Below are 71,620 nucleotides of genomic sequence, written 5' to 3' on the forward strand. Positions count from 1 at the left end.
ACCAACACTTTGAATCTGGCCCAGAAGCATATTGGTAGCCAGTGCAGGCGAGCCAGAACAGGTGTTATGTGCTCGGACTGCTTGGTCCTTGTTAACAATCTGGCCGCCGCATTTTGCACTAGCTATAGCTTCCAAACTGTCTTCAAAGGCAGCCCTACGTAGAGCGCATTGCAGTAGTCCAAACGCGAGGTTACCAGAGCATGTACAACTGATGTGAGGTCCTCCTTACTCAAATAGGGACGTAGTTGGGCTACCAACCGAAGTTGGTAGAACACATTCCGCGCCACCGAGGCTACTTGAGCCTCAAGTGAAAGGGAAGAGTCTAAGAAGACTCCCAGACTACGAACCTGCTCCTTTAGGGGGAGTGTAACCCCATCCAGGACAGGGTATATATCCACCATCCGATCAGAGAAACCATCCACCAACAGCATCTCAGTCTTGTCAGGATTGAGCCTCAGTTTGTTAGCTCTCATCCAATCCATTGTCGCGGCCAGGCAATGGTTCAGCACATCGACAGCCTCACCTGAAGAGGATGAAAAGGAGAAGCAGAGCTGTGTGTCATCAGCATACTGATGACAACGCACTCCAAAACTCCTGATGACCGCACCCAATGGCTTCATGTAGATGTTAAGAAGCATGGGAGACAAAACCGACCCCTGCGGGACCCCACGGTGTCGAGCAGTGTTCCCCAAGCACTACCCTCTGGAGACGACCCGCCAAGTAGGAGTGGAACCACTTCAAAGCAGTACCTCCAACACCCAACTCCACAAGTCTCTCCAGAAGGATACTCTACTGTTCTATGATTCTATGATTCTATTATTATTTTGCTTCGCATGAAACATCTCAGAACAATTTCACAATACAATCAAAACATATATAAAACAATTCATATAAAAACAATTAAAAATCATTACATATATAAAAAAATTAAAATAATTCCATATATAAAATCAATTTCCAATCCTATATAGGTATTGACAAGGATGTTGAAAGAGGAAAGTCTTCAACAGACACTGAAAAGACAATAGATATATTGTCAGATATCTAATGGGAGGGATTTCTAAAGGATAGGTGCCACCACACTAAAGGCTTGATTCTGACATCATGTGGAATGAATCTCCTGATAAGAGCACAGTGATATGTTGGGTATATAAGGGATAAGATGCTATTTTATGTTTCATTGCCCTACATAACTCCTTACTCTCCCACTGAACAGCAGAATACATTATTCAGAATAAACAAATACATGAAAATTTGCTTGATTTTAATTACTTATATAGGTTAGAGAAGTTAGCTTTGGTTACTTTCATATATAATTCAGAATTTAATATATTTCTAAAGCACAGAGTAAGTATACACAGCCTTGAATACAATAAGCACATATTATTTTACAACTGTTACGTGCCCAAGCCTATGCATGTCTACTCAGAAGTGATCCCTATTGAATTCAATAGGTCTTGCTCCCAAGTAAGCGTGTATAGGTTTCTAGCCCTGAGTTTTAATACTTAACATGCTTAGCAGGAGATTAAGCGCTGTAAGCGCTCAGGATGGCAGATCTGGATCTTTGACCTCAATTATCTTTATCAGTATCCCTACTCATTATGGCATTCCTGTCCAGTGTCATGGAGCATTTGCCATAACGATCCTTGTGAAGCACGTCACACTGCATTCATAACCCAGTAAATGGCACATCTGTCCCCCCAAATGTTAAGATTCTTAGTTCAAATATTGGTTCTGACCATTTGTCGGCGGTTTTCAGGCTGACAAGGCAGAGGATGAGAATTAAAAAGCCTTGTGTGAAAGAAATTCACTGAAAACAGGAATTTTTCTCCATTTTTGGCATTAGACTCTCAATTCACAGGTCCTCAGCTCTGCACATGTGCATACACATGAAAACACACAAACACACATTACATCATCTACCTTACCTAAAGTAAATCAAATGTTGACAAGATGATGGACAACCTCTAACTGGAGAAGAATAATGGGTGTGCTGGAAATAGCAGTTAAGAAACAGGGGCAGTGAGTGTGTGGGAAGGAGTGGCATGCAGGAAATTGTTAATTGAGGGTTTATTCACTTCAGGAATTTACTCTGTGGAAGATAATAACTGCAGTGTTCACTTCACGTCAGCACACCCAATTACTTTTCTTTTTTACCTATGCAGGTGTCTTGTCAGGACTGACTTCAGGTTTGAGGGGACCCTTGTCAATGGACCCCAGTGGGCTTACCTGGCGGCAGCAGTGGCAGCCAGCAGCAGTGTTGTAATAAGCACTGAGGGGTGTGTGTGAAGCTGATTCAATTACATTTCCCAGAATGCCCCCAGCATAGCATTGCTCCAGGGCATTCTGGGAAAATTAAAAACACTGGCTCCAAGCAGCTCAGTATGAGGAGCCAAGAGCAGGTGTCAGTGCAGAGGTGGAGCCTTGCCAGGGCATTGGAATCTCAGCAGTTGCCTGAGGATGTCATGAGCTGACGCCAGGTCTGTTTCTTTATGTTGCTATAACACAGAAATTATTCTCTTGACAAAGGACGATGTGATTGGCCAGCACCAATACAGAAGTATATTACTACATTTTATCTGTGCTTCCGTCTCATGTGTGCTTTAGAGTAGATTCTAAGAACGTTCTCCCCACATACTTGCATTGATACAGTGTGTGAGGGAGTTCCTCTCTCATTCCTTCTTCTCATCCACACACAGTAGCTAAGAAAGGGGAAAGTGGCGATCATACCAGGCATCATTGCTTAGCAACCATTCTGTGCTCCCCTGATTGCTTCTGGAAAACCCAGAAATAATAGGGAAGCCTGCCTACGTGCAACAATTAGGTCACCCTTTTCCAGGAAAAAAATTCAGATGAGAGAAGAACAGGAGGCCAGAGAGAATCTGTTTTGACTGGCCATTTTAGTAACTGATCATGTTGCAGTCTTTGTTAGTTTTGATTTTTACATTGTAGTCAGTGGGGTTTTTTTTAATATTGTGAACAGCCTTAGGTAGTATATAAAAGTGCCATATAAATAGTTGTATATTAAAAATGGTAAATAAACCAGACAGAGAAACCCGATGAACCGAAGAGGAAAGTCTTAGGTCCTGCTTGTGGGCTTCCCATAGGCATCTGGTTGGCCACTTTGAGAACAGGATGCTGGACTAGGTGGGCCATTGGCCTGGTCCAGCTGGGCTTTTTTTTTTCTCATTAGGTTTTTATGGATGGATGTTACAATTGGTTGACCAGCTGGCTTTTGCTTCTAGCCAGTAGTTGGCATCCAAACCATCAGTAATAAAATTAATAATATTTTTTTTTAAATAATAATAAAATTTTATTTTTGAGTTGCCTATCTGGCCGAATTAACGGCCACTCTCTGTGAGCTGTGAGCTGACCACTGCTCTGTATTACACTAGAATGCCATCATAGGCTACTAATATATTTTTGGTTTTTAATTGTAGCAGTAGCGTCTGAAAAAAATGTACTAAGAATGTACCAGAAATGTATTAAGCAGCATCTGTTTTGTACTGTGAATGGGAGTATCACCCTAAGATTAGAATTATTTGCGGGTATGCTGTAAAAAGAATTTGTTAACATTTGGACCTTTTTGATCCAGGTTTTGTCCGAGTTAAGAAACGGAATAGTTTATACAGATCCTAGAAACAGGAAGCTGCTCTGAACTCAGTCAGACCACTGGTCTCTCTAGCTCAGTATGGTCTTCACTGACTGGCAGCTGCTGTCCAGGGTTTCAGGCAGGATTCCCTCCCAATCCTACCTGGAGATGCCATTGGGGATCGATCCTGGTACCTTCTGCATGAAAAGCAGATGCTCTGCCACTGAGCTATGGACCTTCCCTGATGGGAGAGTTTTCTGAAACATGTTGAGCTCAATAAACAGTTGATTACCAGTAGCACTGGAGCGTGCCTCCCTTTTGTTTCATTTTCTTCTGTGCTTCTCCCCCCCCCTTTTTTTCTTCCTGCAGGTGGCAAAGAAAGGCATAGTGGGCTGATGGAGAAGACAAAAGAACGCAGCAGAATGAGGTGTGCAACTTCTGGAGGATGCAGCAGAACATATGAAAAGCCTGCTGAGTCAAGCCAACAGCCTATCGACCTGTTCTCACAGCCACCGACCAGATGTCTATGGGAACCCCTCCCCCAGCAGGATCAGAATGCAACAGCACTCTCCCCACTTGTCATTCCCAGCAACTGGTATTCAGAGGTATACTGCCTCCAACAGTGGCGGCAGAACATAAGCATCGTGGATAGTAGCTATTGATAGCCTTATCCTCCATGTATTTGCCTAACCCTTTTTTAAAAGCCATCCAAGTTGGTGATCATCACTACTTCTTGTAGGAGTGAATCTGATAGTTAGGAACATAGGAAGCTGCCTTAGTCAGACCGCTGGTCTATCTAGCTCAGGTTGTCTACACTGACTTGGAAGCGGCTCTTCAGGATTTCAGACAGGGAGTCTTCTCTCAGCCCTATCTGGAGATGCCGGGGATTGAATATGGGACTTTCTGCATGCAAGGCACAGGCTCTACCACTGAGCTCTGGCCCTTCCCATAGTTGAGCTCCTCTGCTCATAAAGTTCAAACATTCATCTGAAGTTGATTCAAATGTGTTGATCAATGAGTGGTATCCAATGAAGTTGTTCTCTTAGCACAAGGATTTCTATTTGTGCAATGGAACTTCCCCTCCGTCCCTCCCCTTTCCCTGTGTGCCACCCGCATCCTCCCCAAAATCTGCTCTGGAGAGTTGGGAGAAAACCCAAAAGAGATTTAGGGAGTGCAGGAAGAGGAGGTTTCGTTGTGCAGTCAGAAGTCCTTGTGCTAACAGAGCAGCCTTGTTGGACACCAGCCAGCATTTGCATCCCAGCATCAGGCCACCTCAGGAGTTGAGAATTGCCTTCTTGCTGAAAGTGCCTTATTAGAGACGTCTTCACGCATGTGAAATGCTTACACATTAGCAATCTGTGGAGTTGGCTGAAAGAAGCATAGCTCTCCACAGTTTTGAAAGTGCTGCGCTAATTAAATAAGTTATTTTCTGGGCACAATTCAAGGTGCTGTTTTGATTTTTTAACCTTTAAGCTGCTGTCTTATTTGAGCTTATCTAGGAGTAAGGCCTACTGAATTCAGTGGGGCCTATTTCTGAGGTCCTAAACAATTTGAGCCATTCCCAATTGCATAGAACACTGTATAAGGTGCCTCCTTCTGGTGTGGTGATCCAGGGAAGCTTTTCTTTCAGCTACTTCATTTAAAAATGCCCAACTGAAGTGGCGCTTTCTCAACAGTCCCTCATCCCTGCCTCCCAAAAAGACCCATCTTCCAAGATGGCTGACCTAACTTCTCAGATTTAAAAAGCCAAAACTATTTAAAATAAATAAATAAATAAAATGATTCCCAGGTATAGGATTGCAACCTAAATTTGACCTTGTTGTGTTCGATGTTTGGCTAGGCTTTGGAGGTTGATGCTTTCAATACAAGCGTGCTCTCACCCTCACCGCCCCTTATACACCCGCGTCGTAGGAGTGGTACATTACACCTCCTCCCAGTCAGGACGCCCACCCCAGCACTTCCCTTCATGGTTGGATTGCCTAGTAGGACACCCATGTGCAGAAAAGATCACGTGTGAAAAGGGGCCGAGGAAGGAGGGAATACCTAATTAACAGCCCGTCCCGGCCATGTTTACCTAGTAAGCCCCGCTGCATGGAATGGGGCTTACTCCCAGGAGTAAGCACGCATAGGACCGCATCGCAGCCTTAATCACAACCCCCCTCTCCATTAAGAGGAACCAAATGCAGAAGGCGGCCGTTCCAGACTTTTAAAAAAACAGCCGGTGATGCGCCTCCTAAATCGCAGAGAGAAGAGGGACTCTTTAACAGAGGCAATAAAGCTGCAGACCTGGACGGAAAGCGCTCCCACCCCCCGAGGCCTGCAACCTTGCCCGAAGGGAGGTTGCGGAGAGGCCATCGGCTGATAGGAAGGGGGGTAGCGGTGGTGGTGGTGCGTCCTTGCTCTGAACTGGTCCTGCATGCTTGGTAGGCGCGAGAGACACGGACGACCAATCCCCCCCCCACGATGTCTCTCGTCCGCCTGCCTGTGGCAGCTCCGGGAAACAGCAGAGGGAGGGGCCAGCGAGAGCTTCTGGACGACGTTAGAGCCGGCGGGAGAGCAGGGCAGCTCGCTCTCTGCGCCGGAGTCGGGAGGAAAACCTGCTGGGTTCTTGTGCTAGGTGAGGGGCAGCGTCGTCGTCAACCATCTAGTCTCCTTTCTGCCTCTCCCATCATTACCACCATCTCAGTGCAGTGCGATGGTGAGTCCCAGGTCCCCACGGAGACAGCTTCCTTTCCCCCCACGCGGAATGCAATAAAAATCCATCCAGGGGAGCCTTCCTTTCAGTCTTGGCCAAGAGGGACAGCATCTTGACAGCCACTGCAGAAAAAGGTAAAAGGCATCGGGGCTGTTCGTGCCCCAAAGAGATGTTGCGTGTGTGTGTATGTCTCACGTATCTTTGAGTTATGCTCGGTTGTTTGTGTGAAAGGTGCAGTGTCAGGTTATTGGAAAATGATCTTCCTGGAGATGGCTTACATGTGACTTCTGATGGATGGAAAAATGTGTAAAGTGCTGTATGTTTAAGATTTAAGGGACTCTGTTTGTGTGTGTGTTAAAGCAGGTGTGGAAAAAGGCTGACTAGAGAGATTCTGTGTTCGTGCGTGTCTGTGTGTGTCAGAGGATTGTGGGGTTTGTAGCTCTATAAGCAGCCTTTGTCAATCAGGTGCCCTCCAGATGTCTTGGACTACACCTCCCACCAGGCCCAGCCAGCACAGCCCCCAAGTGTTAGAGCACATGTCCAAACGATGTACCGACAGAGGCTAGCAATCGAAGACTACAATGTAGCGAAAACTTCTTAATAAACTTCTTAATCCCCTTTTAGATATTGACGATATTTTAAATATGTGTTTAGAACTGAGGCTGGTCTTCATTGTTTTTTTCTTAATGCAAAGTGTTGTATGTTTTGTCTTTGGTTTCTTTGGGTTAGACAGATTACATCTCTCTTTAAATGCTTTTCATAACATACTGCATTTTAGAAAGGGTGGTGCTTAGAGATGGCAATGAGCAGTAACTGGGTATTTTTAAAGTAGAGACTTTCTTTCCTTTCTTCCTTTCTGTTGTAATGAACCTCCTTACTTAGGAGTATCCAGGCCTGGTGGTGCCCTTGTTTCCTAAAAGGTGTTGAAGGTCTAATGTCTCACTGAACATAACTATTTCTAACGTCTCACTGAAGATAACTATAAGTGTACAAATAAGCAGATTCATGTCTATGGCCCTGTGTTTGCAAGTGTGTGTGCTTTCTCAAACACACCCCTCCTATGTCCATTCACACAGATGTGTGATCCCCAGATCATGTGCTGTCTGTTTCACATCCTCAGACATTTCTGACATGCTTCTTCCCGATCATGTGCCCTTCTATGTGCATGTTCTATCATCTGAAAAACTCCTATGATATGTACAGTTAAAAAGATTTGTTTATCCCTGTATTAAGCACACACTCTGCATTTAGTTTCTCTACACACAAACTTTCACACACGTGAATACACGCACAGTCTGTGCATCTGTCCCTTATTTTACATAGGTGTCCTGCGTGTCCTTTGTGCTCTTCTGTCTCATGCACACTCACATACAGCCAGGGCAGCCAATGTGGTGCCCTCCAGGTATTGTGGAGTCCATATCCCGTCAGCCCCAGCCAGCATGGCCAATGGTCAGGGATGATGGGAGCTGTAGTACAAAACATCTGGAGGGGCATCACATTGACTACCCCTACACTAAACTGTGACTGTTCAGTTGCTATCTCCCTGCTGCTTTTCTGACTTCTCCTTCCATGTCTCTGTTAGAAAAATAAGGGATCATTTTCTGTTTGAGGGAGTCACTATGTTTGAATTTCCCATCATTTCTGAATATCCCTTCACATGTTATATTGTAGCTGTAGCCTGAAGTGTTGCAGTACACTCTATGACCTCTTCCTGGGCATGTGTAGACCCGGCGCCCGTAATTTCTGGCTGAGAATCCCACCGATTTTGATGGTGCTGCACTGTGATTTGGCTACCCCCAATCAAGAGCTGACCCTCTCTCCACTGTTTTCAAAACATTAGTGGTGTGTTTTCTTGACCTCTCCTCTGGGAAGCTATTTGTCATCCCTAAACCCTTTTGCGGGCCTAAGTCTAAAATGATTTATTGTTACTTGCATTGTTTTGCACAAACCCAATCTCATGTCGAATGTGTATTTCTCCTACTGTGTAGTTTGAACTAAAAGAGATGTTTACTGCGCTGTCCCGCCAGCCCTGTGAACATACAGGTCAGTACTTTCAATGGGTTGCCTTGGCAACATGCCAAGATGCTTTGCTGTGTATACTACATTGCACATGAAATGTATATTAATTAGGCTCACTACAGTGGTGCGGTTAGGTGATTTCAGACTCTGGATCTAACGGTGTTGAGGGATGAGAGTTCTTTATATAGTAATTATTATTACTTCACTTTTCTACAAAATGTGGTTAGCCAGCCTCTGCTGCATTTGGGGTTCCTTCTGCTGAGTGGAGCCCTAGATCTCTGCCCCCAAAGTCCTGTTCTGACAGCACAAGTGGCTTCTGGCACACACATATTTTGGTGCTATAAAGAGGGTTAAACACTGAGCTGACTTCATGTGGAGTGACTCTTTTCATCTTCGTTAAGCTATTGGAAACAAATAGTCCTGTGTGGTCCATAACTGAATTTGGACTTGAGAGTTGATGGAATTTATTTTATCCCTTGCTCCAGAATGATAGTATTCTAATAGTGGAATACAACATCTGTGTAAGATTTTAATCAACATTTTCTTTTTTATTAACTGTAGCTGTTGGCTTTTCCTCTAGCTTCTATGAAAGAAGGCAGACGGCTAGTAATATTAGCCAGCCTGAATTCTGCCACCTCCTCTGTATGCCTTTTCAGTCTCTTAGATAAGCCAGGAATACCCTCTTAATCCATCTGTGTCCATCTAGTGAGGATAAGCACATAAATATACTCAAGTATGTAGTTCCAATCTGCTGGTGGCTTGTTTTAGTTTGTGTTTGAGCAGTCTTTTTCTTATTAAATAATTTTTATTGAAGGTGAGCAGCCTTGAAAATAATTCCAAAAAAGACTGAAAACCTGTGGCCCTCCAGATGTTGTTGGACTCAACTCCCATCATTCCTCATCATTGGCTATGCTGGCTGGGGTGACGGGAGTCCAAAACATAGAGAGGACCACAGTTTAGCCATCCCTGGGTAAAGGTTGCTCTCTTTTCCTTTAAGGGTGGGAATTCAATGGCCTTGTTTGGTATAAACTTAGGAGACAATGGTGCCCTGTGTTTTACTCCAGTGTCATGAACCTTCCATAACCCAGTATGCCATGTAATTAAAACATTCAGCTGACATGAGGGCATGAGGTGTGTATCTGCCAAAAGGTTTGTTGGCTGGGCCTGGACTTAAAGTATGTTGTGATGAAATCACAACTGACAGATGCCAAATTCAATGACAAATAATTACAAGGAGGATGCATTTGCCGAATAAACTTTTATTAGGCTGCCTTAAAGTTCCTGGATGTTTGCCCTCCCCTTTGCTCTGGTAGCAGTAATAGCATTTTGATATTAAGGGTCCAGTCCCACTTCATTTGTTTGGTATTTTCCAGAATAACATAAGCAACATGCACGATCCAGTAGTGTGATCCAAAGCCAGCTTAAGCAGTATATTCATAATTGCCAGTTCTAAGGAAGTAAGGCAGCTTAAATACACATATGCCACCTTACATTTATTATGCACTGCAATATTTTTTTTTAAATACACTCTTAAAGGCTACTCCAAAGTATATCTATTGTAGATAACTAGGCAATTGAAGAATTGGAGAATCCTTGCTTTGCTAGCTAAAACGGTGTCACATTACCTCCCATGCATTAAAATACCAGTTTATGTAACAAGCCTTTAAGGAAAGGAAGTGTTACTAATTTTGTTTCCATTGAATTGTGATGAGATGATGAATCATCCATACGCAAAACAGGGAAATGAAAATTGTAAGTCTTACATATCTGATACCAGTATTCCAGCCTCTCCTTCCTCCCCCCCAAATCTGGTCTTTAAATACAAAATCCTGTTGGCTTTCCTAATACTGTATATGTAGTATTCTTTAACTATACAAGTTAGGCAAGCCAGACTTGACTATACCTTTGCAATATTTCTGGTTTTTGCAATAGAAAACAATAAGAACATGCTAAGAGATGTATCCTAAGAGCCTATGAATTGACTTCTAGCACACGGTTTTCTGCCTTCGTGGTCTCACTGGCAGGTCTCTGCAGTCATACACATGAGTTTGGCATTTGTATAGAGCAGCCTTCCCCAATGTGGTGCTCTCCAGATATTGCTGGACTACAACTCCCATCATCCCTGACCATTGGCATTGCTGGCTGGGGCTGAGTTTCCATCCAACAACATCTCTAGGGCACCACGTTGGCTACCCCTGGAGCAACATTTCAGAAAGTTAAGTGAGCTGGTACTCGCCCCCTCCCTTTCAGTGGGTTGCATCCCATGCTCTCTGGACATGCTTCAGGAATTATATAGTGTTCCATTTGACATCAGCAGCAATTATATTAATTGCCTCAAACTGAAAAGAATTAGAAACACCAAGATGCAAAGTTTGAAACGTACATATTATATGAACATTAAAAGAAGAGGGGAGTGCAGAAATGAAAGCTTTGAAAAAACTGACATTTCTCCCCCCCCCAAAAAAATTGGAGTAATAGGCAGATATATGAAAATACTTGGACTGAGTTGATATATAGGAGGAATTTAATGTAACAGGAATATGTAAGTTTTGGGTCTGAAAAGATGAGAACAGGAATTCCTTCCCACATTTTGCAAAAGGAAGTGAGGTTTGGCAAGCATACTTGGCAAGCCCCTTGAGATTCATAAACTCTGTTATGACATGTGTCTAAAGATTGTTGTATCGGTTAAAAGTCTTCTGTGCCCTTTCCCTTTGTCAAGAGGTTAAGGAACTTGTGGGACTGTAGTCATGCCATAACTGACAAAATATGGTCCCAGGCTATGATCTGAAGGCACATGAGGCCAGCACCATGCTGAAGCTAAGCAGGATCAGGTCTGGTCAGTGCCTGGATGGGAAACTGCCTGGGAACCATGTGTAAGCTGCCTTGGGTTTCTGTCATGAAAAGAAAGGTGGGGTATAAATGTAATAAATAAATAAATAATATGGCTATGACATGGAATCCAGCACATGATGCAGAATCCTGAGATTTCAGAATAAGCTAAGTGTTAGCATTTATGATTATAATGATGATTTTTAAGGTATTTTTAATGTGCAGGTTCTTTACAGCTCTTAATTCATCATCACAATAACCATGGAATGACTTAGCATATGTGAATGAGCTGTACTGATCAAATATTGCAGACATAAGATTTTTTACATCATCTTGCTTGGCTTTGGGCACTTGGCCATGGTGTTGCCTCACACATTCAGCTATGAATGGGTGAACTGGCTGTTAGTTATATGGTTGCCATCTTTATTCTGGCAGCCCAGCTTTTCCCATCACAGCATCTACCTGTTAAACTTCTGCCTGTTATGGAGTTGTGAAAAAACGTGGAACCTGTTAGGAAAAAGGGGGGGTCTAGCTTACACAGGGATGTAGTCATCCAGGATCTTGGGGGGTCTTAGACCCTTTACTTTTTTGGGAGCAGGGTCCCAGCACTATCCCTATGTCTCCAGCATCCTATGAGCCAATCAGCATGAAAGGGGAATGTGTTAGCCACTGAGAAGAATCTTCTAATATTCTTCGTCCTTTCCTGCTGATTGGAGCAATCAGAGCGATTTCCTTTCCTGCTGATCAGAGTGAAAGGAGGTGAGTCAGCCACTGACAATACTCTTCTCAATAACTCTCTCCTCTCATGCTTATTAGCTCCTAGGGATGTCTGTCCTTTTGCCACTACACTACTGGGCTTAGACTAGCAAAGGAAAATACATCTACTGTTCTAGCTCTTTCCAAAGAGCAAAGACTTCCATAGAGTTTTCATGGGCTATCCTATAGATTCTGCATTCACTCGGACAGCGTATAGGACTCCATCTTCCCCATCCCAAGCAAATGGAGAACTTGGACTTCTTAATTTACAGTGCAGTGAGAAATAATGTTGTTAACCCTGATAACTTAATAATGTAAGTTTCCCCCCCTTTCTTATTTTTAGGGTTCCGAGTACTGTACAAAATGCCAGGTGTTGTCTCTTTTATCTGTCTGCTTTTAAGCATAGCAATTATTGTTACTCTTACCCTGGTCCAAGTGAATCAGAAAGAGGTCCTTTCACCAGGGCTGAAGGTAAGTTTAAAGAATATGCTGGAGTATTTGTAGTGTCCATTCTTGAATTTGGGCCAAGGCTCAGCTGCTGAACTGGTGATGTAATCATAATGAAAAGTGCTTCTGAGCATGTGGAAAGTGTTTCCATCAACAGGAAGTAAAACCACAGCTTAGAGAGAGAGACCGAGAGAGACCGAGACCAACCAAGATGACCAGACTTCCATATGTGGATATAACATTTCAGTTGGGAATATGTCCATAAAATCCAAGACTAGCTGAACTATGCAGTTGATATCCCAGATAAAAATCCAAGGATCGCCCACAGAGTCTGGGGCTACATACATTGGATTTTATCTGTGTACATCCTGTTGAGTGGTGGGTGGAGAAGGAAGGTGTGCTCTCACTTCCCCAACACTGCTGAAGGAGTAGGTGTTGCCTAAACTAGGCCTATGCAGTTATTTCTGCTTTGGTTCCTAGTGCATTCATGGCTCATACCCCAACGTAGAACCTCCTTAATGAGTATAGTCAATCTGTGCCGTCTGTTGCTTCTTTCCCATCTTCCCTTGAGGAGAAGAAAGCTAGTAAAACCCCTGTGCTCCTTGGCTATGGCTCCTATCCATATATACATCCTTGTGCTGCTTCATATCCAGTCTGAGAGTTAAGCAGCTCCTGCAGCAGTCAGGACCTGGATCCTGACTCTTCTTTCAGTGATCCCAGCGGGCAGGTCTCTGTGCGCATTCCACAGTCTCATTATACATGCATGGGGCTTGGTGGTGGCATTTCTTTCTTAAAGCAGCAAGCTTCTAGCTCTTATGGGTACCAAGGAGTGGGTAATGCCTGGTAAACTGCGCAGCTTGCAAGGTGGCTGAGCAGGCTATCAGAAGGTGGGGCTTCAGTACCCTGCAAAGACCTCTGCTGATCCAGTGATTAAATAAAAATATGCGTGGAACAAAGATCCATGAAAAAGATGTATTGGGACATCATGCTTTGGCTGTGAGCTCAGGTGTATTTGGGCAAGCGCATTTGAACGAGTGGGGGCAGGTTTTTCTGCTACTCTGCCTTCACCCATCCCAACTTTGTATCTCAAAACACACATATACAGCCTCTGGATCCAGTGCTGTCTCTGTGCCCCTCCATGCTTCTGGTGGCCAATCTAAACAAGAAGGGGGATGTGGCTTCAGAATGGACACAAAAGCCACTCAATCAGTACTTTGCACAGCCCTGCTTTATGGGACCCACAACTTAGAGATTGGCGGAAGAACCGGCTAATTGGTGCTGTCTAAAACTAAAGAGCAAGTTTTCTCCCAGCTTGATCCAGGGGCAAAGATTATCTGTATGTCCCAAATATAGCAACAGTGGCCTCACTGCTAAAACGGTTTGTTTCTGTATGCACCGCTTGCGACTTCTCTTTGGGGAAGGGCTGTAGCTCAGTGGTAGAGCATCCGCCTTGCATGGAGAAGGTCCCAGATTCGATCCACGACATCTCCAGGAAGGCCTAGGAGAGAATCTTCTCTGAAATCCCAGAAAGCTGCTGCTAGACAGTGTAGACAATACAGAGCTAAGTGGACTAGTGGTCTGACTTGGTATACAGCAGCTTCCTATGTTCTTGAAGAGGGAGGGTAGGAAACCAGAAGTGATCCAGTTTAGGTGGGGAGAATGGTGTGTTTAAGATGTCCTGGTGGGTTTCCCCAGTACAAGCAGAAGACAATGTTTAGGAATCCCTGTGTTAAAGCTGTGAGCATAAAATGCCAATCAAGAAGAGCTCCCTTCATTAGCACTGTGGATATAATTATGTAAAAGGGGTAGATCATTATTGAGAAGAGCTCTGGACAGTTACATGCCTGAAGACTGAAGTCTTCCCACCTGAAATCTCCTATTGAAAAACATTTCTTGGCTGTTCCTGTTTCCCTCAAGGCTGGATTTGGACCTGATGGGTGTAACTGTCTGCTTGCCCCACCAGTTACAACATGCCAGCGGTATTATCCTTCTGCCTATTCATTCCAAGGTGGAAGAAACAAGCATCTTTTGTTTAGTTCAAGAGAACTGGAATGGCCAGGGGGCTCAGGTGGAATGGCTGTGGTGGGACTCAGGAGCAATTACTCCTGTCCCCCAGCATCTGCCACCTGAGGTGGCCACCTCACTTTGCCTAAGGATAGGGCCAGCCCATAGGGAATCAGCTGTTCACAGAAAAAAGATGAGAAGTCAAAAATTACACTGGCTTCGTACAAAGAGCTTAAGGAGCTCTTAGGAACTTAGGACATGTTTGTTTGTTTGTTACATTTATATCTCAGTGTTCCTACAAGGAGCTCCAGGTAGCATACAAACATGGTCCTCCCCTCCCACTTTTATCCTCACAACAACCCTGTGAGGTAGGTTAGGCTGAGAGACAGTGACTGGCCCAAGCCCATCCAGTGAGCTTCATGGCCAGGCAGGGATTTGAACCTTGGTCTTTTCTAACTCCTGCATTTTCTTTTATTGTTTCTTTGATTATGTTTGGACTGAAACCTATAACCGTTTCTTCCCCACCCAGTATGGAATAGTGCTTGATGCTGGATCAACTCGGACTACTGCCTATGTATATGAATGGCCGGCAGAGAAAGAAAACAACACAGGAGTAGTAAGTCAGACATTCAAGTGCAATGTGAAAGGTGAGGAAAAAATGTGGGTTTTGAACTGATAGGGTGGCATCAAAACAAATACTGAGGACTGAACATTTAGGTAGGTGAGGGAAGGAGGATTGGTGGATTCTGTGTCTGAGTCATGTTCAGCACATCATTGTTATTGATGTTGATTAACTTGTGATCAGAGCTGTTTACGTGATAAACAAAATATAACAAACAAAAATATTAAGAAAAATAATAGTTAAAACCCACACATTACTATAATCAAAATACAGCAACAGATAAAAAACAATTCAAACCACCATCATCATGGTTTATTATTGATTGATTGATTGATTGATTGCATTTATATACCGCCCCATAGCCAAAGCTCTCTGGGCGGTTTACAACAATTAAAACATTAAAAACAAATATACAAATTTTAAAAAAACATTTTTTAAAAGATATTTAAAAACACAAGCTAAGGTTTATTTGTATGCTGCTTTTCCACAGTAATCTATGCTCATACCACTATATCATAGCAGAGCAAACTACTCAGCAGGGAGGTATCATAGAGTTCCAAAGGCCAGGCTAAACAACTCAGGGACAGGTTTGGCAGTTCTAAGTGTGTGTGTGAAGTTTGTGCATCATGCACCATGGTGAAAATCGTGCATGCGTTGCCATTTACATGCCTGTGGGATTTTTTACCGCTGTCCCAGTTTTACAGGAATTGCAGCTGCAGTTCGTTTCTCTAGGCATGAATGACACTGCTTGTGTTTATGCACAGCTAAGAAAATAGGGCTCAAAATTGAAAAAAAGATATTGTTGTCATTGTCATTATTATTGTCCTGAGGAGTCCCAGCGTTCCCCCCTTTCTAAATTCTCACAACACACCTGTGCAACAGGTTAATATGAGAAAGGTTGAGAGGCTCAAGGTCACCCCGTGAGCTTCAGGGCTAAATGGGGATTCGCTCCCAGTTCAGCAGTAACGACTAACTCACTTGCTCTCACAACTTTCATTGTTATTTCTTCAAGGCAATATCCAGTTAAACTAGGTTTTAAATTTTGTTTGTATCTTAGAATTCTCTCTGCATGGGGGAGGGTGGATCAGGGCTTTTTTTTCTTTTCCATTTTCTTTTCGGAGGCATGGACTCTTAATCAAAGGGTGCTGTCCAGCAAAGTGAGATTTTCAATTGGTGGGTATAAATTCATGAACATCTTCTTTCATGCATGCAATTAGGCAGTGCCATTTCTGTGGTAGCATTTGATGTTCTTTCCAAGCTCTTGTATTATAGGAATAGTAAATATATGTAGAGAGGCAGTGAAGCCTGCAAATAGAATCCTGTCTGAAAATTATTGGGTTCATGGGATTGTTTTTGTAACTAATGAAAAGGAGGATATGCCCATGCTTCAGCTCTGATGTAATCTGAAGCAGAGTTCTCACCCTGATTATTTCATGTGGTGGTGGATATTTTTTTTAACTCCAAGGACCACACGTTTGGATTTTCTCCATGCCGGAATGGATAATGATGAGCCTTGCTGGTTTCCATCTTCATCTCCCAGAGTTGATATACCAGACATGGGGGCAGGGGGAAGGTAGCTCCAGGAAGAGGTACAACCCCCCCCCATTTTATTTTATTTTTATTTCAGGCTTTTTAATATACCACTTATTAGGTAAAAAAGATACCTCACAAAGTGGTGTACATTAAAAAATTAATTGAAACAATTGTCAGTTTTTAAAAAAAACAAACACAGCAATAGGGGAAAACACCATAATCCAGAGTAAAACCAGTAAATCACTCAAAGCGAAGAAAAAGGTATTTTCCCATCACCAAAAAAAGAGCAGTCTCAGCACCAGGAGAGCATTCCAAAGGTGCTCCCCCCCCTCCAGCAGAGAAGGCCCTGCTAAGGATCATGACTCCTTTCCCTTCAGACAGCAGGGAAGCCTGTAGAAGGCAACCTCTGCTGAAGATTTTATCTCCTGGGTTGTTTTTGAAGTGCCCTGGTCCTAAGCCATTTAGGGCTTTAAAGGTCACAGCCAGAACAAAGCAGGATAAGCTTTTTGTGTGTGTGTTACACACTCTCTTTTGGATTGTGTCACTTGAGGTCATCCCCTTCAGCACAGTCATTGATCAAATCCCCATACAGTATGGCTTATTGACCAGGCGCTGACTTAGTGGGCCTCCTATTTAAAATCCCCTCTATCTGAAACTGCACTCACAGCCACCTATGAGTTGTTGAATCTTGCTTGCTTCTGATAATTGCTTATGCCACACTGAATTGGCATAATATGGGGGCTAAAAAAATGAAAAGGGCATTGGGTGTATAGCTTTATTTTTTGGTAAATTACTTTGGGCCTGACCTTTTGTGTGCCTTTCAATCTTCCAAAACTGTCAGGAATTGTTAGTAGCCTAGACCATGGAAGGGTTGATGATCACGCTTGGAACACAGAACCGGTGTTGTCTCACCACTATATTTACCAGTAGTACCAGTTGTGAACATCATGAACAAGCCTTCCTGCTTTCCTCTACCATATGTCTGATAATCTATGCAAGCACATGATCCTAGGTATTGAATTTTGTCTTCAAATTGACAGAGTACAACTGTTCACTCTAGCAAGAAGGATTGTTTTCTTGTGGAAAGCCCTGCTGTAAGACAGCTGTAGACAAGGCTGGTGTTGAAAAATGGGAACACAAGAAAAGAGATGATAGGCTGTTGAGCCCATTGAGGGAAGAGGATGGAGTCCATAAACAGTTGACCTTTTTGAGGGAAGAGGTTCCTTGACAAGGCAGTGAGGAGGAAGGGGGCTGAGTGTCATGATCCACCAGCTGAAATTCAGTGGACAAGTGCACAGCAGGGAGGAATAAAATGCCTGATTTCAGTGTGTCACTTCTTGCGTGCAGTACTGCCAAACATCTCTTTCCTATGGTGGTGCTTTACACGGGTGCTGTAAAGTCCAACAGTTCTTAGATTGTGTACTGGCCCATCCTCACACAGTGCCTGTGTGCCAGCCATCTGTTAACCCAGGTACCGGTTCTAGTGGATTTAGTCCTATTTACATCAGTGAATTTAAAACAGCCTAATATTAAAATATTCTTATTTAATTGACAGCGATGAGGTTTGAGAAATGTTCTCCTTTCAGTAGATGTGTTTATATTGATTTCTCAGAAATGGCTAGACACCTGTAGAGCACTAATGCAGCATCATTAGCAGCTGAAAGCATATGCAAGATGCAGGATTCCAAGGATAGACATTCCATGAAAAGCCATTGTGTTCACTTGCTTTTAGAAATAAAAAAGTAAAAATTTTCAAAACATTTTGAGACAAGCTGGAATAGTAAAAATCCTGCTGTCTTAAAGTTTGTGATTTAGGTGGTTGGGAGAGCACAACTGAATCCTTTAATTACTCTCTCTTAGGTCCTGGGATATCCAGCTATGAGGGTAATCCTCAAGGAATTGCTAAGCCCATTAATGATTGTATGAATAAAGTCAAGGAGAAAATTCCTTTGCACTTACATAGGAGCACACCTGTCTACCTGGGAGCCACAGCTGGCATGAGACTTCTGAGGTATGTTTGGAAACCACAGTAAATTCTGGTGTGCATCAGCAAAATACAACTGTTACATGTAACACTTTATCCATTGTTAACAATATCACATGAAGTACAGCAGGAAAATTATTCTTGATTATGTTTTCTCATCCTCGCCTTAAAAGCTCTCAGCCTATGGGGATTAATAGATATGGGCATGTTAAGACAACTCTCATAAATTGAAGAGGGATTTTAATCTTCCCAGGGGATATTATTGGTAAGTAAAATCTTCCTTCAGATTAACCTAGTGGTTGTTGATTGCCTGAAAGAAGGTAGATCCCAGGTCTGAGTGTTCCTGAGTATTTTGCAATAAATGTGCATTCTTTGTTGTTAGTGGGTTTGGGCAAATGTGAAGAGTTCACTTTGCACTGCAGGCTGCCACTGGCACATGGTAACTGTGGAGGAGGGAGAGACAGACCACATTCACACCTGTCCTGCCCGAAGTTGAGAGAGTCAGACAGGCTCGGATGTGACTTTTTATTAAAGTAGTAGATACATCCACAGCAGTTTGCCTCATTAACCTAACTACTCTTTCTAGGAACTCAGTTCTTCTCTAACTAAGCATGACTTTGTGACTCTAACATGTTGACTCAGTAACTGGGTTCCCCCCTGAGCCCGCTTAAGTAGGCTTGGATCTCCACCTGAGCTCAGTCTGTTGAACTTCCCACCTCAGGTGCTTGGTGGAGGTCTGGTGGCTTCTCTGGGGTAAGCAGGGATCAGTGAAATACTGGGTGGATATTTAAGGAGGTGGGTAAGCTACCCGGTTGATTTGTGCTTCTACTTTGAAGGGTCCTAGCCTCCGCACCTCTAACTTGTGGCAGGGAACCTGCATCGGCAAGTAACGAGTGGAAAGCCACACTTCGTCACCTACTTGTATTTTGGGGCCCACCTGGTGAGGCTAATCTGCTACTCTTCTGTAGTCGGCTTTTGCCCTGCTAATTGTTCTTGTAACAGCTGCTGCATGGTTTGCAGCTCTTGCACAAACTTCGCTGCTGCTGGGACAGCCAGATTAGAGCTGGGGTTGGTGAAGGTATGAGGATGGTAGCTAAAACTGGCAAAGAACAGTGTCTGCCAAGTGGATGTATGTACCGAATTGTTGTAAGGAAATTCAGCTAGGGGCAGCAAGGACACATAACAGCAGAGGTACTGCTCCAAAGCGACATTCACTTTCTCCGTTTGCCCATCTGTCTGGGGGTTGTGCAGATGACATCTTCAGCTCTCTCTGTAACAGCTGCCACAGGGCACACCAGAACCATGCTGTGAACTGGGTTCCCCAATCTGAAACCAAACTGGTGGGGAGTCCATGCAGCTGAAAAATCGGTTGAACAAACAACTGGGACGTCTCCCTTGCGGTTCGCAGTCTGGCGCAGGGGATGAAATGAGCCATTTTACTGACGGCATCCACGACTACCAGAACCGATGTTTTCCCCTGAGAAGTGGGCAGGTCCGTGATAAAGTTCAGAGTCACCATTCGCCATGGTCCTTTGGACATGGAGAGCAGCTCCCACAATCCAGCTGGCCGCCCCAGGGCATATTTAGCTCCCATTCATGTGGGACAGGACTGTACATATCTTTCCACATCATGCTTGACACTTGGCCACCAGATGTCCTGCGTGACTGCCTGTAAAGTTTTAATCACCCCAACATGCCCTGCAGTTGGGGAGTTGTGGCATTGACGGAGGACCTTGGCTCGAACATCTCCTAGAGGCACATGAAGGGCTTCATAATGGCAGAGCATTCCCTCCCTCTGAGAGAAGCCTGGCGCACTGTCTTCGGAGGGCTGCTCCAGTTCTTGCACCCTCTTCTGAGCAAAAAGGTCTTGCTCTTGAGCATGATGTAATTCCTCGAACCATGGATCTGGACAGGCGGCTGCCACCATTTTCTCCAGTGGTGGAATGAAATGTAGTGAGGACAGAGGTTGGTCTTCTTTATATTCTGGCTTGCGGGATAAGGCGTCAGCCTGGCAGTTCTGCTCCTGTGGAATATAGTTGATGTGGAAGTGGAACCTAGCACTTGCTGCTGGAGGCTCTCTAAGTTCTGATGGTTGGTGCTGAACTCCCTCCAGGAAGTGCCACCCGGTCTTGAACACATCTTGGATGGTGAGTAACTCCTCCCAGACTATGTAGTTTCTTTCCACACTAGCCAGCTTAAGTAAGCACAAAGTCGTAACACCACCACCCCTTTTGATCTGGTTGTAATAACACCACTCCAATGGCTACGTCCGACGCATCATTCTCCACCACAAAAGGGCATTGGGGGTCTGTATGCTGGAGTATTGGCTCTGAGGAGAACAGCAGCTTTAGATCCTCAAGCCACTTCAGTCCATTGGAAGGGGCCTGGCCCTTTTAGACAGTCAGTGAGCGGGGCTGTCAAGTTGGAGAAGGCTGTGATGAAACGTCAATAACAGTTGGCAAACCCCAGAAACCGCTGCAGGTCTTTCTTGGTTTTGGGGGAGTGCTAGGAGAGCACGCAGTGCACCTTCCCTGGATCCATTTAGATTCCTGTGGGTGTGATACGGTAACCCAGAAGGTCCAGGGTGGTCAAGTCTAAATCACACTTCTCCAGCTTGGCGTACAGTCTCTGCAGCACCACCCGCACATGGGACTCATGCTGCTCTGGGGAGTCAGAGTAAATAAGGATGTCATCTAGATAAACTATCATAAAACGGTCCGGGTAGTCCCGAAAGATGTCATTCATGACATTTTGGAAGACATCTGGGGCATTCGATAGCCCAAATAGCATGACCAGGTACTCAAAGTGGCCATACCGGGCCTTGAAGGGTGTTTTCCACTCATCCCCCTCCTTGATTCTGACAAGGTTGTAGACTCCGTGTAGGTCTAGCTTGGTATAGTTCTTGGCTGTACGCAGATACTCCAGCATCTCATTGATGAGAGGCAAGGGGTAACTGTTGGGGATAGTAATCTTGTTAAGCTCCCTATAGTCATGACAAGGGTGGAGCTCCCTGCTTTTCTTCTTGACAAACAGTAGCGGGGCCCTGGCAGGTGACTTGGACAGTCGAGTGAACTCTGCAAGTTGGTGTCCAGGAACTCCTCAGCGTTGCCAGCTCTGGCTCTGACAAGGAATAAATTCACCCCAAGAGGATGCTAGCCCCTGGGACCAAGTTTGTAGCACAGCCATAAGGGTGATGGGGGGCAGCTGATCGGCTTCCTTTTCATCAGAAACATCCTGAAAGTCTTTGTATTTGTTAGGCAGATGAGTCTCCTTGGGCAGGGACACGACAGCCAGTATTGCTGGGTTGGCCATCACTGGAGGCTGGCAATGCTGCTCACAGTAATCCAATTGGAAGGTCACCATAGCCTTTCCCCATGAGATGACAGGATCGTGCTGGGGCAGCCAGGTCATTCCCAATACCACCACCTTTCCACGTGGCCCGGTATCTCCACTCTCAACTCCGTTGTGGCTTGAATGGTATCGGGCTGCCCATCAATGGTTTCCACAGACAGCGGTGTCTCGAGCTTGATGACTGGCACACTATGCCTTTTGGCGAAGCCCAAGTCCATAAAGTTGCTGGATGCACCTGAATCTGCCATAACAAATACCAGAACATCTTGCCTCATGGGCAAGCCTAGGTGGATTGGCAAATGTAGAGCAAACTTCGGTGGCTCAACTGGAGGTCACTGACTCATGGTCGATCCCAGCTCATGGACCTCTGCAAGAGCTGGGATTTGAAGTTTTCCCACACCAGGGCCTTTTCTGACTTAGAGGGGCAGATCTTAGTCAGGTGCCCCGCCTTCCCACAACATAGACACAGTCCCTCTTTCCGGCGCTTCTCTTTCACTGCCTCCATCAGGTGCGGCTGCGCCCCCCCATCTGCATGAGCTCCAACCCCGGTGGCATTGAAGTTCCCATACCGGGAGAGATGCGGGTGCAGGGGAGTGGTAAGGGAGGCAAGGCATGAGTTATCTCAGCTTTGTGCTCCTGACAATGACCTTCAAGCCAGCTGTCTGTCTGCAGGCACAGACCAGCTTTGGGAAAGTACTCAGCTGCAGGTCTCATGCCAACTCGTCCAGGATCTCCGCGCTAAGCCCATTGCGGTACAAGCACATCAAACCAAAAATGTTAAAAGTCCATTTCCTGGGCAAGGAGACGAAAGGTGTTAGTGTAAGTCCCAACAGAGTTTTTCCCCTGCTGCAGGTTTCCCAGTTGGACACGGTTTCTCTCCACTGGGGGTCTTGAAAGATCTCAGCCATGGCGTCAACAAAGGTGGTATATCGGGACAAGGCAAGGTCATTTCAGAGCAACAATGGGGTGGCCTACTGAGCAGCCTCTCCTTCTAAGAGTCTGATGAGGAATGCCACCTTCACATCATTGTTGGGGAATTCCAACTACCACACTCGTATATAAAGCTCGCACTGGGCTATGGTGAATTGCTTTACTTTCCCACCATAGTGGGTGGGCATTCCCACTGGCAACTTGACTCAGGGTGCGGCCACAGGCGGGACGGGCCCATCCTTGCTGCGTGGGGATCGCCTGACTCACCAGTTGAGACATTTGGAGGTGTAAGGTCTGATTCTCAATCCTTAGAGACTGGGTCTCGGTTCGGAGGCTCTGAACTTCGGTTATCAGGGTTTCTACAGCTCTCTGTAGGTCCTCCCTGGCTCCGCCGCTTGGTTCCATTCCTTCCGTCATGGGGACTTCAGCTGGAGGAGGTTGTGGCTGAGTCAAACTGTCCTGCCTGAAGTCGAGGGATTTGGACTCGGCTGTGACTTTTTCTCTTTTTATTAAAGTAGTAGATAGTAGTAGTAGTAGATCCAAAGCAGTTTGCCTCAGTAGTTAGGTTAATAACTACTCTTTCTAGGAACTTAGCTCTGCTCTAATTAAGCATGACTTTGAGACTCTAAGACGTTGACTCAGCAACTGGGTTCCCCACACCCACTTCCTTCACTGAAGTAGGCTTGGATTGCGCACACAAATGAAGACTCTGTTGCAGCTCAGTCTGTTGAACTTCCTGCCTCAAGCACCTCTGAGCACAGGGCGAAGGTGGTTTGATCTCAGCTTCCCCTTCCAACAGAGGGGGGCTGCTAACTGACAGTTTGGGCATGGGAAACTGGGCAGCGCTAGGCTGGGAAACGTCTGACGTGCAAGGCTGAATCTCTGGCGGTGCTGCCGGCACGTCCAGCTGGAGTGTCCGACAGGCCAGGTGGCGCTGCCACAGGGGGGTCAGGAGCTGAGGAGGCTGAGCTGTCAAAGACGGGGCCCGGGGCACCCTGTGAGTCCTCCCCTCTGTCTGCCCCCTCCTCATGTTCCCAGTTCAAGTCGTCATCCTCTTGTTTCGCCCTCATTTATCCGCTCCCTCCCTGCATGGCTCACGACAACACCAGAGATTTATTCCACAGTACTACCTCAGAAAGAAGCTCCTTTTAACAAAATATTTTTGGGGTGTGTGTGTGGGTGTGTGTGTTGCACACTCTGACATAATCAGAATGCCGCTCCTTGTCTACAGGATTGCGGCTGCTACAGGCAGCTCTCTCACACGTGACTGTGCCAGGTGGCGCAGGCGCCTCAGGAGTAAACAGTGCTTTGGGTGCCCCGAAGCACTGTTTACTGCAGACACATCTGCTCGAGTGTAGGGGAGGGTGGCACACAGAGAGACAGACAGACAGAGAGAGAGAGAGACCAAGCACAGGGTGGTGGTGGCGGCTGCTCCTTGCCTGCCTTCTCAAGTGTCCGGAGAGGAGGACTGTGCTCAAAGCTTTAGATTGCTATAGCAAGATGCTACGTGATAAAACAAAAAAGGCAATCCCTGGATGCATCGTGGAAGAAGCCTTCAAGTGGTCTGTATGCAAGTCTTACCTGACTGGTTGTGTCATTTCAGACATGCGTATTATTCGTTTTAAATAAAAAGTTTACTGAAATATGTTGAACTGCTCTTCTTTTTTGTGGTGTAGGAACCTATCCCTGTTCTTTCCATGTTATTCCTACCAAAGTTTCTGTTCAAGAAGTAATGTCCAGGAACGCATGTACTTCATTAACTGAGATATTACTGTACTGTTGTTCCACTTTAAATAGTCATGGTTTTCCCAAAGAATTCTTGGAAGTGTCGTTTGAGACGGGTGATGAGAGTTGTTAGGACACCCCTATTCCCTTCAAAAAGTTACAATTTCCAGACTTCTCTGGGAAGAGGGACTGACTGTTAAACCACTCTGGCAATTGTAGCTCTGTGAGAATAAGAGTCTCCTAACAACTCTCCCAGGATTCTTTGGGGGAAGCCATGACTGTTGAAAGTGCAATAAAAGTGTTATGAATGTGGCCAGAGAGAGGGCTCACCCTATGTTGCACACGGGACAACCATCTGCCTTTGCTGTTAGGTGCCTGTGGTTGTATAAAAGCATTTGGGCATGGACAGAGTATTTTTTAGTGCAGATGTAGTATAAATAAGGATTGACATGCCCCTCATGTTATGTCATGTGGCAGTGGTGGCTTGCAACACACCAGAATGGGTGAAAGGAAATGTTTGCTGGGGTTATTTAAAACTTAAAATAAAAAATAGGCCAGATTTGATATTCTGGAATTGTGTTCTTCTACTACTGTGTGAGTGATCATTGGGTGCACATACATTTTATTTAATATGTGGTATGACTCTCAATATATTAAAACACATGCACTGTGATATATTTGTATAAATATGATTCACAGCATTTTTTCATGATATTTTTTTTGTGGCAACCATTCCAACATCTCTTAAGCGTTTGGGCACAGTATGCCCTATGTTAATGTTAGTGATTAAGACCCACAAAATGGTAGTATCTACAACCTTGAGATCAAGGGTCGGGAACCTCAGGCCTCTGTGACTTTCTGTCGCACTTCTCCCTAGGCCACTCCCCCCCCCCGGTCACACTAGCCCTGCTGCACGCTCTCCTTGAGTACTTTGGCCTGACTGAAATATGTTCTTGAATGGTGATAATGCCTCTTGCATCCTTGGATGAAGGGGTGGAGGTACAAAGTGCCGACTTTCATGTGGCTGGAATGTAGCCTATTGTACCCATCCATTGCTCCACCTATTTTTGCCCAGAGCCCCTACTACCACTTGGCTTGTGGCTCCAGAAGGTTGCCTGTGAAGGAATGTGATCCTTGGACTGAAAAAGGTTCCCTATCCCTATTTTAGATGATGGTACATGAGGAAAGAAACACCTGATTGCTTTAAGTAATGTTTTGTTGTATCTTTTGGAACTGATTGAGGATGCATTCCTGTACACATTTCCCTGGGAGTAAGCCCCATTGAAAACAGTGATACTTACTTTCAATAAAAGAGGCATAGGATTGTGTTGATAATCTCTCTGGCTGTGTATCTTGGGGCTCATTCACAAATGCATGCTCTTTTCTCACTGGCCGTGTTGCACATCACAGTAAGGCAAAAGCCATGGCTTACTGTGGATGAGCGATCATACCCACTTTGTTCCTCCCTGCTCTTCCCCGCTTGTGCATGGAAGACACAATCCACAATCTTGGCTTAGCATTTTGTCCATACCAGGGCTTGTGGTTTATTTGGCTTCCAAGCAGCCACAATCTGCAGACAAGGTTTGTTCTTCGCTTACTGACTGGGGTTGTTTTGGGGATGCAAAACAATCCATGATCTGTGGTTTGGCTTTAATGCTAAGCCAGAGAATGTAGTTTGCTTTCTCCCTGTATGAGCAGGGAGGAGACAAATGGCCCAGACAGACACATTCATAGTAAACCACGAACTGTATTTTACCATGATGTGCAAACTGAGGCATTGACTATAATGTGTGAATGAAGCGGCACAAATTAATCACCACATGTAGACCTTTGATATCACCTGGTATCATTTCAAAATATTTTTCACTGAATCATCAAATGTTGAGTAATCTAGTGATGTACACACATGTATCATTTCTTCCTTGATTGTTTCTGATTAAAGGCTGTCCCTTTTCTCTATTCACTAGCTTTGGCAAATGATGAAGGGTAACTTTTCCTGTAGTCACTAGCTTTGGCAAATGATGAAGGGTAAACTTCTCCTTTCAGCCACTCAGCATTTTGTATTCTGTGAATTGCTTAGGTTGCAAAATGAATCAGCAGCCAATGAAGTCCTTGAGAGCATTCAAAACTACTTCACAGCCCAGCCCTTTGAATTTAGGGGTGCTCAAATCATAACTGGGCAAGAGGAAGGGGTGTATGGATGGATTACAGCCAACTATTTAATGGGCAATTTCTTGGAGGTGTGTGGAAAAATCTGCATGTTTTATTACATACTATTGTTAAGTTGCTAGTGTTTGAATGGAATTATGCTGAGATTAGCATCTCACCCTGTTTTATGTAAGGGAAGATTACAGTATGATTTTGTTAGCTCTGTAATACAGTGTGTATTTTTTTAAAAAACCTAAAACTGTGGTTTTAATATTAAGAATATGTTGATAGCAAAAGTTCCTAGGATGCAACAGTTTTCAGTTTTACTTAGCAAACTTGTATCTTGTATTGAAAACATAAAATATCCTATAAAGTAATGGCTTTCAGTTGTGTTAACATGTTCTCAAAAATGCTCTTTTAGAGTCCTATTCATTTTGTCAAGGATGAAGGAAACCCCTTTCAATTTTACTAACATTTTTAATTATAGGCAATTCTCACTCCAATATAACTCGGGTATATTAATATAGCAACAGCCCTAATACACCCTGAACACACTTGCAGATTCACTTTAGTGGTTTCTGTTTCACACCTGGTGTCCTAATAAGCAGTGCCCATGCAGAGTTTTGCCAGTTCTTCTAGTGGAGCAATCTTTTTATTGCTTGGTGTTAAAACACTAAACTGGGGCTGAGGAAACTCTGGTGTAGTGGGGCTACATATTTCCATGTTCGGCAGCCCCTTTCCTTTCACAACTGATTGACACGTATTTTTTCATCACTGCAACTCCATGCAGAGAATGATGATACCCGCTGATAGGGCTGGCAGTAACATCTCGTATTGTTGGGCAGCTTGCCAAGATCCCAGTGCCCCGGCAGAGGCCACTGTTGATATCTGCTCTGGGCTCCCCCCTTTATTTATTTATTTCTGGCCTGGCACTCTGAGCAATGCCAGACAGCTGGATCTAGCCAAATTATTATTTCCCAGAAACAGATGCATCTGATGTAGCGTTCCTCTGGGCATTGTGGGAAATCAAGAGCGGCTAGACCCAGCCACCCAGCGCTGCTTGGAGTGGTAGTGGCATTGCCATCAGGTAGCTCACCAGGGTCTACTGACTGAGGAGGAACACACGCACACCAGAGGACACTTTGCCTAGTGCCCCCCCAAATCTGGAGTTGGTCCTGCCTGTTGATTTCTGCATAGTGCTGTCGAACGTGCCTAGGCTGAAAATCATTGCCTATACATTTGTATCATGCTATAGGCCTGGTTTGCACATCATGCTAAGCCAAACCATGCCTCGGCATGAATGTGGAGGCCGTTGGAGAGGTGCTCACAGGCAGCTTTGCTCTTTCCTGGTCCTTTCTGCTGCCATGCCAATCAAAGTGTAATCCTGGGTTTATGGCTAAGCTCTCTCCAGACTAACTACAAGCTGTTTTGTTCCTGGTTATAGCTTGCAATTAGTGAGGAGAGAGTTTAAACCATGAGCCCAGGGTCAGATAACTCATTAAGCCAAACCTTGGCTTGCTTTGGCACAGCAGCAACAAGGACCAAGGAGGAGAAAAGCAGCTGGAAGCTACTCTGTGAGAGCCTGCATGCTCACGCGTTCAAACCTTGGCATCACCAGGCAGGGCTGGAGAGCCAGTCCCATTCATTGCTGATGACCCTGAGCTAGATGGTCTGACTTCATATAAGGCAGTTTCCTATGCATGGGCAAAAGGCTAACTCACGTCATCTTATTAAGCTGAGGTATGATTGTTTGAATACGGCCAGTGACAGCTTAGACTATCCTGTCACCTACATCAGACCCCCCACATTCTGCCACTGTGCTATTTGGACCAATTTTACACCTGTGCAGAGCTAGGAATGGGTTGCCACCAGCTTGACAAAGGCATCATGTGGCTTTGGTGGGAATTCTCCCACTCCAATCAAATGCATACACGGTGACCTATATCCCACATTCCTGCTGTGACCGTGTCCTTGTACTTCTGTTGCATTGTTTGAAAAAAATGTTTTCATTTATGCAACTCTCACAGACAATCTGGAGAGAGTTTTTCCACATTGATCTGAGCATGATTTCATGGTGCCCCGTAAGCTAAGAAGAGAACGTTTTGTGGGAATAGCAGAGCCCCATAGCAGCCGATATTTCAGATCCACCCTCTTTATTTCTAGAAAAACATTTGGAGTGCCTGGGTCCATCCTCGTGGAGCAGAGACGACAGGCGCCCTCGATTTAGGAGGGGCCTCCACTCAAATCTCATTCATCCCTGAAGAAACCAGCGACACAACAAACAGCACACTACAGGTGCAGCTGTACGGTTATGAATACAGTGTGTACACCCACAGTTTCCAATGTTATGGCAGAGATGAAGCGGAGAAAAAACTGTTGGCATCAATACTACAGGTACAGTCAAGGAAATATTCTTCTGTGGGGCGTTCTAAGTGAACGAAGAGAAGGATATATAGTTCTGTGGTGGAGCACATGCGTGCTTGCAGAAGGTCCCAAGTAGTGCTATGGCAAGTACTCTCTCCCCCATTTCTCCTCGGTCATCTGCCCCTCATGAAAGTTGAGGGGGATTTGGGGTGACTTTCTCGGGAGGGGGACAGATTAATTTGGGGGCCAGGAGCCTCACTATGATAAGAGGAGGTGGCAGATGAGTGATCACTTTCTTTTGTTTAACAAAAAGTGAGAGCAGAGGCTCAGTCAGCAGCCCTCTTTCTAACAGAATGGTCCAATGGGATTGGCACTATGCCATGGGCCACATTTGCCCCATTTATTCCACTTTAAACAGTCATGGCTTTCCCCAAAGAATCCTGAGAGTGGTTAAAAAGGTAAAGGTGTCCCCGCACTTGTAGTGCGAGTCGTTTCCGACTCTTAGGGTGACGTCTTGCGACGTTTACTAGGCAGACCGTATATATGGGGTGGGATTGCCAGTTCCGTCCCCGGCCTTTCTTTACCCCCCAGCATATGCCGGGTACTCATTTTACCGACCACGGATGGATGGAAGGCTGAGTGGACCTCGACCCCTTTTACCAGAGATTTGACTTCCTCCTTCCGTTGGAATCGAACTCCAGCCGTGAGCAGAGCTTCGGCTGCATTACCGCCTCTTACCACTCTGCGCCAGAGAGTTGTTAGGAGACCCATATCCCCCTACAATTGCCAGAGTGGTTTAACAGTCAACCCCGCTTCCCAAAGAACTCTGGCAGTTGTAGCTCTATGAGGGGAGCATCTGAAGATGGCCCCTTTGTGGAGTAGAGGCATATAGACTCATTCCACATCTGGCTCTGGATGCAAAATTATTTTTTTGGAAGATGCACAGTCTTGATTGTAGCCCACTTATTTTGTACAAATCCATCTGTGGAGTTTCCAAAATGTGATGCACAGACACTTGAACACAGTTGAGATCGTGTCCTATTTACATCTGGTGTTTGATTGCCATCATGTTTGAACAAGAAATGGTACTGCATGTTAATTGAAGTTACTGGCCACAGAGGAAGAAACAAGAAAATGGAGAAAGACAAAATCTAACGTAACAAAAACCCAGTGGTTGCTTTTATTAAGGCAAAGCAACTTTGGAAAAGTGTAATTCAGAGCAGAGAAGCATTGGGGGAGGAGAGGGAGCATGTGCTTAACCCATCTCTTGACCACCATTTTTTTACTGCAGCTCTTTCCCCGGCTGCCTCTCTTTGTGGATGCATACAGGTCAACATCACTGAAAAAGACGGTAACAATAATACCAGTCTAAATAATTCCTCCTGTTTAAAGACTTCTTTGTTTGTTTTTAACTGTCAGAATTCAGGAGATAAATCCAGGATTGATAATCCATGCTATCCTCGGCATTATGAAATTGCTTTAACAATGAAACACTTGTATGGCAGCCTCTGCACAGCATATCTACGACCAGAGAACTACAACCCAAACCAGCTTGTAAACTTCAGAGGAACTGGGGATCCAGCTCTCTGCAGGGAGGCAGTATCTGTGTTATTTGATTTCACAGCTTGCAGAGACAGGGAAGGCTGTTCATTTAATGGAATCTATCAGCCAAAGGTTAAAGGGAACTTTGTGGTATGTTTTCTTCATCTGATGCTTATTGTGCTATGTGTGAGTGTGTGTGTGGTCAGCGTTTCTTCTAATTAGAACCATAACTGTGTGTGTTAGAAACTATTCAAGAAATTACAGGATATTGCTTATCTAAAAAACCCCAAACAATCCAGTTATCCATGATTAAGAGATAAGTTGGGAAAGCTGATATACAATTAGTTGCTTGTCTTTTCATCAGGGCACAAATGTCTTGGGTGTAAATCCATCAAAGAATGGCTGGAGAAAATCTGGGAGATACCATTGTTATTTAAGTTAATATATCAAGTAATTGCTGGGAGGAATATTCAAGAAAATAAGTGTATTGAAAGATGTGTCCTATTCATAATTTTTTGGAATAATAAAATTGCGGTTAATATTCCAACTGATGTTTCCTACATGCCTATCTAACAGTAATTTGGTAAACTGTTAAAAATCAAGGGTATTATTAATATGTTTTTATTCCTTTCTTTTCTGTTACGCTTTTGTTATTCTAAAAACATAAATAAGACAATTAGAATCACAGTTGAGATATAACTTTCATCTGCTTTTATCTGTAGGCCTTTTCTGGATTTTATTACACAGTCAATGCTTTGAATTTAACTGGACAATTTTCACTGGCTGATTTTAATACAAGCATGTGGGCTTTCTGCTCACAGAATTGGAACCAGGTCTGTATCAACCTTCTGAACTTGTAGAAGGGAGCTATTGACAAAAGTTGCCTATACCTGTCTGTGTGCAACAAACTATTTCAGCGCATTGGAATACATAAGAAAAAAATGACACCACAAAATTGATTCAGGCTGTATTCCTATATAGTAGGGCCCCACTCATACGGCAGGTTCTGTTCCAGGCCCCCACCAAAAAGCAAAAATTGCCGGAAAGTGGGACTCTACTCAGCTGTAGCGCACAAGCTCCCCGCCCTACAGCTGATCGCACGCTACAGCTGATAAGCTGTAGCATGTGGAGCTCGCCTGCTCCAGCTGATCCCTGTCAGCTGTAGCGCATGATCAGCTGTAGCGCGGGGAGCTTGCATGCTACAGCTGATCCCTGTCAGCTGTAGCGCATGATCAGCTGTAGCGCGGGGAGCTTGCATGCTACAGCTGATCCCTGTCAGCTGTAGCGCATGATCAGCTGTAGCACATGATCAGCTGTAGCGCATGATCAGCTCACCTGCTCCAGCTGATCCCTGTCAGCTGTAGCGCGCGATCAGCTGGAGCACAGGGAGCTCCACTACATGCTACAGCTGATCGTCCCGCTGGTGCCGCCATATTAGTGGAACACCGACAAGCGGGGCCCTACTGTACACACTTTCCTGGGAGCAAGCTCCACTATTTATAATGGGACTTACTTCTGACTAAATATGTATAGAATTGCACTGTTGCTTTTCATAAAATTTAACTTCAGTCTCTACAACTTCATAACAGAACCGTTGTGATGCTGCCATATTCCATGACCATAATGCTGGATGCTTTCTAGACAATGTTAAGCAAGTGCTTAAAATCAACCAGGCATAAGCACTTAACTATTATTAGATCATGCCTTTTTATTGTTAGAAAGGCAGAACATAAATATTCAGTTCTGTACTAAAGATTGCTAAAAACAGTATAAGCCAGCAGATTTGTCTTAACAAGCATCTGCTATAACAGTGGTTCCCAACCTTTATGAGTATGGGACCCCCTTTATAAACTCAAAAAAATTTGTGACCCCCCCCCCACACCTAATTTTAACCTCTGTTAACTGAAAAAGTGGAGCATGGCAAAATCACACCTCCAAATATCCCTTTCCATAAAAAGCTCCTTGCAGACAGGGAGGTGTTGCCTCCTTTCCTTAATGCAAAAGTCCATCAAATTGGTGTCCCCCTCCCCCGCCACACACACACAGTCTGAAGATGTACAGTCCTGTCTCCCAACATCAGTGGGTGTTGGACTAAGATCCAGGTTCAAATCCCCACCCAGCCATCAAGCCCATATCTCAGCCTGACCTATCTCACAGGGTTGGTGTAAGAATAAAATGGAAAGGGGGGGGGAACTGTGTGCACCACCCTGAGCAACTTGGAGGAAAGGTGGGATATAAATGCAATAATAATTAAATAAATACATTTCAGCTACAGTATGTGGACCCCAGCCTCAGCCAACCTGCTGAGCTTTTTAACAATAAGAATAAAGCAGCAATGGGGTAGTGGTTGGAATGCTAGATTGTGAAGGATGGATAGATTGAGGAGGGGGGTTAGTGCTCTTAGGCCTTGGGATGATTATCAGAGCTGATGACTTGGTTAGTGTGCACTTGGGGAATGAGAGCGGAGCAGAAGACAGATCAGTGCACATGCACACGAAACACACTTGCTCCTCCTGCAAGCATCTGCATGCATTTGGGCATGTGGGAGGGGGGAAGCCCTTAACAGCTGCAGTGTCTTGGAGAGAAAGATTGGGGGGCCAAAGGTGGAAGAAAGGGGAGATCCTGGCACACACACTTACCCTCAGAGATGGGGGCTGAGCAAGTCCTGCGCTTCCTCACTGCTCCTTGGCTCCATCTGGGCTGAAGGTGAGATCTGGGCAGCCTCGCAAATAAGAATAATTTTTAAAAGGAGGTGGCAGTGAAGCAGGAGCCAAGAAAGGCAGGCAGGCTGGCTGCCAAGAGGGAAGGGGGAAAGCAGCCTTTCCTTGCAGCCTTGCTTCTTTTTGCTTCATAAAAAGCCCTCTCCTCTCATTCTGAGCAAGGGCATCATCAGCAGTGGCAGTGCAAGGCGATGGGAGTCAGTGATAGTAATCCCCTCTAATTCCTGGTAGCTCCGCCCTCAGCCTCCTTCGGCATCTGCCATGTGTTTTATAGACTGCCCTCAGCGATGCTCTGGCACTTCAGCAAAAGTCCTTCCCTGTCATTTGGAGCAAGGGGGAGGCATTGTCTGCAGCGGCAGTGGGGAGCAGACAGTGTCCAGGGACTGGGTTTTTTTTAAAAAAAACATTTCTTTACTGTTCGTGGCCCCCCTGGGGCCCACGGCTCCAAAGTTGGGAACCACTGCTCTAGAAATCACACCTGAAAATTGATTGGCAACACTGTTTCCAGGCAGATCTCTGTATTCATACTCTTTCCCTATTGTATTTCTTCTTGATAGTAGTTTTCAGAGCTAATTACACCAAGAGTCTTGCCTTGGATTTCAGGGCAGTATTTCTCAAGCTGCCCCAATCATTATGATCATAATGGAAAGTCGGGGTATGCATTTTCCTAAACAAATGGAATATTAAGGTTGATTTAGTGTTGAATAGCCATTTTTGTTTTTCAGCTTCCATTTATGATACCCAAATTTGATGAAACATATGCAAGATCTTACTGCTTTTCAGCCAACTACATCTATTACCTCCTTATACATGGGTATAAGTTCAGTGCAGAGACTTGGCCACAGATACACTTTCAGAAGGAGGTAAGTTTAACTCACTTCTCCACTCTCTCCCAAGAAATTTGATGGAAATCTTGAAAAATTAAGATAAAGTTAGGAACTCTTTAGAGCTGTTTTCACACAGTTTTCAATAACTTCCTTAGAGTTGGCAAAATTAGAAATAAATTGGTAACACAGTTGATTTTACCATGAATAGATTATTCCAGCCACAAGGAAGCTGCCTAATACTGAATCAGGCCATTGGTCCATCTAGCTCAGTATCGTCTACATTGACTGGCAGCAGCTCCCCAGGATTTCAGACGGGTCTCTTCCGGCCCTACCTGGAGATGCTGGGGATTAAACCTGGGACCTTCTGCATGCAAAGCAAATGCTCGACCACAGTGCAATGCCCCTCCCCAGGACCTTTTCAGGTGGCAGTTTAAGGCTTTTTGAACAGGTGTCATTCATTCAGCATCCCGACATCGTGCCCCGTGTTAATTAATGTCGGACACTAAAATGTCTTGGGTTGGCCCTGACCATGAATTGATGTGAAGCAGTCACTCCAGGCAGCAGATCCAGGATACCACTTTTCTGCCTCTATCGCTGAAAAAGAAAAGTGGGGGCATGTCATTTTGACTTTTCCCTTCAAGTGTGAAAATTCCTTAGGAGCCCATTCAGATGTTTTGTTGTATTCATTTATTTATGAATATATTTGTATACCAGTATTTTGTTAAAAACATCAAAACAGTTTACAGAAAGTTAAGCAACCATCGTCGCCATACAATAAAAATATTAAAAATACAATAAAAACAAAGGCCACCTGTTTTGAAAAAAGCACTTCCTTAACTGCCTGCATAAGTCTGGCAAAACAGAAAGACTTTCAGCAGGTGTTTAAAAGTTAAAACAGAAGGCACCTGCTGAATCTCTGCTGGCAGAGCATTCCAGAGAACCGGGCCGATGATACTGAAGGCTCGGTTTCTTGTCAGCCTCACCATCTCAGGGGACAACCAAAGCCACTCCTGCAGATGATCTCAGTGACTTAGCTGGGATATAAGGGTTCAGGCGGTCCCTAAGATTCCATGGACCTAAGTTGTTCAGGGCTTTGTGAATTAATACCAGGACCTTGAATCTGTCTCGGTAGTGGACGGGCAGCCAGTGCAGATGTTTTAAGAGTGATGTCACATGTTCTCGGCAATGTACTCCCACCAGCTGGAGCTTCCAAACCAGGGCCAAGGGCAGCCCCACGTAGAGCACATTGCTGTTATCCTCCATCAGGATTACCAACGCATGGACTATAGAGGTCAGGCTATCACTGTCCAGGAACGGCCATAGCTGACAAACCAGACAAAGCTGGTAAAAGCCTAGTCCCTAGGCTATGGACCTGGTCCTTCAGAGGGAGTACAACCCCATCTAAAACAGGTAACTTGCCTGTCTCCTGGAGATGGGAACCACCTACCCAAACAACCTCCATCTTCCCAGGATTCATGCACAATTTATTGGTCCTCATCCAGTCCACTACAGCATTCAGACACCGAGCCAGAGCATTCACAGCCTTTCCTGATTCAAATGTTATGGAGAAATAGAGCTGTGTGTCATCAGCATACTGCTGACACTTTGCTCCGACACTCCTAATGACTGCTCCCAACAGCTTCATTTGTTATGTGCCTTGAAGTCGATTACGACTTATGGCGACCCTATGAATCAGCGACCTCCAATAGCTTCACATAGATGTTAAATAGCACTGGGGAGAAAATAGTACCCTGTGGAACCAAATAGCACAAGTGCCAGGGGCCGAGGAACACTCATCCAGTGTTAGACTCTGGACATGACCCTGAAGGTAAGAGCTGAATCACTCTAAATGAGTGCCTCCAATATGCATCCCACTGAGTTGGTCTAGGATACCATGGTCAATGGTATCAAATGCTGCTGAGAGATCAAGCAGAAGTAACAGGGTTGCACTCCCCATCTCTCTTATGATAAAGGTCATCTAGCAAGGTGACCAAGGCTAATTCTGTTCCGAAACCAGGTCTGAATCCAGATTGTGATGGATCTAGATAGTCTCATCCATGAATACCTGCAGTTGCTCTACAGCCACCTTCTCCACCACTTTTGCCAAGAAAGGGGTGCTGGCAACTGGTCTATAGTTGTTACCCTCCATTGGGTCCAGTGTGGGCTTTTTAAGAACTGGACACACCACCATCTCTTTAAGTGGGCATCACACCATCATGCAAAGATGTGTTTACTACACCTGTGACTCATTTAGTCACAGTACTCCGGCTAGCTTTAACAAGTCAGGATGCACAAGGATCTAATGAGCAGGTGGTCGGGTACATCACAGCAAGCATCTTGTCCACATCATCAGGCTGCATGAACTGGAATTTATCCCACAACACTGGATTTGACGTTGCATTGGACACCTCCTTGCATTACCTTCAGGGCATGGCAGCCACTTCAGTGTAGTTCCTTTGTGCTCTACAAACATAATGCCAGAATCTGAAAGCCACCTGAAAAGTGCTCAAGATGTGACCTCTTTCCACACAAGTGTCGCCCTCCTCTCAGGAGAACTGGCAGGAGAATGAGTCGCATTGCAGACTCTTCCCATGTTGTCCTGGGGTTCTGGTTTTGTGTTGCTGCAGTGGCTTCCATACCATAATGGTAACATCCAAGCTTGCCTTAAGGACCTATTCAGAGCTAAATAAGGACTGCAAATCCATAAGCCAACTACCAACAACATCATAAAGGGTTTTTGTTTTGTTTTTACGCAAAGCAGTACTTAAAATGGACATTTCCATACATTCAGTTTTTGGAAAAATTAATGAACATTCATTACTGATTTGCTGTACACAGAGGACACTTTAGTAGAAAAAATTGTAGTTTTTTGGGGAGTGGGGGCCAGCAGGAATAAAATAAAATCCCAGGAAAGGAAATACTTATAGTCAAGAGGCAGTTTTTTTCAGAAGGAAAAAGGCCTTTCCTCATTGTCCGACAACAGTCTGGTCCACGTGGAGCAGGAAACCAAGTTCCCATTTTGAGAAGTAGCACTCAGGGCTTGCATGCTCCTGCTTCACGTCTCTTTCATATATGACAAAAGGAAACTGAAAGCTTTCACTTCAGAACTAACCATAGTTTCCCAATACATCAAATTTAGGAAACTGGAGTTGGTTAATTAAAAGAAACTAGGATGAACAAGCCCTGATTTTATATCCTCCTTTGCTTTAAAGCGGACGATATTTTTCCAAGTCTGACATAATGGGGCACTGTAGTTAGTCCAAAAGCAAAAGCTTTCCGTCTCCTCTTCTTGTATACATAATGGAGGAAGAGAGGGAAGTGGGGAGAACACATGAGGCAGAGGCTTGTGCAGATTCATTTGTCTAAAGAAGGGGTGGCTCACCTTCTTCAGGCCAAGAGCAATCTTCCAAGGGCTGCATGTCAAATTAGGAGAGGCCAAATAGGAAATAAAGGTGTGAGTAATTTAAAAAAAAACCAGATCCCATTTTGAGGGTCTTGGAAAGGTCACAAAACCTTTTAGCATTACAGTATTGCTGCAGGGAATGTACAGGAGCAGTCTGTATTTTTAAAAAATGCTTTTATTTGGGGGGGGCACAAAAAACCTCTTGGGGCTGTATATAAGGCCATTGGCTTTAGGTTAGCCACCCCTGTTGTAAAAGAAAACCATGATTTTCCAGTGAATCTGAACTAGGCCAATCTGTACTAAAACTTCTATCTTGATTTCTTTTTAAAGGCGGTAAATAACTATACCCCCACAAGCAAAGCTATCCCCACTCCCTCCAGAAAAAATACTGCCCCATCCATTGTGTGGAATCTGTGCTACTTGTGCAGAACTGATGAAAGAAATAAGAAAAGCAGATTTGCTATCTTTTGAATGGGCCTAAGGTTTCTTGCCTACAGACTGATTTGACATTTCTTTCCTGTGTTTTAGGTTGGTAACAGCAGCATAGCCTGGTCACTAGGCTATATGCTTAGCCTCACCAACATGATTCCAGCAGAGAGCGATAGGATCTGGTCCCCAATGAGTCCCTTTCTGTTTGCTGGTCTACTCTTCTTTTTCACAGCAGTGGCATTACTGTGTCTAATCTTTCTTGTGTATTCATGTGTTGTGTCGCACATGCGAAAGAATGCTTGTCATGTTGACCATGTCTTTGCTGCAGAATAAATAAAATCAATAATGGAGAGCTGAACTTGTTCTTTTTTGAGGGAAAAAAAGAGTTTTAAAACTTAAAAACAAGAGCAAAGAATATTGCTTCATGGCATGACTAGATGTACCTAAACATCCAGATCCAGCTCGATATTCTTCCAGAATGCTGTTGTACTTTTTGTTGTGGTGCTAAATTAGTTAAGCAGAGAGTAACAGCGGTCTGAAATGCAAGTGTGCCAGTGTGTGCGTGCGTTTACCTAAGAAAGCAGGCTTTTACCCTGCATTAGGATCATTGAGACTTAAGACTTAGTAAAATAAGAAAAGCTACTGTATTTATAGAAATACATAGTAGATAGAAAGGCATACCTAGTTCTAACTAACTAAGTTGGAGGCGCAACACCCAGGCTTGGGAGTTGCCCCCATGGCTAGAAGAGAGAGAGCAAAGACAAAGGTGTCTCCTCTCTCCCGGACAGTCGGAGAAGAGAGAAGAAAGGGCGGAAGGAGGAGGGGCAGATAAGCTTCCCTAAAGACGTGTCAGTCTAACAACGGAAGGAAGTCAGTCAGAGCATCACAGGTAAAGGTAATCAAGCCTATCCATCTGGAGTAACCTGACTCTATCTCCCTTCTGGAACGTAAACAAAAGAACAAAACAGGAGTTGCTCTTGCCCCACTTCCAACACTTTTGAACTGAGCTGTTTCTGTTAGCAATAAGAGGAGCTGGTGTAGGTCTTCATTCTCTAGGAAATAAACTCAGCAAAAAGCACTGAGCAGCAAAGGGTGGAGGTGCATTAGATAGTGACTTCTCTGGTATATCTCTGACCTTGCCCCAGATTTTAGAAATGCTCAGTTTTTGTCCTGCTCTTAATTACTTCAGAAGGCTTTTCCCTAGTGCTCACATTCCAAATCACTTAAGGCAGACACTTTTCAGAGTGCTCTAACCTGCTGTACATCTTTCAACATGTGTGTGAATTAAGAATTTTAATCCAATGGTAGCAGTTAAGATTGAGGAAGCAAGGCTTGGTATTTGTTCCAGATAAGTATAACAGTGTAATGTTATACATGAAGCATAAACAATGTGAGGAATCATCATGGTGACTGGAAGTTGGGCAGGGACTGCTCCGGCGACACCATCTACACATGGAGAGAGCCAATAAATTTGAGATGATATGGCCACGTTCCCAGTGCAAACCTCTGCATCTCAACATCCCAGTGGCACAGCCAGCAACAACCTGGGTACTGCCAGTCATCTGTTATCCTTTCACACAGGAGCTCAAGTCCCCTTCTGCTGCTTCCCATCCACATAGCTCAATGGGGAGGATATCTGTGGACAGCAAGTACAGCCTTCCTGGATCAAAGGGTTAAAGATCCCCCCAGGGAGGGAAAGAAAAGACATCTGATTAAGGCATTAATTAACATGAGATGGTATTTGGAGTATACCATCTGGCTTTATCTAGAGTAGATGTTCCAATTCCAGTGCATGATTACAGAGATGAAATGTAGGTCGAGAAAGTACAGCAAGCACCTGACCTCAAGAGAAACAAGCATGTGGCATTTCTGGATAACACACCTCTTGGACAGTCAGTATACTAATCCCATCTGACAAGATTAACCAGTAGCACTGAGAGTTGTGTTGTTGTGTTTTTTTAAAATGTCATTTGGCTTTGAAAGAGCCAGTCTCATAACCCAGGTGACTTTGGAGCCAATCATAACACATTTCATCATCAGATAAAAGGTTAAATTAAACATGCATGTTTTAATTGTTACAGCCACTCATGCACACTTACTCTTATTGAAGCAAACTTTTACATGCAGCTCGGCAACATGATCCTCCGTGGCACAGAGTGGTAAGTGGCGGTAACGCAGCCAAAGCTCTGCTCACGGCCGGAGTTCGATTCCAACGGAAGGAGGAAGTCGAATCTCCGGTAAAAGGGGCCGAGGTCCACTCAGCCTTCCATCCGTCTGTGGTCGGTAAAATGAGTACCCGGCATACGCTGGGGGGTAAAGAAAGGCTGGGGAAGGAACTGGCAATCCCACCCCATATATACGGTCTGCCTTGTAAAAGTTGCAAGACGTCACCCTAAGAGTCGGAAATGACTCGCACTATAAGTGCGGGGACACCTTTACCTTTTACGGCAACAAGGGAGCTACATATATAACCTTCATGCTCCCTGTTCAGAGGAGATGTACTGTGCCAAATGGCAGAAAGGGCTGATTCACACGGGAGATAAACTTCGGATTAAAGACGCAGGTTTTGCCATCACAATAGATTTGCAAAGTTCACACTACCTTCCGCTGCTTTCCATTCACATAGTTGGTGTTCCTATGGAAAGGTTTAGTATTGCTGTTTCCTTGTGGCCCCACCCCCAAATTTACATGTTTACCCCCTCCGGAGTATTGCTAATGGAGAAGGGGAGGGGGGGTTGTTTCATTGTTTCTTGACAATTGCAGCTGAAGCATAGAGAGGTGGGGGTGCAATTGACACCAAAAACTTTTTTCTGTCAGTTTCATTTCCTCCTGACATATTTACAGCAAACCCCGCCTTTTTAAGTACCTATTAAGTACCTACGAAATGAAATTTTTAGTGGAAGAGTGTATGTGTGTGCACACACGCGCCTTCTGTCACATCAGTAATTGGTCAATGCAATGATACTGGGGGCGTTTCCTCAACCATCATGCAAGGGGGCGCTAATACTGTGGAAACGGAGTGCATCGCTGGTTTCAAGGAGCGAGGGAAGGAACTTAACAGGGGAGAAGGGGGAAGGAACACACAGAGCTATGTTATTAGTCTGTTTTCCATCCCTCACCTTCAAGACATGGTGTTTCGTTACAGTGTGGGGTGGTCCTGGGGCTATTTGAGTTTTTTACACTCATCGCCAAAAAATCTCCACAGGAACAGACATGAAAAACTGTGGTTTCTATAAGTCACAGCTGGTCCTGGGTAAACAAACCAAAGCAAGACTTATTGTTAATACAGATTTCCAGCTCCACTTTCATTTATATGCACTTTCATTTATTTGAGTTTATTCCCTCACTAACTTCGGCAAGTCAGTAATTCAGTTCTGGATTGCTCCAGTGGGAGTTAGCCTTCCACTGTTATGCTGGTTTCAAGGAGTGAGGGAAGGAACTTAATGGGGGGAGGAAAGGGGGAAAGGAAAGCTAGAGCGACTGGAAGTGGCTGGTTAAGCCAATGGAAGCAAAAATGGAATTCATGGAGAGTTTAGTGGGCAGAGAAAGGGGAGTATCTGAAAGTGACAATCCACTCGCCCAGCAAAAAAACATTGGAGCAAAGCGCCTACATGGGAGGAGTGCAGCGAAGCAGAGAAGTTTTTTCCTTCACTTTTCACACTTTCAGCAGATTGGTTTAATACAGATTTAAAGGGGAAAGCAGCGACATACGTTCACCTTGCCCATAATGTCATGTGAATCCTGCGAATTAAACAGGGATGCAAGTAGCACCAATCTCACAGTAAGTCACCATGTGAACAGGCCCAAAATGTCTATTGGAAAGTATAGATTCCTTTCAAATCGCCATATGAATGCATTAAGCTCAGGGTGATTGGCTGGTTGATATGTCCCTGTTGAGAGGATTGTCTGAAAGAAACCCTACCTTATAGCTTTGACTGACTTAAGATAAATGTTTGCATTGCTACAAGAAGACAGTAGTTCGTCACTCTAAGGTGATCTACTTTAAAATATAAATATAAAGCTTGTTACATTTATTAAGGGCTGCAGTGCTATCTATGCCTTTACTAGCTGAGTGCTGGCAATGGCAACAACTTTGGCTGTTGTCTGTTATGCGTTTATATTCAAAGGCACAGCACCTCTGGATATAAAAGGGTGTCAGCAAATCTCTTCACAGGCTGCAATCTAATACATGGCTACTCAAAAGTAAACTCCATTGGATTCAATGGGACTTACTCCCAGGTAAATGCATACTGGATTGCAGCCTTACACTTAACTGTATTTCTCTAAGCAGTTGTGAGGTTCTAGGGACACAGTACTTACCTAGCTTTGGTTTCCTCTGGAAGGAGGCCACTGGCAGGTTATTGGCATTTTGTAGTATTTACTTTTATTTTCAAATGTACAGGTTGAGCATAGGTAGAAGCACAGCTTAAAACATTCCAACAGACAGCCAAAGTTCACTACTCCTACATCTGATCCCAGAGTTACAGCCAGTACTCAAAGATGCTTGCAGAGTCCAAACTCAGGTTACTCTTCATCTGTCTAAAATTCCTTCAGTCTGTTTCCTTTACAGACTTCTACATTGTTTACAGCATCCCCAGCAAAGATGGGGAGAAGGGGAAGTATCCCCTTTTCAGGTATTTTCTAGCCAATCTCCTTGAGGAAAGGAATGTACTTGGCAACATTGCAAGGACTATTAAGGTCAGCACCAGCAGTGGTACCAGATCCATTAGCCCTCTCCAGTCCAGTAATGCAACCCTATTTACATACCATACTAGGCAATCTTCCAGCACAATCCTATGTATGTTATTCAGAAGTAAGTCCTCTCAAGTTCCATGGGGCTTATTCCCAGTCTTAAGTGGGTATAAGATTTTAGCCTTAAAAAAGGCAAAGCATTCCGTCTGATGCTCCCCTTGCATCTCTTTCTTTATAACATACCACCTACATTTCAGAACGTCACTGGATAAAATGTAGGAAGAACAACTTAACTTTTAGCAAGTTCTAAATTAGATACTTGCCAATGTATTTCACCTATATATATACTGGGCTGGTCCAAGACATTTTGTTGCTTGAAGTGAAGGACAACATGGTGCCCTCCCATTCCACATACAGAAACTGGTGAGCCTGACAACTGACTCTTACTTCAACACTACTATTGGACAGTAGTCCTGAAGGTAGCAGACTAGCTTTGAGGGTGCACAGAGTGCTCTCTGAGTGGCACATGCAGGAACAATGAGGAATAGCATGGGAACTGCTCCCAGTATGTATGTATGTATGTATGTATGTATGTATGTATGTATGTATGTATATATATACATACATACATACATACATACATACACACACACACACACACACACACAGCCAGAGCTCTCAGGGCAGTTTACAACAATTAAAAACATCAAAAACAAAGATACAAATTTTAACAACAAATTTTAAAAAAGCAATTTAAAAACACATGCTAAAATGCCTGGGAGAAGAGGAAAGTCTTGACCTGGTGCTGAAAAGATAACAGTGTTGGCGTCAGGCGCACCTCATCAGGAAGATCATTCCATAATAATCACACACAAAAATGCAGTTCTAAACAGAAGATCCATGGACATTGAGGTATCCTAAGGCCACATCCACACCAAATGTTTAAAGCACTGTTATGCCACTCTAACAGTTATGGCTTCCCCCAAAGCATCCTGGGGACTGTAGTTTGTTAAGGATGCTGACAGTTACTAGGAGACCACTTCCTCCTCCCCCCCCCGCTATAATTCCTAGAGTTCCTTGGGGAGAGGGATTGGTTGTTAAACCGCTCTGAGAATTGTAGCTCTTTAAGAAGAATAGTGGGTCTCCAAACAACTATCAGCACCTTAACAAACTACAGTTCCGGGGGGGGGGGAAGCCTATACTCCACTTACCAGGAAACAAGCCCCATTGAATTCAGTGGGACTTACTTTTGAATAGACATTATACTATTGTGATGTCAGTAGAGCCAAAGACCCAGTAAAAGCTAAGCGACATTTTGCGATTCGCGCGTATTGTAACAGGGCACCGTCTTATGAGCAAGCATCACAGCGCCGCCATCTGTCCAAGAATATTCAACTCCAGTAATTTCTAATGCCAGTTAACCTTCCTTCCACACATATATACTATTTACTACGCATGCGAGTAGCGCAACCGGTGGGGAGAAAGCAGGAATTCCATTCACAGTCTAGGATTTGACTTCCGCTATGTTACAACGCATGCGTCCTGGCCAAGCCCTTGAATTCGTCTGTCCTCTCCCATCCTTCTTGTGGAGGCTCCTGCACATGCGCCCTGCCGATCCTCTCGGGATTGCCCCATCCAACTTCACCAGCGCATCCTATGTGCTGACGAAAAACTGCTCGTCGGGTCCCGCCTCATCCCACTGCGCGCCTGCGCAGTTCAGATAGTGAAAGAAGTATTGGCAGCAACCGGAAGCGGCGCTTTCTTTTTTTCCGTCGGCTTGTGAGGCGGCCATCATGGTGAGCGCGCGAGCGTGGCTGGGGCCTTTTCCGCGAGGCTTTTCTGAACGGCTTTCTCGAGGCGGAAGGCATCGTCGTTAAAAGTCTGTGGTGCAGCCTCTCCTTCACATGAGTTGGCGGGCGGTGGAAGCTAGTTGGAGAGAGCGCCCGTGAGGGAGGAGGGCGAGGGGAATGCCTGGGATTAGCCGTGCGTCTGGCTGCAGGCACCTCGTCAGGGCTGGAGAAAGGAAGAGAAGAAATAGACGAAGACTGGGGACGGAGGATAATAAGGACCGTGGGGGGGGGATTCATGTCTCGTGCGGCCTCGCGGATAGGGGGCCGCGTGGCTTCTGAATACCGCCTCGTGCCGACCACAGGAGTGGCGGACTTTGGGGCGGAAAGCGCCTTGGATAGCTGGATGCAAAAGAGGACAGGGCTCGTGAACCAGCAGTGGTTGTTAAAAGTAATAGTCTTGCAAGATACACCCCCTGAAATTCCCCTTTCTGCACAGTTCTTAAAAGCGCAGGAGCTCTGGCCTCGTTTGTGTCTTCTGGCCTTCCTAGAAGAGCCGGGTTCAAATCCTTCTGCAGGTGTCGTTTGGCAGGCCGTGCTTTCGCCTATGTGTGACTTTTTTAAAAATAGACATTTCATCCATTTATGTATCTACGAATGAATGAATGATGGTAGAGACCATTTCCCTCTGTTGCCTCTCAAAACGTACCCGTGAAGCCATCGCTTTTACTTGGTTAAAATTCACTTTTAAAACCCGTTTTTTCTCTGAAGCCTTAAATAACTGCCCAGCTACATGTAACTGCAGTAATCGCGCGTTCTTCCCACGGCTCCCAGCTCTTCCCTCCCTTTCATTTGTTGTGTTGTGTTTTCTAGGTTATAAGGATTAAGTGCTTTGCAAAGTGGATCATTCGATGTGAATGATTAAATAATTAAAATATATCCTTAAAATAATTCTTTTGAGGAATTTCATAATTATTTTCAAGCATTTCATGCTCTTTTGAAGCGGTTTAAAGGGATTGTGAGGGATAGAGGGTGAAGGAGTCCTTTTGCCCAAGTCCATTAATTCTCACAGTCATTAACTGTTGGTGACCTTACTTAACTGGGGAGGTGGTTAATGATGAAACTTAATTTAGACGTAAGGGACTGGATCCAGTGTAGCATTCTCTGAAGGAAGAAGCTCTTCTTCAAGCAAGGGCTGGGTCAGGGTCATTAAATTACTTGATTTCAAAGGTTCAGCTTCATATTCCCTTAAGCAACCACAGTGTGATACCTAGGTATTTGTAATGCTTTGTTTGGTTCTTGAGCCAAGTTTCTTGAGAACTTCAGAAAATCTTAGACTTTACTGGTTTCTGGGTTTTTTTCTGTTCTGTGTTAGTGTTGTGCTCAAGGTTAAAATTCTTCCTGAATGTACCTAGCAGTATGCCATTTAAGTCACTAAAATAATGCTGTTTTCCATTAAGGTGTTCAAGCGCTATGTTGAGATTGGCCGAGTTGCCTATATTTCCTTCGGGCCCCATGCGGGCAAGCTGGTAGCGATTGTGGATGTTATTGATCAGAACAGGGTAAGTTTGAACGCATCCATTCTGGCTTTAGTGACTGAGAAGGAAAGAGTCACTGCCATTCATTTTTCTAATAAACCTTCATTTCTTTTGCCATTTAGGCTAAAACTTCTAATTATTTGAAATATTTGTATGCCACTTTTCTGAGCAGATCTCTCCCAATGATAAATATTTCCAAAATACAGCAACAAGAATAGAAATACAAAATAATCTCTGAAAGTACTTGAGCTGTAAAAGCTAAATGAGCCAACAGTAATAAGATACCTGGCCCAGAATATACACTCCAATTTCTGATTAATATCTTTAACAAAACTGTACAAAAATACAGTTTGTCCATAAAATATGCATTGTCCATAAGTTGCCTGAAGTAAAAGAGTGTTCTTTGGTTTCAAGAAGGTGCTGCTGTCTTAAGACTGTTGCATATCGTGTATGACTAAAGGGAAATAATATTGGTCTGATGCTGTTTGGCTTTCCATGTTCAATTTTCTTTGTTTAGGTTTAGCATCTAAATTCAAGTTTCCTTGTAGGCTGATGAAAACAACAGTTTTTCTCCCTGAATTCAAGGGCTATCTTGAACACGTTTTATCTTCTCCCTCCCCCCCCCCCAGGCATTAGTAGATGGTCCCTGCAGCGGTGTCAGAAGGCAAGCTATGCCCTTCAAGTGCATGCAGCTAACGGACTTCGTTCTCAAGTTTCCTCACAGGTCTGTTATCCTGGTAGTCCAGAATCACTGTCTCTCTAAACTTGGATTATTATGGAAACAATCTATTGTTGCTACTGCAGGAAATGTGTTAACAGTTCATCATGTTCTATATTGGCTGAAATCTTTGCTGAAGATCTGTGGTTGGATAGGAATTTCCTCCATTTTAGGTTATCCACAAGAGGAAATTTTCAGTTGGTGTCAACTTGAAGGGTGTTCTGTTGTAGTTACTATTCTGTATATTCAGTATAAAGCCAAATGGGGAAATCAAAATTCAGCATTAGCATATTCATGCTGGAGTGGATAGTATATGGGTCTATATAATGCTGCCAGCAGCCCATCAGGCTGCCAGATAAATGATGCTTGAACTATATGCTTATCAGAAGTTGAGCTGAAAGTCCTAGTGTAATAAACATTCCTAAACCACTGCATGTGTTGAAATAAGCATCAGTCTTTCTGATAACATTACAGTGCTTCAGCCTTTTTGAGAAACTTTTCTAGCCCCCTTCCGAACAGTGATTGGCATGATTGGGTCATGTTTGTGTTTGAGTTATAGTATGGCATAATAAAGGGTGCTAGGGTCTGCCTGTATGAAGAACCTGCTGTTTGTGACTATTGTTTCTTTTTAGTAAGCAAAAGTTGTCAGTTCCATAAAGATAATTTTTCAAGCCACATAAGGATCTGAACTGTTACTTTTTTGAAGTGGCTCAGAATATGCCACGACCCTGATGCATTGCTGAGTTGCTATATTACTACTCTTATAAGACAACTTTTTGAAGGTGGGTGTGTGGGTTGCTACCAGCCTTTCACTCCTTACAGTTAGATCAATAAAAGATGTAGAAGTCTTAAGACTGACATGGGAAAATATAATGTAGAATCTCTTTTTGGTGTGTTAGTGGTGGTTGTTGAGATTAATTTGCAAATGAAAGCTGATGTTTGATTACAATAACAATTTTTTTTTAATCTAGTGCTCGTCAGAAGTATGTGCGAGCTGCTTGGGAAAAGGAAAACATTAACGAGAAGTGGAAATCCACCAGATGGGCACAAAAAATTGAAGCCAGGGAGAAGGTATGTTTTCAAAATAGCATAAAATCTGCAACATTGTGCTGAACTAAATTTGTGCTAATGTAGCTAAATAAGGTGTTTCATGGTGGGGTGACTTTAGCAGCAGTAATACAAATAGATTTGCATTATTTCAGCTAAATCCACTCATTTGAAAGACTGCCTTTCTCCATGTGCGTGCCTGCATGTAAGATCTTACTTAAGGGACCTTCTTTGGAGGGCCCTGCCATTTGAGGTACACTGGATGATTCCTAGGGAGACAGCTTTTTAGTGGTGGCATGCTTTCACTGGTGAGGTTTGCATGCTGTCTACATTAATATACTTTCGGAACCATGTGAGGACTTCCTCCACCCTGCCTGCAGGCTCTTAAAACTTTAAGTGTTTTATGTTCTTGGTTTTCAAGAAGAGACCTAGGAGCTTGATTGAAAGGCTCAGTAAAAATAACTATAATAAATAATAAACTAAATCTGCTCCTCTTGCTATTTGAAAGCTCCAATAACTCCATGGTATTAAAACGCACAGGGACTGCACTGCATCAGTACCACTCACTTAGGACTACATTGATGCCCGTTTGACTCCAGCTCATGAGGCTGACAAGGGCCCAACTCTCCCCCATCTGTTCTTGCAATTTTCCAAAAGCCTGATGTGCATCATAGTAATGTCACACATGAATCAGAAGGTAGAAACATGCACAGTGGCACCAACAGTAGCTGCTGTAGTCTTGCTGCCTTGGGGGGGGCAGGGAAAGTGTATACTGCTATTTGTATTAATAAACAAGTGAGACCTGTTGCAGTGTGATGCATTCCTGTTCACTGTTCAAAAGGTCAGTCATGCCCTCCAGCACAGTCGGTTCCCTCTCCCACATAGTTTCCATTTCTCCTTGTAGGGTTGTTTTTGAGGGTTCATTCTCAGGGTTTTCTCTTTCTTAAGATTGTATTTCTAAGTGTGGAGTTGTCCCACGCTTGGTGATACCTCCCTCTTCTGCATGGTTGGTGGTCATCTGGCTACATAAGCAACAACGCTCTTGAATATCAGAACCAAGAGGGAGTTATGATTTTAAAAAGGCTGTATGTTTTAATCAACTAAAATGCTATTTGACTGAGTAGTGGCAGGGGATTTAAATTGGTGAGGCAAGGATTGAAATGCATGCATTCATCTTTGAAAGACATTTTGGCTATACAGCAGTAACAGTTACAGAAAATGAAAATATTTTTAAACCCCTTTTTTCTAGTCCTTGTTAAATATCAAACAGCCCTTGTTAAAATACGTTCTCACACTTATTCTGCTATTCTCAAAAATGGATCTTTATAAAGGCATTACCAAATTATTTACATTCGCTCAATTAAAAACTGTTTTAGATCCAGAAGATCTTCCTCTGTTGAGTTGAACAAAATTTTTGAAAGATTGTCATAGATAACAGAATTCAGCATGTTGTAGTGGTTAGAGTGTTGGACTAAAAGTGGGAATAATGGCCTCAGATCCCAACTCAGCCATGCAGCTTGCTGGATGACCTTATTTTTATTTATAACAAAACTGCCTATTGTTATATATTAAGGCAGTGTACATATATATATACACATATACATATATACATATATATACATATATATATATATATACACACACACAAAATAAAACATAAATCACAAAAAAACCAGTACAAAATAATCATTGAAATGACTACTAAATCAAGAAATTTAAACATCCGCATAGACCTGTAAGCATAACAAAGTTTTTAGGAGATGCCTGAAAGTGTATTTATTTATATTTAAATATTTATAAACTTCATATAAAATGTCACAAGGCAGTATACAACTGAAACACAATAAAAGCAATTTTAAAATGTCAAACACATCAGTAAAACCTTGTTGGCAAAGAATCTCATGTTTGAAAGGCCTATCTGAATAATAGTTTTTAGGGGAAATCTAAAAACGAGCAGGGATGACTCCTGCTGGACATCAGTTGGCAGGGAGTTTCACTGGGCAGGGTCTACCATGCTAATGGCTTGGCTTCTGGCAAAGGCCAGTCAAACTTCAGGGGCATGTAGGATATTCAGAAGCGCCTGTCAGAAGACCTCAGAAATCAAGGTGGAGCATAATTAATCAGGAGGTCCTGAAGGTACTTTGGGCCCAAGGTTGTCTCCTGAATTTCTGCTGGAAGAGTATTCCACAGTATGGGAGCGGCAACACTGAATTCCTGGTTTCTAGTTGAGGCCAGCTAAGCCTTAGTAACATGGAGGACAACTAACAGTGGTCCTTTGGATGATCTTGGTAGTCGAGCTTAAGGTATTTGGACCCAAGTTGTTCAGAGCTTTGTATATTAACACAAGAGTCTTGAGCCTGGTCCGGTAGCATATGGGTAGCTAGTGCACACGTTTTAGCAGAGGTGTTACATGCTATCGGCTATTTGTCCCCTTCAGCAGTCTAGCCGCTGCCTTCTGCATAGCTGGAGCTTTCAGACCTAGCCAAAGCACAGCCCCACAGTAATTCAGTTTTGAAGTTACCAGTGCATGAACTATAGCAGCTGTGTTATCCTGATCCAGATATGGCTATAGCTGATGTACCAACTGAAGCATATAAAAGTCAATCCAAGGCAGAGGTCACTTGGGCCTCTCTCATGACAAAGATGTATCCAGGAGTACTCCCAAGCTGTGTGCTGCTTTAGAGAGTGCAACCCTATCCAGATCAGTCAATTGGCCTGTATTCCAAACCTTGGGGTAGTAATTGTCTGTCAGCCTAATATACCTCACCGAGAGGTTGTGAGGATAAAATGGGAAAAGGACAGGACCGTGTACACTGCCTGGAGTTAGTTGAAGGAACGGCGGGATATAAATGTAATAAATAACAAGATAAATATTTGAGAAGGCTCAGAGGTTAAATTGATAGACATGAGATGTGTGTTTTGTCGGGTTGAAAACAGTTTGAAAGTTTGAACAAAGCTCAGCTTATTTAGTAAGATGGTTAAATTTCTAACATTAGTTTATCTTGGAAAATCTTTCAACAGAAAGCCAAGATGTCTGATTTTGATCGCTACAAGGTCATGAAGGCCAAGAAAATGGTAGGTGAATAATATGTAATTGACTTCTGGTTTTCAAAATCACTGTTTTGAAAAACAGTTGCTGGTAATGTAGCTTTATATTCCTGATGAGGCTCATTTTCCAGCATAATTTTGAAACTGTTTTCTAATGTACAGACTTAGGACAATTATTCACAATTAACTTTGCTTTCCACGTGAGTACCCACATAATTGCAAGCACATCTGTGAAGAAATTATGTGGAGGAAGTGTGAATGAGTCTGTGCATGGATATAGCCAGCAATGATTTCTGTAATTGTAGCCACCCTTTCCCCAGCCACTCTGATCTTTAATTGGTACAGTTGAAGTCGCATACAGCCCAGTTTAAGTGTGTGTGTGTGTGTGAGAGAGAGAGACCAAGACTAGGTCATGGAACTCGGAAGTAAGCAACTAGGAAGTGAAATGGGGTATCTCATTATTACTTCCATTTCTTACAGCCTGGTTCAGGTACAATTTTTTGTTGATAGTACATGTGTTGAAGAAAATTAGTTAATCTGACGTCCGAAGGCAGTGAGTGATATGCTTGCTAAACACTGTTTCTGAAAGCATTTTAAAATGCTGTGTCTACTGCCCCTCCATGGCCCCTGCCCAGCTGACTTGTCTGTCTTTATTTGGAAGGCCTTCATTCTGTGTTTGCAGCAGTATATAAGAGAAAAATCTTTCATTGTATTAGCAGATACATCTCCTTCAATTATCCTGCAGCTCAGTATGAGCTTCTTATTCCTAGTTAGATTAGATTGTGGCAACACATTGTATGCAGGGCTGCATTTGAAGACTCCTTGGAAATTATGATTAATCCCAAACACAACTGCTACATTGGTCATGTCAGTTTTTAAACAGCTTCAGTGTGTCTAGAATCATTTTGAAGCATAAAAGTGCTCTTTTGAGCTTTATACAACTTGGTATCTGAAGGTCTGCCTTTTCCCACATGAATTTTATCTCTAAGACTTATCATCTGAGATTCTTATTTGGGTGCCCATGCCATCAGAAGTCAGGCAGGTGGCAACCAGGGAAAGGGTATTTTAAGCTGTGGTGCCCCATTTATTGCATACTATCCTGAGGGGGCTTGCCTGTGTACTGAACTTTATGGCTTTTAGATGCCAGGGAAATATCTTATTTACCTAGGCTTAAATGCTGATATTGTTACCTTGCTGCTTTTAGCTGCTCATTCTCACTTCTGTGCTATTTTTATATTGTCTTACAGGTTTGTATTTTTGTGTTTTAACTTAAATTTGTAGGCTGCCTTTGAAGTTTTTTTTAACTGAAAGGCAAGGAAGCAATATTTTAGCTAAATCCAGGGCTGGCACAACACAGGGCACTGCCTGAAATGGACTTCTGCCTTTTCCTCCTCTCCATCTTTCCACCCCATGTTGCCATTGTAACCACCTCCCTCTTTGCTGACCTCTCATTCGCACCATGGCCATCCATGCTGCATGCCATGCGGAAGGAGTCATTCCTCAGAGCGAGGCATTATGGGTGAAGTGGCCCTGCAGATAATCTGTGCTATTGTTGCTTTGCTGTGATGAAGGCAATGCCTGTTTAGAGTTTCACAGTGGAGGTGCTTCATTCCTTGTGAGTGGGGGCCAGAGGCATCTTCCTCTGTGTGTGTGTGTGTGGGGGGACAGTCTATTCCCTTTCCTAATCTTCCTGATGCAGTTGACTCATTGCCTCATTATAGGGCTGCCCCAGCTAGATAGTTCCATCAATCAACAGTAGTAGTCTTTTCTGTATAACCTCTAGAAGGTTAACTTGTGAAATGGAATCTGAAACTGTTGAGCATAGCTCAAACAAAATAACCTTAATTTGAAAAGCAACACATATACTTTCAGTTGTCCATATGTGAGTGAACAACGAGAGGTAATTAAATAGGTTGGTGAAAATGAAGTCTCCCCCTGCTTACAATTATATATAATTTTGTTTTCTTACAGAGAAACAGGATCATCAAGCATGAAGTAAAGAAGCTCCAAAAAGCATCTGCTCCTCCCAAAAAAGCATAAACTGTCAGCAAATAAAATTTCAGTTTAATGTATGCCTAGTATGACTGTGTGATTAATTTTTTCAACAGCTTTTACCAAATTACCTAGAAAAACTGAATACTTGTAGGACTACTAAGATAAAATAGTTATTCATCTTGAAAAATGGAAATGGAGTGCCTTCAAGTCAATCCTGACTTATGGTGACCCTATGAATAGGGTTTTTCATGGTAGGCGGTATTCAGAGGGGGTTTACCATTGCCTCCCTCTGAGGCTGAGAGGCAGTGACCTTTTGGTTAGATGGTTAGTTTGTATTTAGCATAAATAAGCACATTCCCCTTTTTAGTTTTCTAAAGCTAAAAGACTGATAACAGCATTGTTGAATTGTAGTTCTACAATTTGCCTTGGGGACACTTGTCCATTTAACTATGTGCCTGTTGGCATTAATGAAACTTAACATTAACTATGGGCAGGGAAGTATCTCTGTGCTAGAGCACATGGTTTGCTTGCTGAAAGCTCCAGGTTCAATCCCTGGCTTCTCTAGGTAGGGCTAGGAAAGACCCTGCATCACTGTATACAATATTTATTTAAAGCATTTATAGAGCTCAAAGCAGCTACATCGATCAATGATTTGATTAAGAAACTGCCTTATTCCAACTTGTGAGCATCTTTCTTTGAATTGCATCTATTAGCAACCTTAAAAGTGTCTTATTATTTATTTGAAAGACTAGTTCTATTGAGCCTCATCACCTGCATACTTTCAAAGGGGCGTATCCAGTTTTAATGTTGTATATTTGTCCTGTTGACCCAGCTGTATCAGCCTGATCTACAAAATGGCTGTATTTGCACATCCATGTGTGTCAATGAATATCTCCTGGAAGCTTTTCATCAGCCAGGATTTGCCATAATACCCATGTAGGTACAAGGGTCTGTGTGAGTGGGGATAAAGAGACAGAGGAGACAGAGACATGGTAATGTGCCATTCTTTTCCAGTTAGGTTTTTCTCTTTCAAGAGCATGTCAGCACGAAGGCATAAACAACTGCGCTAGAGCAGTACCTGCCTCCCCTCAGCAAGAAGTTTGATGATCCAAGTTATTTTCTCCATCCTATTTACTGTTAATATGGTAGCTTGGAGGACTGGGATGAAGTTGTATCTTGGTTACTAGATAATTAGCAGCAGCATGCGGTGTTAAAGGAGGAAAGTACTTCTAAAGTTTTGAGAGATTATAGTAATATCCTTTTCAGACTTGCAGGCAGGAATGAGCTGTTGAAGCCCCATTTCAGGAAATCTAACTATAGGTCTTCATGCAGGAAACGGGCATGTAATTAGAGCCATCTCTTCATGGTCTTTGTATGTGCCTCATTTGGTCTGCTTTAGCTGCTCAAAGTGCAAGCTTTCTAGCACCACAAAACTTCTTGGAGAAAATAAGCGAACAGTTCTACAGAATGACCTCGGTTGATTTTGTAATGAGCTTGCCTTGTCAAACTACACTGCTAAGGGCTGTTAGGTGATACTCTAATATGAAGCAAATTCAAAAAGTTTTTTTGTGCTAACATTTTTCAAAGCCTGGCTTTCATGCAAAAAAGGTGTGGGAATAGAACAATATTTTCAATAGTGATTACCAAAGCGTTTGCCAAGAAGTCTTGTTCATTCTTGACATCTTTATATTTTATACCTTGTACCTTGCGTTTTTGTATGCCTAATTGTAACTCACTATTGTAGCTAATACAATGCAGGCAAACGATTACTCTGAAAGCATTTTTCATGCTGTTGTGCTACCTCAAAGCACTGTCATGCTGAAGTTCTGGTAGTCCTTTGAATTCTCTCAAGTAATGGAAATTTTGCAGGCTTTTAATGTCCTGCCATCTAAGCTAAATGATGAGGTGTAAATGTGTAAGCTCTAAATCATGGTTTTCTCTGTTTCAGTAATGTAGTGTGAACTAAGATGCTACAGTGATTCCAAGTCAAAACTTGAATCTTGCATTTTTGAGATCCTGAAACCTGTTGCACATATATGTTTATGTGTTACGGTAAATGTCAAAGTTGTGTATTTAGGCCAATGTTCTGGATTTTCAAGATAGCTGGCCATATCCTTCCAGGATGCTAATAAGAAGAGGAGAGAAGCAGGATGACCTTGTGGCTTGGCTCCAGGTAACAGGGAAGCTTGTTGTCACCAAACATGGAGTTTTGTTAGCTGTTTCACTGAACAGCTGCTACGACAGATTTCTTGTGAATATGTTTTTATCATTTGTTTCTTACAAATTACACAAGAAAGTTCACAATTTCAAAATAGAAACAACAAAATACAAATAAAACAATAAATTATTAACGTAACAGCAGTTCAAACAGGAGGCAGTATTCAGTAATTTTCAAACTGCGTGGGAAGACTTGTACTGTGCCTAAATACATGCTGTTGACATCTACCATATCCCACACATGCCCATAGAAGAGGCTGCATCACTGCGATTTGTTGTATTCTTGCCTCCTTCCAGTTGGATTCCTCTAGGGACTGGCAACGCAATTGTGTTTCTGCATCCCAGTAGAGACTTAGCAGGATAACCGGTTCCTAAGGTACACCCAGAATAGTGACTTGTGCAGGAACATGGGCTGAACTGTCAATAGTTACTACTCTTGCACACACAACATTTTTGGGAATGCAAGAATGAAGTATCTTCCATTTTCATTTGGGATGGGAGGAGGGGTAGTGCCTTGGCCACCAGAAATTTGGGGAATGTTGGTTTTGCACATTGAAAAACCCATGTTGGATAGTGATCACAGTGTAAAATACAGCCTGTGTCTGCACCTGATCTTGACCTTAAATCCCTGTTGGACTGAATGGGAAACTTCATGTGCATCAGATTGAAGCTGTAGGTCTGCAGGTGAATGGCGAACTTTCTGTGCATCAGATTCAAGCTGTAACTGCATTACTGCTACTTTTAGTGCTGAACTTGACTGGATGGCCCTGTATTACAGTGGTCCTGACTGAAAAAATAGCACTCGTACTTCTGCATCTGCACTGCATTTGTTGGGAGTTGCTTCTTGACTCCTGAACAAGGAAGGAATTTGTGCCATCCTTTGACACTTTTTACAAGATGAAAAGGCAAAAGAATAGTCTTCCATTCATTTCACAAAGGGAGGCGTGATTCTCCTATGTCTGAAATTTGCTTAAACCAGGAGCTTCATACTGCTTTGGCACAAGAATGTGCCCCAACTATTCCTCTACTTTTTTGGGGGGGGGGTTGAGACCTAGAGCCACATTCCCTCCTGAGCAATCTGAGGCACATGCTGATGGTAGGTGGGTCAGTGGCAAATAGTAAAGTCATGGATGTGACTTACCCATTCTACATTAAGCTACCTTCCAGTCATGCAACAGCTTGAAGTTTCTGCACACACTTCTGCATCTAGGCAAGCAAGAGTTGTTACTGCGGTTAAAGATCCACCTAGGCAAAAGCAATTGAGAATATGGCCTGGGAGAGGCCTGTGGGCCAGGTCAGGCAGGCAAGCAAGCCACATTCAGCCCATTGGCCTGAGGTCCTCCACCACAGCTCTGGTTGAGGCAACACTCCTTAATTATTAACAAATGTTTAACTTTTATTTATAACCCTAGTAATGGGAGCAGGGATGGAACATTTCTTTAAAAAATGTGTTTGATACTTAGGCTTACATTATTTTATTAATGATCATGACTACTGGCATATAAAGCATCTTGCATGTGGATCAAAGATGCTCCTGGGCCAAGGCAGCTCAACTGTTTCAATGGAGCATTCCACCAGCAAGGTCTCAGTAACATGCGGTGAATCCCTTCCTCATATTCTCAGTTGTTTCCATGCAGCATTGCCCACGGGACTACTGGGTGTCCGTGTGGGATTTTAGCTTGAATGATCCAAACGTTGGTACGGAAAGACCTGTTTAAGAATCAGACACTTAGTGGCAAAACATCTCTAAAAGTATTCTTGATTTCCCAGCCGCAAACTAGCGATGAACTTTAGTTTAAATCGGGGGATGTCAACATAGTGTGTGCAGGTGCTAGTGCGCCCACCAGCATCTCCCTCAAAAATCCACACGGAGTGAGATACTGCTTCCTTTTCTTCCTATTTGCACTGGCTCACTAAACATACTTCCTTAAACAAGCCCACATTTCATTGGCTACCCATCCTTCTCTTCTGAACAAAGAGAGGTAAAGAATTGCTTTCTATGAGCAAATGCAGCTGTAGTCTCTTTTCCTGCTCTCTTAGATGTAGTCGCCATTTTGTGTTATGCCATGCCCCCATGGCAGCCATTTTGCGACTGACGCCCATGGTGCTTTCTCAAAAGTCCAGATGTGCCCATTGGCTCAAAGAGATTCAGAATCCCTGGTTTAAATAATAAACATATGATTAACTTTGCAGCCCTGGGCTCCTATTGGGAGGAAGGGTGGGATCTAAGTCTAATAAATAAATAACATAAAACGTTTGGTGAGTCAGATAGGCAATAGCCATCTGTGGGCTTGCTTCTTCCATGCGGACTGCTTGAAGGAACACACAATAAGGTCCTGCTTTTGTCAGGACAGCAACATTATACAGTATATTGCCCTCCTAAGATTAATGACAGAAAGCTGTTTTCCCTTCCCCCTCCCTTCCAGACAGTAATTTCCCCTAAAACTATGTGGCAGAGCAAATTTGTGCTAAATGAGCAGACTTGGAACCGAAGCACCAACCAAGAGTAGATGGGGTGTGTGGAAAAGCAATTCCTTTGCAGAAAAAGGAAACATCTAAATCTGGAAGAAGTAGACTTCAACCGTGATGTAGGTTTTAATATGTTATCCAAGGCCCAGGTACAGAGATCCAAGGTATGGAGCTTTCTGGTGGTGATTCACACAAGCATGGTGGCACACGCTCTTTTTACAACGGGAGCACACATTGCCATTACTAAGCTGTGTGATCCTGCCAGTTGATCTGCTACTTCCTCTGTGCAGTTATGGCCTGTATGAAGGGCTGTATCACATACCTGCACCACTAGCCTTTGGGGCTGATTAAAGCCATTTTCCTGACTGTGCAGTGATTTTTCTCAAATTGCTGCCTTAAGTATAAGCTGGCTCCCATACCAGGGGAGCCTGGTCATTTGGAATGGTCTAATGTGTCAGGCTCGGAGAACAGGAGCCCTGCTGTTTATACAGTAGCCAAGAAAGCCAATGTCCATTTCATGAGCCATTTGTTAAGGCTATGATTCCTGTGACTCTTGCCACAAGTGGGTGCAGGAATGGATGTGTGAATCTACATTATTCTCTGTTCAAATAGGTTTCGTGAAATGTGCATGCAGCACATCTTTGCAATCTCGAGACAGGTCTCTTATATCTCCTCCCTTTTCACCTAATTTGTGTTTCTCACTTTCCCAAATTTACATTGCACTGACTAGGGCGCCAAGGGCCATTGGGAGATTGCACTCTCAACTCCCAGGAATATCGATAATCATGGCAAGGGAGAAAGCAGCCTGGCCCCACTGATTGCCCAGAGGAGTGGCTGCTGCAGTGTTTGTTTTTCTCTTCCCTTCCTATTCCTTTTTCTTTTTGTATCACATCGGTTAGATTATGAGCCTGCCAGCAGGGACTGTCTTGTCTTTTGATATATGTACAGCATTTAGAAACTGTGAGGTACTTTGTAAGCATTAATATTGTAAGAATTATAGGTACTGCCTGATTGCAAATACCCTTTTTTAGGGAAGGTGATCGAGAGGGTTGTGGCACAGCAATTGGAAGTACTCTTGGATGAAACAGATTATCTGGACCCATTCCAATCTGGGTCCAGGCCTGGTTATGGGACTGAATCAGCCTTGGTCGCCCTGATGGATGACCTTTGTCGGGAGAAGGACAGGGGGAGTGCGACCCTATTATTCTTACTTGATCTCTCAGCAGCTTTTGATACTATTGACCATATCCTTCTGGGCCGACTTGGTGAGATGGGTATTGGAGGCACTGTTTTACATTTGTTCTGATACTGTCTCCAGGGTTGTTTTCAGAGAATAGCATTGGGCAATTGTCTTTCAGCCCCTGAGCAGTTGTGCTGTGGGGTGCTGTAGGGTACCATCTTGTCCCCAATGCTGTTCAACATCTGTATGAAGCCCTGGGGAACGGTCATCTGTAGATTTGGGGCAAGGTGTCAGCAGTCCGCTGATGGTACCCAGCTCTATTTCTCTGTATCATCTGAATCAGAAGAGGCTGTGCAAGCCCTGGACCTCTGCCTGGGCTTGGTGGTGGGCTGGATGAGGCCCAGTAAACTGAGTCTGAATTCTAGCAAGATGGAGATGCTGTGGGTTGGTGGTTCCTGAGTTCGGATAGTTGCTCAGTTGCCTGATTTGCATGAAGTCGTACTCTCTATGAAAGAGCAGGTCCGTAGTCTGGGGGTGCTCCTGGATCCATCTTTGTTGCTAGAGGCCCAGGTGACTTCAGTGGCTAGGAGTGCCTTTTACCAGCTTTAGCTGTTTCTGAACCAGGATATCCTGGCACTGTTGTCCATGCACTGGTGACCTCCAGGCTGGATTACTGTAATGTGCTTTATGTGGGGCTGCCCTTGAGGTTGGTCCAGAAGCTGCAGCTGGTGTAAAATGCAGCCACCGACTGCTCACTGGGGCAGGGTATCGCTAACATGTCATCCCGCTGCTGAAATAATTGCACTGGCTGCCTATTAGCTACCAGGCCAAGTTCAAGGTTCTGGTTTTGGTGTACAAAGCCCTATACAGCTTGGGACCAGGATGCCTTACCCCTTATATACCCAGTCGATTACTACATTCTGCAGGTGAGGGCCTCCTGCAGATACCATCTTATCAGGAGGTCTGTTCTGCACAACGTAGGAAGTAGACCTTTAGTGTAGTGGCACCTACCCTTTGGAATTCCCTCTCCTTAAAGATTAGACAGGCACCATCTCTTTTATCTTTTTGGTGCCTATTCTTTCAACAAGCCTTTTAAGTAGAGACCTTATCCCAGTCTGTGTCTGTGTTGGAATTGCTTTCAAATATGTTTTTAAAGCTTTTTAAAAAGATATTTTTAAATATGTTTTGTTTTAATATATTTTAAAGTCTGTTTTTAAGATGTTTTAAGAGTGCTTTTAGTGCTTTTGTCTGCTGCCCTGGCCTCCTACTGTGAGGAAGGGTGGGATATAAATTTAATAAATAAAATAATAAATGTCTTTTATAGGAAGAGCCAGTGTGGTGTAGCTGTTAAGGTGTTGGACTACGATCTGGGAGACCAGGGTTTGAACCTCACTGGGTGACATTGGGCCAGTCACTGCCTCTCAGCCTCAGAGGAAGGCAATGGTAAACCACCTCTGAATACTGCTTACTGTGAAAACCCTATTCATGGGGTCGCCATAAGTCAGTCCATTTCTGTTTCAAGCATTTGAAGGAACCTTCCTGTAGCATCTGCGAATTATCTATTGATGCATTAAGTAAGAAATGCAGGCAACAATCTGGTCTGCCACAAGGTGGTGCAATTGCTCCTCTTAGGAGTGATCCTGGCAAAACAAGATCATGCATTTCACTGCTGATTGAAAAGTGGGCACTGCAAATTTGCTTCGATGAAATTGTCATTTAGTTTAACCTGCAAATATTTATCCTGATCAAATTATCTTTACCTTTATGGATGAACAAAACATGGAATGAAAGTCTGGTGCAGAAATAAAAGTGAAGGCTGATGTTAGGAGCATCAACTGTGTTTCAATCTGTTCACACATGTACAAAAGTAAGGAAATGAGTTCTAAAAGGGAAATGCGGCTGACCTGACCAGAGATCTATGACTTTTGTTGTGCAATGTGCAGAAGAATTCAGCTCACAAACATACTGCAACAGAGATGTAGCTCTTGTTGTAACTGTGAATAATTCTTTTTATAGATGTCCCATTAATTATCAGCATTTTAGCCAGGGACTTACATGTGGAGTATTTAAGAAGGAAGAACACTGCAGCTGTTTTGGCTACAGAGATAAGCAAGCAACCTTCAGGCTGTGGACAGTTATGGAAAACTGGATTTAGGTCTCGGTGGGTATGCCATTACCATATTAGAGATGGGCCCTTTTGTGGGGGAATTTTTATAAACATATTTTAAAATGTCATGAAAGTGGTAATGGAAACACAACTCATTATTCCCACATTGCAGTAGTGGTGGTGGTCTGTGGCTGAAAGAGAATGGTTGATGACAGGACAGCCAATGTAGCCCAGTGTTAATATTGCAGCAAAGAGGCTGGTTTGGATTTCAAGCCTCCGTTCCTTTATATGGAACGCCCACTGGGATCCAGCTATGCTCAGTATTCTTAAAGTACCCACCCACACCCCATCCTAGCCCAAATCCAGAACTCAGTTGCATGTAAAAACCATATTTTTTTGTTTCGTTGCATGGAACTGCCTTGCATGTTTAAAAGACAAAATGAACAACCTCCACACATGCCAAACATCCAACCTTTTTCACACATAAAAACCTGAATGAATCAGAAAATAAACTTTTTTCTTTGCTGCTTCCCCTTATTTGGGGGGCATGCAACTGCCAATCACAGCTATACTAAAATCCTGGTATTCTCTACTGCTTTCTGTGGGCAGACTTATTTGTGTGCTAAGAGACACCTCCTTATGCCCTCCCCCCCAAAAAAAACTGTCAAAAAGGAAGCTGGAAATCTGGCACCTTGTGTGAGTCTAACTACTGTAAGTCTATAGTGCTGCACTATAATAATCCGAGACATTGAGATCCCAAGGATAGCAAGTGGGAGTCCAGGCTACAGATAGGCTTTGCCAGCCCCAGAACACACAAGAGTAAATGAATTAGGACTCTGGGCTTCAGAGTGCATAAAAGAACTGCCAGCATTTAACTCTAGATTATTTCTTTTGTAATATTGAATTTATTTTATGTTTGCTAAATTGTTTATTTTTGTCTTATTTGAAATTATTGCTATGTTTTGTAAACTGACTTTTCTCCCCTACCCCACTGCTTTTATTTTGAATGTTTGTTGTAAGCCACTTTGGACACAGGTCACTGTGGAAAGGTGGCATATAAATAAACCCAATCAATCAATCAATCGATCGATCGATCAATCAATCAATCAATCAATCAATCAATCAGCAGTTCAGGTGCCCAATATGGCACCCATGGTGACCATTGTGCCTGCCAGTATCTCCTATGGCACTTGCAAAAGGGATCAGTAAATATCCCCTCAAAAATCCATAATCTTCTTCCTGCTCAGTTCCTGTTTGCACTGGCTTAGCCTCTCCTACGTTGAACATGCCCCATTAAACATGGCCACACATCATTGGATGCCAGAATTGGACACCCACCCTCCCTCCCATTCTGAACAGACATACAAAGAGCTTCTCTCTGTGAGTGAATGTGGTGGCAGCAGCTGATGTAGGTGCCTTGGATGGGTGTGTGTGTGACGTGGCTGCACCATTTTGTGGTTCAGTCTCTTTTTCTGCTCTTTTAGATGTGGTGGTCATTTTGAGTTATGCCACATCCCCATGACAGCCATTTTGTGACTGGTGCCCACATCATTTTCTCAAAATTCCAAATATGCTCACAAGCGTCAAGCTTCAAAGGACCTAATCCTGCATTAGGTCCTAGGGGCAGAGAATAATGTCTAAAGGGCACTTGTCACTTGTTTATAATTCCTATAGCTTTCTGCCATGCCTGATTAGAATTATAAACCAGGCGGCTAGAAATATAAGGAGCTACTAAGCAGGAACCAGAAGATCCCAAAGAATACCAATTGTCTAGTTTTTCAAAACAGACAAGACATTTTATTCCACCTTTCAAGGCAACACAGAAGGGAGCATATTGCAGGTTTGTATCCAGCTCACAGAAAGTATAGGGTTATATCCAACAGACTAAATGCATGTGCAACAGAACTCCCCCATCTCTCCCCTGCACACCCCCAAAATCTGAGGGTTGGGGTCAGGCGTATAGTCATCTAGGGACTCAGGGGGGTCTTAGACCCTTTATGTTTTGGGGAGCAGGGTCTCTATGTCTCCAGCATCCTAGAAGCCGATCTGCATGAAAGGGGAGTGTGTTAGCCACAGAGAAGAATCTTCTAACAGGCTACCTTGTCCTTTCCTACTGACTGGAGCCAATCAGAGTGAAAGAAGATGAGTCAGCCACTGAGAAGACTCTTCACAGTAGCTAACAGTCTTCCCTTTCATGCTTATCAGCTTCTAGGGATGTCTGTTGTTGCGGGAGAAGGCATTAACAAGGAGTTCATTCTCAATCTAGCAGCAAAAAAGAAAAAAAAGATGGGAGGGCGCAAGGCTGTGACTAACATGAAGGGACCCTGTACTTCTGAATTTGCTACTACGCTACTGGTTGGGGGACCACTTGAGCAGATTTTGTGGGCATGCAAGGAGAAGAAAGGAAGGGGAAGTCCCATTGTGAGAGCACAACGCCACTCGCACAGAGTTGGATACAGACTTAGGTTTGGCCGCTAGCTCTCCTTCTGGTCCCTTATGCTTTACAGAGGAAGCAGGAAGAGGGGGGAAAGCACCACAAGAGGAGACAGGCTGCAGTGCTTTTTGCATAGTAGCATTTTTCTCATGGGTATCTAGTTGGTTCCTTGGGGCTTCAGACACAGTTTGTATTCACACTGGAGATAGTGGCTTTATAAGAATCCAAAGAACGTAGGCTTGAAAGAATTTCTGAGTAAATTTTTAGTTGTTTGTTGGTGTACACTTCCTGGGTTTTCATAGTTCAATGTAGTTTATAACAACTGAAGTCCTTGGTTTGTATTTTTTGCTGTTCTGAATGTGCATATCTTTAAATTTTAAGCAGTGTTGTCCTTTATCAGCACTGATAGCTCCTGACGAAGGAATTTTAACTTGTAGAGCAAGGTTTCCCAAAATGTGGTCTGTGGCCCACCAGGGTTCCGTGAGCAAAAAGACAATGAAAAACCAAACAACATCCAGCACAGCACATTACAATTGCTACAACAAGCAGAAAAATCATTCAACGGTCCGCCAAGACCCTCAGCAGTTTTCAAGTGGTCCATAGGGCAAAAACGTTTGGGAACCATTGGTGTAGAGGAAAATAAACATCTTATTCCAGGAAGCTCAGGAGCCTGTCTCCTCTCACCTTATGCTTCTCACTCCCGCCTCCTTCCAGGTGGAGGTTGCCTCCCTTTCCAGCGCATCACTGTTCCAGACTTTCCAGCATCAGCTTGCCAGAGGGTCTCCCCCCTCTGTAGTCCAGCACCAATTTCATTTGCTGGAGGAGTTATATCTCGGGGTAGAGCACATGTCCTTACCTGCAAAAGGCCTCAGGTTCAGTCCTTGGCATCTCCAACTAAAAGGTTCATTAAGAAGCAAGGATGGCAAAGAAAGCTGCCTGAACTCCCAGAGAGCTGGTGCTCATAAAAGTGGGTGATATGACTTGGGAACAAGAGCTTCATATATTTTCATGTCCAATGGATGGGATGGCCTGAATGCATTGCAGATTTTAATGGGGTCGTTTTCACAAGCATTTGTCAGGGGGGAAAACACCTTTTTCCCCCTTATGTAAGCCTAGAACGCAACAGCATTTCTCCATGGGACTGATCTGAAATTCCAGAGATCTGGGGAGGTCAAGTCTCTGAATTTGACCTCTATTCATCTCTAAATCTACTTCAACTATGACTTCAGTAGGTAACCTTGGGCAAGTCATTATCTGCTTCACTAATGAACCACCTTAAAGATGTGTTCTGAAGGTAACTGAGATGAGAAACAGTTTATACATGTCTATTTTATACATGTATATATTACCAAAGAGTCCCATGGCACAGCCTGAAGGTATATGAGGGAGCCACCTTGCTGAAATGAAGCAAGTCTGGGCCTGGTCAGTACTTCGATGGGAGACCACCTTGAGATTCATGATGAGAGAAAGATGGGATACAAATGGAATAAGTATGAAAATACAGCTTAGCACACTGGAGCTTTCACTACACAAGGGTCCCAGGACCCCATTTGTGGGCCTCAACTTGCTTAGCTCATGCCTTCAGCATCTCTGCAAGGTTTCCAAATTCTTATCTGTTTCAATAACTGCACTCTCTATTGGAAGTTTTTTGCCTAACAGCACTTTAATGGATTGAACCTGTGGAAAGTGGGGGCGGAGGAAACGTCTAGAAAAATCCCTAGCTGGTGATATTTAATTCCCTTCCTGGACATGAGTTTCAGAGCTTTGACTAGAACTACAACAACAAAACACTTATAATCACAGAGGAAATCTTTTTTTTTTTTTTACGATGACACATCACAAGGGAAATTGATCCTATAGAGAGCCTGCATGGTTTAGTGGTTAGACAGCATTCACCTAAAAGTGAAGACACCCAAGTTTAAACCTCTACTGAGTTACAAAGCTCACTGTGGGTGACCTTGGGACCCATCACTCTTTTCTAGTCTGGCCTACCTCACAGGCTTATTGGAAGGATAAAATGGGTAGAGTAAGAACCATGTACACTGTCCTGAGGTCATTGGAGGAACAAAATTAACAATGAAATAATCTCTGATTGTTTTTGGTTGATTTCTGTTGAATAGCAACTTTATAGAGCAATGCTTTTTTTGCTTTTTCATTCTCAAACATAATAAAAGTATAGTCCTTCATAGGATGGACTGAACTAGTTTAGAAATATAGGTGACCCTATTTGGCGTTGCTCCAGATAGCTTGTGGTGCAAAGGAATTGTGTTGCACTGCGTATGGGCTTGTCTAATCATTCTCTCTATGCTTGTATCACTTACTCATTTTTCACCCAAGTAGGACAGTTGTGTTCTCAATTGCTGCCATCACCAGCCAGTGGTGACAAGCTATTGCCTTCTTGCTATTTTTCCTTTTCAGAACCCTCTTTGGAGGACAAGATTAGAGCCAGAGCTGGTCTGTTGCTCCTTGATATTGAAGCAAGCTTGGGTGGCAAAGTCTTGGTGGGAATTTCAGCTCAGGAAAAGTAATATTGCTTGTGTTGCAACAGTGTAGAAGGATATGATCTTGCCTGGAAGGCTTAAGGCATCTTCTGCGAAGCTCAATAGTTCAACTAATTAATGGCCAAGGCTTTCCAAAACTACACATGCTTTTGATTATGAAAGCTACTGAATGGTTCAACAGTTTATGAAGGAGGATGGTTGTGATACAATCTGGAATAAAGGGAGATAAGAACATAAGAAGAGCCAGCTGGATCAGGCCAATGGCCCATCTAGTCCAGCATCTGGTTCTCACAGTGGCCAACCAGATACCCATGGGAAGCCCATAAACAGGACTTGAGTGCAACAGCACTCTCCCCTTCTGCTGTTTCTAGTAACTGGTTAGTTGCCTCCACTTCAGACCCCATGAGCGTCTATGTGTAATTAAGATATTTTGCTCCAATATGCTTAACTTTATACTTATTTACATTGAATTGCATTTGCCATTTTACTGTCCATTCACTCAGTTTAGAGAGGTTGTTTGCAAGCTCTTCACAATCTCTTTTGGTTTTAACAACCCTGAACAAATTAGTATCATTGGCAAATTTGGCCAGCTTACTGCTCACCCCTAACTTTCGATCACTTAAGAACAAGTTTAAAAGCACAGATCCCAATACCGATCCTTGGGGGACTCCACTTTCTACAGCCCTCCATTGGGAGAACTGTCCACTTATTCCTAATCTCTGCTTCCTGCTACTTAACCAATTCCTGGTCCACAAGAGGACCTCTCCTCTTATTCCATGACTGCTAAGCTTACTCAGGATGTGAACACACTAGTTGCCAGATCAAAAAGTTTTCATTAGCCACACCTGGAGGGGGAACAGGTTGATCTGCTGATCAGTTGTGAAATCTCTTTGAAGCAGACTTTTTTAAAAAATTCACTCAAGCCGCTCCCACCAGGTTTTATGGTAAAAGGGGGCAGGGTTTGACTAATGTCATGTGCCCCTGTTTTCAGAAGAGAGAGGTGGAGATGCACTGGAACTGGCAGAACAGTGAATGTGTTGCTACCCCCAGGCTGTGAGCATACTAATTGCCTACAGCAAAGCCTTTCCATTGGCCACACCTGTAGGGGCAACAGGTTGATTGGCTGATTTGTTTTAAAATCTTTTTGAAGCTGATTTTTTTTAAAAAGCAACAACGCATTTGAGCTGATCCCACCAGGTTTTACAGTAAAAAGGGGCAGGGTTTGACTACTGTCATGTGCCCCCATTTTCAGAAAAGGGAGGTGGAGATGCATTGGAATTGGCAGAACAGTAAATGTGTCTCTATTCTCAGGAGTGTTTGGTGAGGTACCTTGTTGAAAGCTTTTTGAAAGTCCAAGTACACTATGTCCACTTGATCACTTCTGTCTATATGCTTGTTGACACTCTCAAAGAACTAACAGATCAGTGAGACAGGACTTACCCATGCAGAAGCATGCTGGTTCTGCTTCAGCAAGGCTCACTCTTCTATACACTTCATTATTTTATCTTTAACCATTCTTTACCAGTTTTCCTGGGACACACTTTAAACTAACTGGTCTGTAATTTCCAGGATCCACCCTGGATCCTTTTTTTAGAGATTGGCGCTACATTGGTCACTTTCCAGTGCTCAGGTATGGAGGTGAATCTGAGGGACAAGTTACATATTTTTGTTAGAAGAAATCAGCAATCTCACATTTGAGTTCTTTGAGAACTTTTGAGTAGATGTCATCTGGACCAGGTGATTTGTCAGTTTTTATTTTGTCTATTAATCTTAGAACTTCATCTCTCATCACCACTATTTGTCTCTAGTACTTTGTTTTTAAACAGCTCCCAAGAGTTTTGGAGTGATTTGGCCTCTTGGACTTTGCCTCCATGAAGGAGTTATATTTTCTGCCATTTTAGAAATATAAAGGTGGTTTAAAAGAGGGTGGTGTTTTATTGTGCTAGTATTCATATCTGTAAATATATACATGACACTCTTCTATTTAAGAAATATCAAAAGGTGTTTCAAATAAAAATCATCAGATTGAAACAATAAAAACAAAGTCAAGTGAGCAAAGGAGTTTAAAAACCCTGTAAAATCCACATATCCCCCTTTGCCGATTAAATCACCCATTAAAAGCCTTAGAGAATAATACCTTTTAAACCTCTAGTATAAAATGTACTGACACTAATGCATCATGGATCTACCTGGGTAGGGTATTCCAGCAAGTCAGTCATTAGACAGAGACATACAAAGAGAGCTTTGTCTAGGAGGGATATTAGCCAAACCTGATTTGAGGACAGAACCTCAGTATTTTGAGGCAATATATCTATGAGTTTTAGATTGCAGGGATAAGCATCCATCCATCCATCCATCCATCCATCCATCCATCCATCCATCCATCCATCCATCCATCCATCCATCCATCCATCCATCCATCCATCCATCCATCCATCCATCCAATCGTGCCCTTCTTGTCCAAGGGAAGGGTGCTCTTGGCTGGCCACTCTTGAAGGCAAAGGTATGAATTAGATAGTGGTTGGTTGGTTTGATCTACGTCTCCATTTTTGTGTTATGATTTCTATGTTATTCTAAATGCAAGTATTTTACTCTGTTGCTGCTTGAACTTAACATATATTTACATGCAGGAGAAATGTCTCCTCACTAGCCTGAGCCAGACATTCATATGCAAACTTCATTTTATGCTTTTCTCTGGGACCTCGCTAGGGAAAAATATGATATTTGGCTTACAAAGAGAGAGCGCAATTTTATTCTTCCAGTGAAGCTTCTTGGGCAAGGGCGGTGAGGCAGCAATACAGGTCCCAATTTTCTTTTTACTGTTGATATGTAAATAATTTTTCACAAATTATTTAACAAAAAATAAAAACAGCATAAATGAGAACACTAAAACAAATAATGGATCAATGATCAATATGCCACAGCCTGATGAACAAACCCCTTTGATAGTGAGCATGAGCTACAAAAGTAAAGCTTTAATATGAGAATAGGGAATCTGTGGCCCTCCAGATGATGTTAGCCTGCAACTCCCATCATACCTGGCCATTGGCCATGCTAGCTGGATCTGATGGAAAATCGAATCTTACAACTTCTGGAGGGCTGTAACTCAGTGGCAGAGCATCTGCCTTGCATGCAGAAGGTCCCAGGTTCAATCCCCGGCATCTCTAAGTAGGGCTGTGAGAGGCTTCTGTCTGAGACCCTGGAGAGCCACTGCAAGTTATGAGACTCACAGACAGGGTTTTTAGTAGAGAGAAGGAAACCTGAAACAAAAGAGTTAAGCAGAGCAGAACAGAGTGCCAGGTTTGTCAAGGTCAGCAGCTGGTTGGCAAGGGCAACCGGGTAGATAAGAAGGGAACTCACAGAAGCTCTGGTGTGGGGGAAAGTCGTTTAGAGAGAGAACTGTGTTTAATGTATTTTGTCAGTAAAGACTCTTACAAGATACTTGCCTGGCCTGGCTTATTTACTGGATCTATTCAGCACCAGAATTGCTTACTTGTTCGGTATCTACACGCACGCACCAACAGGGGTTATGGGCCCAGCTTACCGTACAAAGTAAGGGGTTCAGGTGTCGTTTACGTGACGTTGTCGCAGAGGAAAGAAAGTGCAAGAAAGAGGCAAGTAAAGAGTGGACAACATGGCTGTAAACCTGTCATCTGGGATGCCGATGGAGAGACTGAATGCTGTAAACTACTCCAGTTGGAAATGGAGAATGAGAGCAGTTCTGATTAAAGAAGATTTGAATGACGTAGTGGAAAAAACCCCTCCGGCAGCTCCTTCAGCAGCGTGGACGAGGAAAGATGAGAAAGCAAAGGCTTTTATTACTCTGGGGCTGTCTGATTCTCAACTGTTGCTGGTGAGTAATGAGCCGACAGCTAATCAAATGTGGGAGAAGCTAAGAGACGCTCATGTGCAGCAAACCGCAGGGAGCCAGCTGTGTTTAGCGCGGAAGCTTTATCAGATGCGTTTTACAGATGAAGTGACTATGACAGAGCATCTGGCTGAATTTCGTAGATTATTTGCTGAGCTTCAGGATAGAGGAGTAAATCATAGTGACATTCAGATGGTCTATATACTGTTATCTTCATTTGATCGAAAATGGGATGTACTGGTCTCTAGTTTGGAAACTTTACCAGACGGAACTTTAACTCTGGACTTTGTAGAGCAGAAACTTCAACAAGAATGGAACAGGAGACAAGAAAGTAAGAGGACTGAGTTAAAAGAGACTGAGGCTGTTCAACAACAACAATATCAAAGAAACAGGCAAGAGAATCAAATATGTTATTTTTGTGGGTCTCGGGGACATATACAGAGACATTGTTTAAGTAAGAAGAGAAGCAACAGGGACTTTGGACATCGGAAACCAAGTGTGAACTTTATTGCTGAGGAGGATAATAAACTAATTAACTCTAAATGGCTGTTAGACAGCAGAGCATCAAACACTTTGATTAATGACTCAAGCTTGTTTTACACATCAAAGCCAGTGCAAGAGAAGATTTACCTGGCTGATGGCTCGACTCAGGACGCAATTGCAAGAGGCACGATCAGGTTAAGTAATTTGGGAACTATATTGACAGATGTGTTATTAGTTTCTGGTTTAAAATATAACATTCTATCAGTGAGAAAACTAACTCAAATAGGTTGTAAAATTACATTTGAAGGGAATAGATGTTTTGTGCGAAAAGATGGTGAAATCTGTATGCAAGGGAAATTGCAGAACTTAATGTATGTAGTAGAGAATAAGCTTGATAAACCCACGTGTGCCTGGATAGGAGTAAATAAAAACATCCATGAGAACTGTATACATGAATGGCACAGAAAATTAGGGCACGCACATTTTGAGAAAGTGAAAAATACCCCAAAGCATAGTCAAGATTTGGAACTAACACATTGTGAGCATGTGGATGAATGCGAAGTATGCTATAAAACAAAAATGACAGTGGCTCCAATTAATCAGAGCGTTGAAAGTACTACCACGAAACCTTATCAGCTTATACATGTGGATTTGGCTGGACCTTTCCAGTGTTCAAAAGGTGGGGCAAGATTTTATTTAATGATTGTAGATGATTTTTTCAGATTTACACATGTATTCTTGTTGAAAAAGAAAAGTGAAGCAGAAGATAAATTAAAGGCATTTATACAGAGGACAGAAACACAATATGGGATTGTTATCACAAATATCAAATCAGATCAAGGAGGAGAATTTACCAGTAATTCATTTAAAACATATTTAGAAAAGAATAATCCAAAGTCTCACTGCTCCCTTCAGCCCATTTTCTAACGGAACTGCAGAGAGGAGGAACCGGTCGCTGCAGGATTCAATGAGAGCCATGCTGGCTGATGCAGACATGAATAACACCTATTGGGGAAATGCATTCTGTACACTGCTTACATACAGAACCGCCTTGTGCACAGAATAATAGGCATGTCTCCCTATGAGAAGCAAAATGCTGGGTGCATGTTTCGAAGCAGAAAAGACATGGTAAATTGGCCCCAAGAGCTCAAGCAGGTCGTATTTTGGGATTTCAGAATTCATATTATAGAATTTGGTTGCCTGAGAAACAACAATTAGTGTTAAGTAGAAGCATAAAAGTAGTAGACAAACCTTGGAAAGATAGTCAAACAGTAGTACTTGATGATGCAAGCAAGCAGGAAGCAGCAGATGTTCCTTTTGGGCATCAAATACCATTAAGAGCCGCATTGACTGACTTAATTCAGAGTGGCAAACGTACTGTGAAAAGACTGAGGAGTGAAGACATAGCAATGCAAGATAAAGAAGTGCCAGGTACTAGTGCAGGAACAAGTGCAGACTCAGGTGCAGGACCAAGTAAAATTGAGAGTGATGAAGAAATGGAAATAGATAGTGTTAGACAGTCAGAGAGAAAAACAAAAGGAAAACCACCTCATAGATTCACATTTAACGTTACACAAAAGAATGATGAGACAGATGAATATCCTGTAGAATGGGAA

At 43.5% G+C, this 71,620-nt stretch overlaps 2 protein-coding genes across 4 annotated transcripts; both read left to right on the forward strand.

Moving 5' to 3' along the window:
• The first annotated feature begins 6,135 nt into the window (after nucleotides 1-6,135).
• On the forward strand, nucleotides 6,136-38,265 carry ENTPD3 (ectonucleoside triphosphate diphosphohydrolase 3). Of its 2 annotated transcripts, XM_061586037.1 has the most exons (11): nucleotides 6,136-6,421; nucleotides 8,276-8,330; nucleotides 12,235-12,362; nucleotides 14,872-14,989; nucleotides 18,358-18,508; nucleotides 26,568-26,727; nucleotides 28,799-29,029; nucleotides 30,419-30,691; nucleotides 31,264-31,374; nucleotides 33,987-34,124; nucleotides 38,020-38,265. In XM_061586037.1, the coding sequence occupies exons 2-11, from the start codon at nucleotides 8,291-8,293 to the stop codon at nucleotides 38,251-38,253; spliced, it is 1,584 nt and encodes a 527-aa protein (XP_061442021.1). In that variant the 5' UTR covers nucleotides 6,136-6,421; nucleotides 8,276-8,290; the 3' UTR covers nucleotides 38,254-38,265. The 2 variants fall into 2 exon arrangements, with proteins under 2 accessions (XP_061442021.1, XP_061442022.1); XM_061586038.1 differs by lacking the exon at nucleotides 8,276-8,330.
• Nucleotides 38,266-44,300: 6,035 nt separating this feature from the next.
• On the forward strand, nucleotides 44,301-52,822 carry RPL14 (ribosomal protein L14). Of its 2 annotated transcripts, none has more exons than XM_061585995.1 (6): nucleotides 44,301-44,408; nucleotides 45,860-45,961; nucleotides 46,567-46,661; nucleotides 47,627-47,726; nucleotides 50,724-50,777; nucleotides 52,722-52,822. In XM_061585995.1, the coding sequence occupies exons 1-6, from the start codon at nucleotides 44,406-44,408 to the stop codon at nucleotides 52,788-52,790; spliced, it is 423 nt and encodes a 140-aa protein (XP_061441979.1). In that variant the 5' UTR covers nucleotides 44,301-44,405; the 3' UTR covers nucleotides 52,791-52,822. The 2 variants fall into 2 exon arrangements, with proteins under 2 accessions (XP_061441979.1, XP_061441980.1); XM_061585996.1 differs by lacking the exon at nucleotides 44,301-44,408 and adding an exon at nucleotides 44,529-44,850.
• The last annotated feature ends 18,798 nt before the right edge of the window (nucleotides 52,823-71,620 follow it).

The sequence above is a fragment of the Rhineura floridana genome, chromosome 10 (genome assembly GCF_030035675.1).
Source record: "Rhineura floridana isolate rRhiFlo1 chromosome 10, rRhiFlo1.hap2, whole genome shotgun sequence".
Taxonomy (NCBI): domain Eukaryota; kingdom Metazoa; phylum Chordata; class Lepidosauria; order Squamata; family Rhineuridae; genus Rhineura; species Rhineura floridana.

Bases quoted from the DNA above. Each gene is read 5' to 3' on its own strand.
- RPL14 (XM_061585996.1), top strand. From the start codon at position 44,698: ATGTCTCGTGCGGCCTCGCGGATAGGGGGCCGCGTGGCTTCTGAATAC. The intron at 44,851-45,859 runs GTAATAGTCTTG...TTTTCCATTAAG, and splicing joins ACCAGCAGTGGTTGTTAAAA to GTGTTCAAGCGCTATGTTGA. The intron at 50,778-52,721 runs GTAGGTGAATAA...GTTTTCTTACAG, and splicing joins TCATGAAGGCCAAGAAAATG to AGAAACAGGATCATCAAGCA.
- ENTPD3 (XM_061586037.1), top strand. From the start codon at position 8,291: ATGTTTACTGCGCTGTCCCGCCAGCCCTGTGAACATACAG. The intron at 14,990-18,357 runs GTGAGGAAAAAA...ACTCTCTCTTAG, and splicing joins ATTCAAGTGCAATGTGAAAG to GTCCTGGGATATCCAGCTAT. The intron at 29,030-30,418 runs GTACAGTCAAGG...TTTAACTGTCAG, and splicing joins TGTTGGCATCAATACTACAG to AATTCAGGAGATAAATCCAG.